Source organism: Botryllus schlosseri, chromosome 2 (assembly GCF_051294905.1).
Source record: "Botryllus schlosseri isolate E-star chromosome 2, Bs_hap1, whole genome shotgun sequence".
Classification (NCBI taxonomy): domain Eukaryota; kingdom Metazoa; phylum Chordata; class Ascidiacea; order Stolidobranchia; family Styelidae; genus Botryllus; species Botryllus schlosseri.
In genome coordinates, this window is record NC_137237.1 from 38801179 (window position 1) to 38873267 (window position 72089).

General features: G+C 41.0%; 3 protein-coding genes across 3 annotated transcripts in view; 1 reads left to right on the forward strand and 2 right to left on the reverse strand.

Moving 5' to 3' along the window:
• Window positions 1–5358, reverse strand: part of LOC145434625 (demethylmenaquinone methyltransferase-like) — a 22015-nt gene extending 16657 nt beyond the window's left edge. The window contains exons 1-2 of the mRNA XM_080311969.1: window positions 5029–5358; window positions 1245–1381 (exon numbers count right to left, since the gene is read on the reverse strand). Coding sequence (XP_080168095.1) covers window positions 1245–1381; window positions 5029–5103 — 212 coding nt within the window. The 5' untranslated portion in view covers window positions 5104–5358. The remainder of the gene's footprint in view (window positions 1–1244; window positions 1382–5028) is intronic.
• A 7937-nt stretch (window positions 5359–13295) lies between these two features.
• On the forward strand, window positions 13296–50571 carry LOC145458985 (uncharacterized). The gene is made up of 16 exons (XM_080337505.1): window positions 13296–13533; window positions 16547–16726; window positions 19779–19942; window positions 22532–22706; window positions 24186–24470; window positions 26374–26525; window positions 27492–27639; window positions 28293–28532; window positions 31972–32139; window positions 33156–33340; window positions 42675–42901; window positions 43115–43328; window positions 44039–44174; window positions 44232–44406; window positions 45890–46080; window positions 49208–50571. The coding sequence occupies exons 1-16, from the start codon at window positions 13464–13466 to the stop codon at window positions 49600–49602; spliced, it is 3105 nt and encodes a 1034-aa protein (XP_080193631.1). The 5' UTR covers window positions 13296–13463; the 3' UTR covers window positions 49603–50571.
• A 6168-nt stretch (window positions 50572–56739) lies between these two features.
• LOC145434626 (UDP-GlcNAc:betaGal beta-1,3-N-acetylglucosaminyltransferase 7-like) lies at window positions 56740–58830 on the reverse strand. Its single transcript, XM_080311970.1, has one exon. It carries the CDS (start codon window positions 58726–58728, stop codon window positions 57709–57711), a length of 1020 nt encoding a protein of 339 aa, XP_080168096.1. The 5' UTR covers window positions 58729–58830; the 3' UTR covers window positions 56740–57708.
• Window positions 58831–72089: the final 13259 nt, after the last annotated feature.

Below are 72089 nucleotides of genomic sequence, written 5' to 3' on the forward strand. Positions count from 1 at the left end.
GTGCAGCTAACTCATCATATGGCTCGTTCTTACGCAAATCAATTAGAATAGAACCAAACTAGAAATAGTTTATAGTATGTTTTTTAAATCCCTTCTTCACATTTTTACGCAATATTTGATGAAAGTTGCGATGAAAATTACCATGAAAAATGGAGAAAGTTGCAAAAAGTTGCACTACAAAATTCATCCAAACAGGTTAAAACGTCATAGTACATAGATTCTGAGTATGTAGGAAGCTGCCGGAAGCTGTTGCAAAGTTGCAAAACTTGCCCTGCTGATTACAAATTAGTGATGTACATTTGTATATCGAGAATGGTCGCCAATTTGGTCTGACGATTGTCACTGTCTTCTGCGAAAGACATAGTGATAATTTTTTCGAACCACAGGTGGATTTTTATTTCGCGTGCTGCACACATTTTTCTGTGCGCGCAGACGTTGCCAGCAGTCCGCCCGCGTGCACGCGCGCCGCTCAGTGGGAACATGGGTTGCGCGTGACGGCTACCTGATGTAACAATATGTATGAGCAGAGATAACAGGGAAATGCCTAGTCATTGCGCTATATCCGAAAATTAGGGCTGCTATCACAAATTCCGAAGTATGACGATTACTCGCCAGATTTGACTTTTGCGGGTTGAGACGATCTACTTCCTAATCGCTGGTTATCATCTATTTCCTAAGAGCTGGGTTACTCAATCCACAGATTTTGGCGTTTGATTCCCAAACAACTAAAAATGCCCAAGCCTTTTATAGTAGGGTTACCATACGTCCTCTTTTAAGAGGATTTGTTCTATTTTTGACTTTTTTGGAGGTGTCCTTGGAGGACGACCTTTCGTCCTCTTTTATAAGAAACGGCCAAATTCGACTGATATACCGTAAATCAGCACCGAAGTAACGCTCATGCGGTATTTCGGGAGCTGAGCCGGAAAGTTGACCCTTTTTTTCAGGATTTTCCTCCGGCTTTGCAAGTCTGAAAATTATGAAAACGTTTTTTTTCTTCAGATTTCCAAAGTATGGTAACACTATGACTCCCGATAGCGCCTAATTGTGTGCAAGCAACAGTCCCAAAGACGGGCGCGTCATCGCAAATCATATTTACGAATTGAGTGTCCGTCTTGACCACTAGGCTAAGTAGGAGAACCCTTGAGAATGACGCAAGGAAATTATACAGGATTGCTGGCAACACCGGTTCAGAACCCCGATGTTTATGTTGCAATGAATTGTGTAATAACACCGCCCACTACTTACCAGCAGCGACATCGAGCATTTGACTCGTTTCATCGTTCTTCACTAAATGAAATGCAACCTTGACCAATCCGCGATTGCCGACGCTGCCCACGTTTTTCATCTGAACATCATAAACCGGCGCCATTCTGGAATACGCCTACAAGCAGAGGTGCTCATTAACGAAGTACGTCTACTTTTTCGAGGTGGTCGAGTAGTCTTCTCTACTTGCATTACTCACTTAATTAAATCGAATGTTCCGCTACTGCTACTTCTACCTCGTCATAATTTTAATTCTCTAACTTACTTTTCACTGTTTACAGATTTTCAACTAGAAGTATTACGTTCTTCGAAAATTGTGGATATCGTCAAAGTAGTGTCTGAAGCAACATATGCCTATCATTCATCGGCTTATTTACTCTGGGGCATTGTTCCTTGTATTTTTTCACGTGTCTGCGCAAAGTCACTTACTACCTGCGCGGTTCCTTGGACGACCGTTAACAGCATCCAGGACCAAAACTTACTCACGCTAGCCTATATAACCGGGTTTAGACATTTATTTCATTTTACTTAGTAGGCTTATGCAAGTGTGCGTCGACAGTAACGGTATACACCGCGCTTATCCTTTTATTTCTTTGGGCCTACTATATCAGAGTCTGTTTCTAATCGCACCAGGCCCTCAAATTTTTCGAGTGAAGGCCTACAAAACAAACAATACAAAAGACAGGATAGATAGGCAAGGTGTGATTGGTCGTGTTTGTTGCAACTGGTGTGACATAATTTTCAGACGCATCGGTTCCGAACGGCTATATCGCTTAAGATGCGGCACATATCAGGGATATCTAAAGTTTTAGATATCCTTGGGCACATATATGCCCATGCCCATGTAAACCCGATCTCATTTGCAACACTTCGACAAGCCGAATCGTAATGCCATTTCATGACGACCTCGCCGTGTACGCGTGTCTAGCTACGTTGATAAGCTATGTAAATATGTATGGGAATCGCATAATTGGCTGGAACAACCAGTCGTCACTGACTCATGTTGTAAAATACCACAGAATGAAAATTGATGCGGTCATTTTATTTTCAATTCAGGTTGATCTTCTGTTGTACGCGATACAGATTTCCTGTGCTTAGAGACGGTGTCTGCTGTGCGCATTTGTGCACGCGCGCAGCATAGAGGGAACATAGCTCTGCGGTCTTGTAATACGAAGCGCCATATTTTCAAATTTTTCAGCAGGGCACTGGGGTGAAAACGGCATATAACCACTATTCTATGGAAAATTTCGTCCGTGTATGCTGTTGAAACATTACATTCCGGCATGGAATGTATATCAACATAAGCCCAGCTCTCGGCGCCATCTGCATATGCTAGTTTCTAGCTTTGACCATCCATAAGAGCATATATTTAACTGCATTTCTAAGCTAGTAATTTACTCCAGCAGTTTTTAAAGACAGCATTCTAATTCTTCTTGAAGTAGTTTTGCGCCGCCTTGGAAAGAAATACTTCTACTTGTACGTCAGTAGAACTCCCATCGTCGCTACTTCTACCTCTCTCATAGTATAGCCTTCATAAAAACTTTGACCCCTGCGTCTGTAAGTAATGCCTAATAAATAGGGAGGGGTAGCTGCTTTATCGGTGGAAACTGGCAATTCATTTACTTTTACTATATCTCAATAATTTCACACTTAGTTTATTTCATACCTCTACATGATATGCAAATTCACTCATTTCACACAATGGCGTTCCCACAGGAGGCTGGGAAGGAATAACGTCCATAATGTCATAATTGTAAGTGACACGTGTGCAGGAATAAATGAATCAAAGCAACTTGTCAACGCAAGCGCTTCAGTATGATTAACCCTTCAACCCAAGTCACTGTGTTACGCTAGCAATTTAAATGATAGTCATAAATCGGATCTTGGGCGATTAGAATCAGGCAATATGTCTCCATGTGATGCTAGTAATAGGTTGTCCCTTCTGCAATTTTTGCGCTGAGAGCAAACGTGGACGGTAAGCACTGTGGAAGACTGTATCCGAAAATCCATAAATTATTAGCTTTCTCTATACAACAAAGTGACATTTATAAACAGGTGTCCCGTCGTTCATGAAATGTCCATTCAATGGGAAATCGCCACCAACGCCGTCCGCCGATGATCATCGTTTGGCAACATTGAGTTTTCAATAAATAATGCTAAACCAGCAAACATTCAATCAAATAGCGAATATAGTAATTATTCAATGACACTTCTTGACGGCAAGTCATGACCACACATTCAAGCCTATGCACTAGGGATGGTGTGAACGTGAGGTTCACGTTCGCGTTCTGTGTGTGAACCTCGGAAAATTTGAGGTTCGCGTTCACAACAGAACCTTGGTAGGTTCTGCACTGTGAACCTTTTTCATATATTGCAATTTTCACTTCATTATAACATCTTTGGTTCAAATTTATTGACTTTCAACTGCGGGTCACTCTATGCATGGAGCTGGCAGCATAAACATTCAACACTAAACGAGCATGCCCCTGACAATCTCAAAAATTTACTTGTATTGTTACAAAAGTTTGCTCGAAATATCCAGCATTCCGTTTGTGCATATTTAGTGTCTCTGTGCTGTGAGCTTGACCCGCAATCACATGACATCAAGAGCGAAATACACTGTATTTTGTCAGCAAATGATCCTTATTCAACCAATCAATGAGATTGATATCGTCTTCTGATGTAAAAATCTAGCAGGCGCACGGGGTCAATCTTGACTACATATGTATACTGTATCATAAAAACCAAATCCGTGCGACTGGGGTGTTGGCTATACTGCTGTATAACTTGTTAATCGGTAGCAAGTATAAAAACCCATTTACACTCTGCTCAATATCCATGTGGCAATACTCAGACGCCGAACACATTGTCCGATCAGGTCGAAATTGTTGGCAAAGCGACGCAAGATACTGATTTTATGGGATTATTATATCATTTCATTGCCCCAGTTGATACATTTGGCGACGTTTCAAACGTCAATATGTACTTAAGTACTGAGCTATCATGTGGCCCCGAGTCGTCGCTCGGTATCGTGTACAGTAGATTAATATAGGCAATCACCTAATTGAAATGTGGGGTTGAAATTACCAATATGACGTCACGTGACGTCATGAGTTTCACGTTCGTGTTCACACAGAACCTTTCAAAAAGGTTCACGTTCACACGAACCTGAACCTTTCAGAGGTTCACACCATCCCTACTATGCACAACGAGGTCGATGAAGTTTTAAGCGCCTATCCCACCATAACGAGGTACGAGAAATTGCCCAGTACGATTGTTTTCAATGATCGCGTCCGTCCCAGACCTCGTAAAAAAATGCGACATCACGTACATATATGAAGCAGCCAACTAAGTAGACCAACACAAAAATTCGCGACAATATATAGTGACTGTGCAATTAACAAAACAACTTTTTGTCTCAAGAGTAGAAGGTGTCAAGGGGGTTCGTTAGAACGTTTGTGATTTGACGCCACGATATCGCTGTAGCTTTTGTAATCGTTCACACCATGAACAAATATATTTCACGTCTTGTTTCTAAGTGTTGGGGGTTTATATGGGCTCCTCCTCGCCATCCCATCCGTGTAAGCGCTATCTTGTAAAACCCCAGAAGTGGGCCGTGCTACAAGTCTGCAGCTAAGGAATGAAAATGTAGAAAATCGGCCTGGTCTTGATGACCAATGACCATAGTAGTCGACAAACACCACGAATACGACAAACAACAAATAATGGTATTGTTACATATTGTTCGGAAACATGAAATCTCACCTCGTTCCGATCCTTTGGATTGTTTTGATAAACCACGTCATTCACGTAACTCCAGCCAACTTCTTCATGAGCCATAGTTTTGAGCAATTATTTTTTATCTATTTATCCTAAATATACTCTGACTATGCCTCTGAGGAATCGTAATTTTCGTGTGATCATCTGCTTTCCCTGCACACTTACGTATATTTGTCAACTGCTATGTCAATACAGTGCATTATCATGCTATAGATATATCGAATCAACTTGAATTGATAGACATTATCCAATCTCGGGATTGGTATTCTGTATCTCGATTCATGAACCTTACTGTGAAGTACCAAAATTTATTTGAGCGTATACTGTAATCATCTATTCTCTTTACTGGGCAAACTGGATCCTATAAGTGTCAACGGTTTTGTCTGCAGCTATCATATGTTAGCGCCAGATGGCTACTGTAACGTGATCGCACTAGATGCTGCTCGAAAGTGTCATCATTTCTGTACATCCGAGGTCATATCCTACCGGAACAGATAGACGGACGTGCTGCGCTTTGAGCAGGGCATGGTATGGAATGGAATGGGAATTTTCCATACTCCTTACCCGTCGCAATCGTTCCATACGATGCATAACAATTTTCCATACCATAGCAGCATTCTTCCAAACCATATTTGATAATTTTCCATACTTTCGCAACTTGCACAACCTCTCAATTGATATTCTATTTTTGATGCGTGGAAATGTTCCGGCGTTTATATTCTAATTATTTTGGAAATTATCCGTTTAAACAGCCCTGATACATCAATGATATCCCCAGTTTCTTTATTTTATATCATATGTCGTCAGCAATGTAGGTTGCCTAATCATCGAAGACGGAACTTATGATATATAGCCACGGGTATATGGGAAAGTATCGAAAAAGTATACAAGTATGGAGAAAGCGTTCAATGTCATAATTAGGAAATTTCCATACCATACCATACTTGCACATTTCCATATTCCATATACCGAAATATTGTTCCGTACCATACCATATACTTCCATACCATACCATGCCGTGCTCAAAAGTGACACCGGCATATCGTGAACAACCCGAACATTAATAAGATAGGGTGACTTCATCGACAATTTTATGCGCTATATTCTGGATCAGATTAAGGTTGTTATAACAACCATCGGCTACGGGATCAGACCACCTGGTTCGAACCCGGTGTACAAATCCCGAATTCACTTCTGCGACTGGCAATAGGGGGACGCCAATTGTATTGGATTTTGTTTTATTCCGTTCTATGACTAGCAAATCAACTTAAATAGTGGTAAGAGATCTTTGCTCACATTGAATTTATCACTGCACCGAGTTATTACATTTAATAATATTTTATTCTATACAAAGCAACCCATATAATATAACGTTCATGTGAGGTTACGGGTCGCAACACTAAACAGTATCAGCCTTTATGATACGATGAAGAAATATTCTGAAGATTTGATTTTGTCACCTTCAAATACAAATATATTTAGCTAATCATTTTGACCAAAAAGATTCAAAGCATCTTTGCTGTATGAAGGCCTGTCACCAGTGGTAGAGTGTCTATTTCTTTGTATTTGACAGGATGTGCACTGCCGGAATTAATATTTTGTCGAAAATAACCCGAGCTAGCGTGACGGCAGAATTTACCGGGGAATTGGCAATCTGAAAGTACGGGCAATAAATCTTATGTGAATTATGATAAACTACTGCAAACATGGAATGATATTGCAAACATTGTGGTCATATATTTCGCTAATAGCGCGATGAAAAATTACGATATTTGACAGATTTGTCGAATGCTAATTTAGAATGAGAACTCTGGGATATATAGATTATAGAACTGTTGTTCTACTATATATTCATATGTACCTACTGCAACCTCTACTGCGTCGCCATTTTCTTCAGCTATTTCCATACCTCTCCCGGAGGCCAGCCCTCGCCATATCGCCCCCTGAACGTTTTCACCCCCTTCAAAATCCAAATCGCCCCTTGGGGCGCTGGCGATCAGGTTAAGAAGCACTGATTCATGCTGTTGTGACGTCGTAATGAGGGATACTCTAATCCAGGGGTGGGCAATTATTTTCCTCCGCCGGCCAAATGAGAAAAAATAAATACGTTGGGGGGCCGAGTGAAAAACATTAGCTATATTCTCCTGCGTATTTTAATTTTATTTCTAAATTGCATTGTTAATAAATGCTGCTCAGTGAATTAGTTGATACTCGAAAATGAGCAGGGCTTTGGAGCAGCCGTAAATTTAAACTGCTCCAGCTCCGGCTCCGGAGCTTTCTTCTATCATACACTAGCTCCGGCTCCAGCTCCGGAACCGCATTATTACCACTGCTCCGGCTCCAGCTCCGGCTCCGGCTCGGAAATTATTGAATGGGCCTGTCTATATCAGGGGTGGCCAACCCGCGGGCCAAATGTGGCCCTCGAGAGGGTTTTGAGTAGCCCGCGAGGTAATTTCCAATTATATTATCGAAAATGAATTGCTCAGATTGTGAACTTGCAATGCCAACCAAAAATTACAAGTCTGGCTGCGACACTTGGGATGTTGATTACTAAAATATCAGTTCCGACGCAATGGCAGATCCAGGGTCCAGTCACATTTTCAGTAAATCGTCGTACATTACAATAAACTAAAATAGTAGTGAAATTTTTCTTCACGCTTCGCGTGTTTAATTGTCACACGATTTCTTGCTTCGTAGCCTACCCCCTACTGAAAATGATAAAAACGCCTAATTTACCCGATTGAGTCTAACTGTATTCGCAATTACGGGAGAAAATCTTTTCGTGTTTGCGCTCGCATAAAGGTTGTCGACGGTGAATTGTAGGCACAAAATGATTGTCGTATATTATCGGATACCGTAATTTTCCGAATATAGTGCGCCCCCATGTATAATACGCACCCTTAAAATGACATGTATTTTCTGGGGAAAAGCCTGTACCCATGTATAGTGCGCATCCTGCATTCGCAGTACATGAATAGTTGCGGTTTAGTATTCGATGTTGTTCTGTTTTGCGATGTCATTGTCGAACAATCATGAAATAAAGATCGCTAATCATAATACAAATAACGGCATTGTCTCAAAACGAGAGTAGATAGTAGCCAAAGCCTGTGAGGTCGGCGACGCGATAGCTCCGGCTAGCGACACACGACATCTTGCGCATGTGCCATATTAGAATTACAGATGCGATTGCTCAGGCCAACGGTTATGTCCGGCGCACCAGTCCTGTTGGAGATGCGACTGATTACGCAAGCGATTATATCTTGCGCACATGGCCTCTTATGTATGCGATTGTTAAGGCCTGTCGTTGACGCGCTGAATCAACAAGTATTGCCGCGCACGCTTGTAGCAATCAGCGACTTAATTTCGCTCGCGTACTAACGGCAAACCAACTCAGCAGGAGATCGCGTGCTTTGCAGACGACTCTCGTTAATTAGAAACACGCTTTTCGTTAATTGGCAACATGCTTCTCTATTAGGCAGCGCGTGACATACGAATACGGGGCCCGATGGCTAGAGGTGATGTGCGATTTAAACAAGCATGAAGAAAGGTGTGATTTCAAGTTTTTGATCGAGTGATTTTTTTTTCAAGGCTTGCTGTACCCATGTATAATACGCACCCCCCTAATTTAGGGCGAAAAATCGGTAAAATTTTGCGCATTATATATGGAAAATTACGGTACCTTCGACATCGATGTGGCCAGACGCCGAATAGTCGTGTCCTTGGAAACTGAGCCTAGCGGGCGGTATACAGTAGACCCGCAATATACTCAAATATTAATATTATTGACCTACTTTATTTATAAACTTTGAAAATTTTACCCGCTGGGCGCGGCTAGTGAACCGCGCGATCGTTCGTCAATTGCATGTGCCCCTTTATCCGAAAAGTTTGACCATTCCTGGTCTATATAGATTACTAATCTACCCATAGGTTAGTTATCTATAGTAATCTAGAGTCTGTCAGCCGTCAGGAATATCCGATGTAGCAACGAAGACATAGGTGCTGCCGTGTCGGCTTGTGACGTCATAATGAATACTTCTCAATTGTCGATAACATCATAATTGCACTAGAACGCACTTTACTCCATGCCATTGCTGTGAACAGCAATAAAATTCAGGCCTGCTGTTCAATTATGATAAATCAGCAGATGTGGTTGTTGCATATATAATAGCATCTTATGAAATAGGTCGGAGCCGGAGCTACTCCACAAATAACGGGCTCCAGCTCCGGCTCCGGCTGAATTTTATGAAGAGCTCCGGCTCTAGCTCCGGTGAAAATGCACGGCTCCGGGGCTCCGGCACCGGGCTCCGGCGCCGGCTCCAAAGCCCTGGTAATGAGAAAGTGACGGTTAAGTAGAAAATATATATTAGGTGTCATAATTCGAAACGATGTTGAACATGATACATTTTAGCTCTCTTTAAGGAGTTTAAACCCATATCCACGTTCTTCAATTAAGACTCGAAAACAGTGGGTCTCGAAATATTTCGCGGCCCCTTATCATGCTATAACAAAATATTAAATAGTGCTATCAGAATGCTAGCAATCTCAACGGGTAGTTTGATGGCGTGGAAGATTATGGCTGTTGATGAGAGAATTGTGAAATATCAAAGCCGGACAATACACAGAGCAACAACTATAAGCTGGAGTATGTCGCGCGGAGCGCGAAAAAATATCAATAAACTTCGGCTTCGCGCCACCCTTCTGATGCTTTCACGTCTCCCAGTTCGAGAACCACTGGACTGAAATGTATATGCAATAGTACAAACCATGTTTTCTTGGTCGCTGCCTTCCGAGCAGTTTGCAGGTTACATAGCCTTTATGTTGAGCGAAGCTCGCAGTTTTTCGGAACTTCGACTTCCCTTGACCGAGTGTTTCGTGCTTTTGTCATAAGACCGACTTTAATTAAAATCCCTAATCACGGCGACATGATTGGCAAAACTGAAGCGATGAGTTTACCGCTGACTACAGTATGCGAATATTTAGTACTTTAAATTCTAATCCTAAGCCATCTTTGAGTTTCAGTTTTTGGTTTTCTTTCTTTTTTGGCATGCCCGTTAATCCTTTATGAGTAATTTATATGATGAGTCATATAGTAATAGCGAGCACTGATTGACTTGTTTACGAATTAGGGATTTGAAAACATGTCACGTCACAAATTAAATTGAAACACATACTGCATAGTGCGTTTTGTGACAATGTCAACAAGGAAGGTTTGAACAAAACTTTATGGAAAGAGTGATTTCTTGTGACTTCAATTGCTGCTCATACTTTGCCACATGGCCTTTAATGTGAATCTGGATTACGCATGCCAGGTATGTAGGCAGCGTGATCGTCGCATATTAATGAGCAGGCTTCAAAGTAAACGAATTTCCTGTTCATTTGATACAACCTATGGTTTTAGTCGTTCAAAAAGCAAGTTTTATGTTTTGAATTCCGAGCAACCTTTCGCGGGCTGCATGGAATAGCTTGGCGGGCCGCACTTGACCAGGTATGCTCTAATCCAGTGGTTCTTAACCTTTTTTCCTCCAGCACCCTCTTTCAACAATTATCGTGCTCCAGCGCCCCCAACCTCATATTGTAAGTAATGTAATGAAGACAATGAGTAAGAGGGAGGGCCGTAACAGCACTTCGTCTACCCTCTAAAAACGATTTCCTTGCGCACCCATAGCGTGATAAACCAAACTTCTGAGGGCTTCGCCACCAAGAACCCTATAGCGTGACTTCGATGGTCAGCAAAGTTTGTGTGGCCAGGTTGCCCTAGGTACCAAAATTTTCTATAATGCATGAATGAATAGGTGGTAATTACATATATAAGTCGCTATAAACTTTTTATCCTTTCAGCCCACGTAATCAGATTTACCAGTAGCGCTGAGTGAGCTGTTGTATGGGAAAATAAAGGGCACGTAATAAATAATTAAACATATTCGGGCGTGCCCGTAGGTACAATTAATTCGTTACCAGGGCCGTAACAGCACTTCGTCAGCCCCCCACCCAAAAAAATCGTTGGTCTTGGGCCCTCATATCGGGTGATAAACCAAACTTCCGGGGGGTTTCGCCCCAGACCCCCCTTCGGCTATCCGCTATTTGCTGATACTAGTCATCTACATTGGGTGTCCATTTACTGAGCCAGCTATTCTCGCCTAGACGCGCGAAGCGCGAAAATTTTCAATAATTAATGATTGAATTGGTCAATGTGATCGGGAATTGCATGTATATTGATATCAATTTTTATCCTCTTTCTGCTCACGTAAACAGATTTACCGGTAGAGCTGAGTGATGTGTGATTGAAAAGGTAGGACCCCTCAATAATAATTATACATCTTCGGGCGTATACCCGTTGGCAGGAACGAAACGGCACTTCGTCAGGCCCCCCGAAAAAACATCGGTCTTGGGCTCCCATATTGTGATAAACCGACCGCCCCCAACACGTTGTTCGCTTTCACCACGAAATCAGCTGTACTGTTTAGCGAGCCAGTGCGAAGCGCGAAAACTTTCGATAATTCATGATAAAATCGGTCAGTAAGATCGGGAATTGCATATATATTGCTATCAATTTCTTGTCCCCTCCTCTCACGTTACCAGATTTACCGGTAGAGCTGAGTGAGGTACAATGTTCCCTCTAAGCTGCGCACGTGCGCAGTGCTGACACGGTCTCTGCGCACAGAAAATCTACGTTGCGCACAACCAAACCTTCCATGAGCAACTTAAAACTGCTTGAAGTAGAAGTAGAATTGACTGTCTTCAAATCTACTCAGGTAAGTAAGTAGTTGTGAAAACGACTTTCGCATAGATAGATTGTCTAAAGGTGCAAATTGAAGTATGCGGCAGGTTCCGAGCTTGATTCCTATTGATGCATTCCAGAAGGTATTCCATTTTCGACAGCATAAGCATTCGCCCGCATGATGAGCTGAAATGACAGTATTGATATGGAAACGCAATACTAATCCTCTGCTTAATCGAACAGCACGTTATAGAAAATGTCATGGTATCGCGCAATCCCTCATATTATAAGGAACTTAGTTTGGTCGAAGAGCAATACCGGGAAGTGGTATAGGATACTGTGCGAACACTTTGTGCGATTAGTAAATGGAAATAAAAAATATGGTGGATGAAAAAAATGACATATTGTGTAACTTTTTTTGCGGAAATAATTGACATTACTTCACTTGCATTTGTACTTCAACCTGTATGTTATCCAGACAAAAGAACTGATATTAATTAGAACTCAAAGTATATGATACTGGGAATTAAATGTGAAATATGAATACTACTTCTAAATGCAGAAAATGTATTTCATGTGTTTAGTACAGAAAGTTTCAAAGGTGGTATGCTAAAACAGCTCTGAAACTAAAAAAGTCTGGGTCCACTTTTCCAGATTAGGACAGGCCATGGGGCTGCTACATTACGATATGATAAATGAATGCTAGATCGCGAAACATAAGTTTCAAACGTTATGATGAGCCATATATACTGTGATGAAAGATTTCATATGGACGAAGGGCGACAATGCAGTGTAAACGGAACCACGCCAACCCGCTAACTAAACTATATTTACCGATACTTTTGTGAAACCATACTGGTTATTCCGTATCCACTGAGCGCCAAGCGCGACGAGAATTCTGGGCTTTTAGAAACTTTTATGAAAATTAAATGTTCATACTCCGTGAAAACAGCCCCGAAACTCCTCACGCTATCCTTTTGATTTGAGGAATAAACTACTTCTACTTGAAAAATTGAAATTAGCGAAAAGTAATTAAGTAGATCACAAAACATTACGAAGTAGAAGTAAAAGTAGCAAAAATCAGATCTAGCCTACCTGAGTAAGTACCATAAGTAGAGGAAAAGTACTTGAGTACTTCGAAAAAGTAGAAGTACTTCGTTACTGACCACCTCATATTTGCACATGACTGATGACAAGTGCACAATAATTGACCTAAATTGGAACTAAATCTTGTTGGGGTCCGCGGGGTCCGAGGCATTGCAAAAGGGGTCCGCGAAGACAAAAAGGTTGATAACCACTGCCTTAGTGGATAAGACTGACAACAAATTAACGTATCGCTAAAGCTCTACGGATTTTGCTAATTGGTGATAGCAACGTTTTAAATCGGTCTCCCTCTCAACTGAAACAGCACTTACTAAATTGAAACCCGTCAGACCAGACATTACATCAATTAATACTAACATGTAAATAAATCTTTCTTATGCCCGGAGGCGACAGTGAGGAGCATGAAACGAATGAACGACTGGCTGCCATCAAGTCATTGCCAAGGCTGCCAATGGAATCTACGTGAGATTAGAACTACTGTATCTGGAAATCGGAATAGTCATATTGGGATTTCGTGAAATTAAATAAAATCTATAGTAATCTAAAAGGCAGCATACCAAGCTGTCAGTGTCGTATCAAACCAGGCAACAACGTATCTATGGCTATAGCTGCGGTTTCGCGTCTGTCGCTCGTGCTAGCACTGTTTTCGTCTATTCAAGGCCAGAGAGGTAGGAGTCAATTATTGTGGGAAGCAAGGATTAGCCATACATCGGAAATGTGCATTCGCCCTTTAGGACATGGTTATTTGCATTCAGCATGCTCCTATGCTCAAAACATATTCGAAGCCATTTGCCCGTGTATTGGTACTTGTGGTGAGGCGCAATTAAGCAATTATTGCTTTCATGTGATTAGTATTCATTTCTACAGTACGCTGTTGCCTTATTGTTAGCGTGCCTTTCTTTTCTTTGCTGTTCTGCTGCTGGGTGCGTTCTATGTTTCTTAAAATCACATTGGTTTCCTTTAGTTTCATAAAGCGATAGTCAGTTCACGACACCACTTTCGTCCAAAACTTATAATATATATGATAATGTTATTAAATATGTCGAAACCTAGTTTATGGTTACTAGATAGTGATTTATTGCTTGATGTTTAAACGTACTGCGGCGTTTATGTGTGCGCATATTGGTAACATTGAAAGCTTTACTTTAACGACCTATGTCGTTACCCCCTCTGCACAATTCTGATGCCAGGTGGTGTGTCCTAAATCTTTGCGTGCATGTTGTTGGTGTTAGTTAGGCTTACCATATTTTGGAAATCTGAAAAGAGGACACTTTTTCAGAAATTTGAGACTTGCAAAACCGGAGAAGAATTCTCAAAATTCGGTGAACTTTTCCCACTTTGTGATCGGTCGACAAAAAAAAGGTCAACTTTCCCGCTCAGAGCCCAAAATACCGTTTCTTCCTCCACATTGCCGGATGGTTGACTAAAAAAAAGGTCATATTTTCGCTCAGAGCTCAAAATAACCGTTTAAGCGTCACTGCTGTGCTAATTTACGGCATATCACTCGCATTTTGCTCTAAATATGACCTAAATTCTCAAGAAAGAGGACAAAATCTCAAAAAAGAAGACATTTAGGCGTCCTCCGAGGACACTTCCAAAAAAGTCAAAAAAGAGGACAAATCCTCTTAAAAGAGGACGTATGGTAATCCTACTGTTTGATTACTGCATTGTCGAGGGATTTCGTTGTATTGTAACGGCAAAGTCTTGGGAGACTATTTCACTGCTGAATTAAAAAGCCTTGACATGATGTGACGGAACTTCATGGAATAACAACATCCAGCTCGCAGAGAGTCATGTTCATACGGGACTCATTTGAACCGTTTACTTACAATTTAAATCGATTCAAGACTTGACTTCTATTATCACTCCAAAAAATTTGTCCTTTATCAATAAATAAAATAAGATCTTGGTTGCTTTCACATCTTATTTAACGCCCACTTGAAAAGTAATAACTTTGTTTATCACACGAGCTTTCGTAGCGACGCGCACCAATTATTTTCGTAGCAAGGAGAACAACATATTTTTGTGGGATTTGCATTGTTAACTGAGCAGAATGTGTCGTATGAACTGTCGTAGTTCCAATATCAAGGGCTGAAACTTATATCTATGTCAGTATGACTGTAGTTAATGAATGTTAGTTTCCATTTTCTCAGCTATCGCATTGAAAATTGAGTGAAATATAGGATCTGGGTTTATTTAGGGTCCACACACGTGTTTTCCGAAATATCCCAGTGGCATCCCTGGTTCATACCACTAGTGACCTGACTCGTGACTTGACTTGACTTGACTCGACTTAACTCGAGTCATCTCCAAAAATCGGGTGACTTGACTTGACTCGAGTCACCTTTGAAATACGAGTGACTTGACTTGACTCGAGTCGAAATCTCCAATGACTCGAGATGACTCGTGACTCGAAGGTAGTGACTTGATGCCAACACTGGTCACACCACACCATAGGTGGATATTCGTTATTATGACGCCTGATCGACCGACTTGTATCACGGCCCCCTTGCTTGTTTGTTTGATATTCGTGGTGTTCCGACCACATCAGTCATTTTGCACCAGGCCGATACTGTTTAATATGTATTCCGTATTTACCGACTTGTAGCACGGCCCACTTCTCAGCTTTGAATAAGACACCGCGGATCACGTGTTCAGGAGGAGCCTAAATAAACCTCCAGCACTTACGCAGGAATTCAGGAGTCGACCTCGGTCAGACTCGAACCCGCAACCCATTACTGTTGCAGCAGTGGATCATACCACTACGCTATCTCGCTACATCACGCCCCCTTTGTTCTAGGCTATTGTAAGCGGACTTGGACAACTATGATAATTTCAGTTGTATAATTAGACTAGTTACAGAGAAATGCCGGTAATGTATTTCTAAGCTTATAAGTGAAATGTTTCTAGGCCCGCATTTTAGTTCTAAAGTAATTGCTACACGATAACTGTATCGTGCCAAACGAGCCGAGCTAGGTGTAATGTATGCAGATACTTTCGAGCATAAACTATTATTTTATTCAAACTACGGGCAGCGAGTGGCGCAGTTGATAAACACCATCGTGACAGCACCAATGGAAGTGGTTTCGATTCCCGGGTCTGAGCAACGTCTATGTGTCGGAGTCGGTGGTTTATCAGGATTCCTCCTCGCCGACTTCACTGCAATTGCAGTGCATCGAAAAATCCAAAATTAAAGTACACGCCAAGCTACACGTTTGCAGTTAATACCACGATCGGGTCACATGGGTGTGAGAGAGAAAGATTGAGAGACGTCCACATGAATACACAACCAAAGCCCCCTTGAATCTTATGAAATTCGTATCGTGGTGTGCAGGGTCTGAAAAGGCAAAAGCAGCACTGTATTGTCTAGTGACCAATAATAAATGCTGAACTTGATAACTCAATTTCTAATCTAATTCCGAAACAAAAATGCATTATAGCTATAATTCTGGTATACTTAGGGAAAAGTTGGAAAGTTATAGTTTTATAACTCAGAATGCAAGACACCGCTTATGCGGATCAGATGTCGAGAAGGAGCCTAGATCCAACACTTCCAGAGTCTTACTCGAATTCGCAACCCATCCATGGTGAATCCGTAGAACGTAGCCAACCACACTATACATTACTATCTAGCCACTGTTACTGATAGTGATTACTCGATGAGTTCTGCAATCATTTTAGAATGTCCCCCGCATCGGGCGCCGACCTATGGTTACTCGGAGTGCACAGACGGCCGGAAGCACAGGTCGATATGCGCCTCCAAATGCGAGAGAGGCTACATCGTGAAAGGACCGGCGCGAATGTTCTGTTGGTGTCGGAATGATAGATGTCGGTGGACAGGGAGAAAGGCTACCTGTGAAAGTTAGTACGCTTTACTTCTTGTCCAGCTGGAATTTCGTTAAGTAGCTTTCCTGACAAAGGAATTAAACCTATCGACAAGGATTCCTAGGGGGCGTATACGATTTGGTGCATTCTGACTCAACTTGAGCGTGCAATGTTAACGAATGAGTAGATAATAGACGTATTTCCGAAAGTTACGCCAGAGCGTAGAGTGCAAATCATGACATCGGCAATCTCTGGTACTTGATTCTGAATTCAAACCCATTCCAATGGTAGGAAATGAGCAGAGATGGTCCTTAACCAAATACGCTATCTCTACTTTCCGATGAACGCAAAGTAAGTTTTTGCCTATTTGCGATACTGACTCGAGTGGTATTATACTTACAGTACTTACAGAACTATGTCACAGTGTCAAGGTTTTTAGGCAAATCTAAGATAAAATACTTATTTTGTAACTCACTTGGAAATCTCAACAACTAAATGTACTTAAGTACTGATTGAAAGCGTTACTTCCACTGCTATCTGAGTATGAACGGTGGCAATTCAACCCATCTCTGGAAATGACTCAATCAATCCTTGTGTGGATATATCCGACGGTCGAGCGGAGTAATAGATTATGCTTACATGAAACGTATTTTTGTTTCCTGTGATATTTATATATATATATATAGAGAGAGAGAGTTCTTTTATTCGTCAACCATGAAATATAGTAAAGGCAATGTCCACAAACATTCACGTCCAATAGTATACATTTTTAAAATTTTCCTAACTATAATTTACATGGTATAGACTGGGAGACCCGATATGACCGAAGTCTTCTAGGCCGGAGTCACCCAAGCATATTGGCAGTATTAATTATAATATGGATCAATTTCTTCTCTCAGAGTAGCACCGCAAAGAGTAACGAAATAAACAAAAGTAAATAAAAGCCAGCAACACTAGTGAAGGACGGTTACCATAGTTAACAGTGTGATCAGAAAATAACAATTTGACCCATGTACACAGTGGTAATATTATTGTAGCATATTAAATGAATCAAAACAACAAACAACATCACTGTGGTCATGAGATATGTTCTTAGTACTTGGATGATATAAATTTGCAATAGCGAGCTTTAAATGTATGATAAGGAAGAGTACGGTAGAAAGTTGGTACATTGTTCCAAAATTTCACCCCTATATAAGATAGGGAATTTCTTGACAGTCTTGATGAATGCAATTTAACAAATATATATGAAGACTGAAGAGCTTCGTAGCAGTACATAACTTCAATATACAATTGAATCGTATATTCATATTCGGGTTCATTTCGATATGAAGATTATATCTAATTGTGATATATATCCATAACAATTGTTGTATTGGACTCGTTTTTCACCCATCGGAGGAGTGTGAATTGAAACTTTGGTATCTGAAAGTCTCGTTAATAGCTGATTAGCTCGCAACGGTAAGGCGGAAATCTGCGAAATATGAGATTTGCGTTTACAGTGTGATTCGTCATCTCGTTAAGCTACAGTCACAAAAAACTTAATCCGTTCTTAGTCACTTGAATATTAACCTCGGGTTTACCGGAGTTCATTTACATGCAGTTATGTAATCACAGACATAAACAAACGGAATTTCACTGATGAACTACGAGATTACACATTACATCAAAACTCAATAGTCTATTCGCGTTCATCCCGTTAGGAGATGCTAACATAAGCTTCTCTGGCCAATCTCGAAGGTTACCTGGAGGTTAAGACACACACTCATAGATAATACGTCTGATGACTAGGGCGACTTTTTTGACATGTCAAAATAACTAAAAACTTTGTCAAAGTTGTTTAAAAAGTCAAAATATTTTTGACCCCTCCATTTCGTTTGTATCGTAGAATTTGCATTGTCGGTGATCTTATAATTTGATATTTTGCAGCTTGTAGCGTACTTTATATGCCTACCGTTGCAGACGGCCCATTGTCTGCTCGTTGTGAATCATAAACGGTCAAATGAAATAAATAGGTAGACATGGTGTTAGGACCAACGTACCGCGATATCCTAAATGATGCAAGACTGCTTGGGCATTGCATGGTTCTTATATCAAGAAGCGCATGATGAAAAATGGTGATGTCGACAACATTGTCAGAATGAAGCGACACGGTGTGTCACCAACAGTGTACGCTCAACTTCAGTGCTGCCAGCCAACAACTGCAGCTGTTGAACGTCTTTTCTCCATTCTTGACAAGCTACTTAGTATAAGGACCGACACTTTCTACCGGAAAATGTAGGAAAGTATCTATCGTTGTCCTACAACAAATTTTAATTATTTTTACCACAATACATAGTGTAACTTCTAGAATTCTTCATAGGGCCAGATTTCAGTAAAATAAAATCAAGTTTTTTCATGTAAAATTCTGTCAACCTTCAAGTCAAGAACGTTTTTTCAGGCCAAACCACTTCGTAAGAACAGATAGTTCCAATCAGAAATGAAGATAAGCAGTACAATTTGAACATTTTGTGCGAAAACTCCCAATTTGCATACGTGATGTTAAAATTAGATTTTTTTAGGACAAGGAATGTAAAAATTTTGATTTTAGGTCAAAATCTTCCGTTTTTAGGTCTAACAAAATAACCCTAGTAATGACATATTCGTTTTGGTTCGAAAACCCGTCTTTCTGAAACGCCGATTCTACCTCTAATATTGGTAAGCTCATCTGTAACCAAGCAATGGGTATCACGCTGTTGCCTTTCGACCACACAATATACGATTTTACTTTCCAAAATGAAGCTAAGCATATCTGGACTGCTACCTGAAAGGGGACAGCCGAATGTTATTCTGGTTTGCAATAGATATTCATTATAATATTTTCGTATTGCGTGAAAATTAAATTGTAATGGTTTTGTTCCATTGGGACTCTGTTGATGTGCAGTCCATTTTTCGTCCTAGTAATCCATATAGTAGCATAATAGATGTGTATTTCTTTGACCGACGGAGGTTTTTGGGTTTCGCAACGGCATGCAGATTAGAGTAAGTGTTCCCCGGTTAACAAAGGTTGAAAACCACTGAATTAATGTCATATAATATTATTTTTCAGAATCGGAATGTAAATTCCCCGATTTGGACACCGGCCACTTGCGGTTCGTGGACAGGTGGGAAGGTGGTTTCGCTGGCTTGATCGAGTTCGGGAACGTGGTCACTCCGGCGAGCAGCACGTACGGGTGGTCAGTTGTGGTGGTTTTCGACAGACCCCTCGGAAAGGTAGGCGTATAGTACTCAGACCTGAAACGATTATTGTATTAATACAATCGATTGCGATTACGATTAGCCTACTTCTGAAATGCGTGATAATTGTGACTGGGGAAAGTAATCACGTTTATATTTATTTTAGTGCTTTGAACTTGAGCTTTGAATACATTTCAGGGTTGACCAACCCCTTGGAGGTTCGCGAACCAGCTTTAAGGGGTTCGAGATAGGGCAATACTTGAAAACGTCTTCAAGAAACGACAACAACAAATTATCCCATGGGAATGATGCCGTTAGTGGGAATGCGACATCATTGTCTAGTCATTTGTTTACTTATTATAGGCTTGCAATAACCTAAACGGACTTGCGATTGATGTGAATATATCTTGTTTAAGCAGTAAGTAGCTTTTCAGACTTAAAATAGACAACATCGAGATTGGGCCACAAAATGTCTGGGGTTCATTCAACGGCACACAAAACTTGAAGGGATCCACGATCAAACAAGATTAGAAATCCTGCTATAAGGCGATATAACAACTCACACGAGACTGCATCACGAGTGGATATAGTTTTGAAACTTTAACGTCATATGCCACACTATACCCATTGTGCGACTCTATGGCTGACGATAAGACATCCGCACCAATTTTAGTTTTAGCTGCGGCCCGTGATAACATAAGCGGTTGTCTGGTATATACTGGTACATAGAATACCTACCGACTATGTATACGTAGCTACACGTGAATAATTCGTCATAATGCCATAGATTACAGTAGCTAATATTGGTGTTATAATATTGAGCAGTGAGGTGCACGTTCCTGTACTTCAGGGGCGGTAAACATACGGGATACGGCTCACGACGGGGATGTTGAGCGGCCGAAAACAGTTGCCGGTCTTACATGATAATGTAGGCCACGGCCGCAGTCTGCAGCAATCCTCCAATTTTTACGAGCAGACATTTTTGAACATGTACATTAACAATACACAGCTGCGCTCCAATCTAACTGATGCTCATGTGCAGTCTTTACTAAGGGTTTCTACGTCCGATATGCAGTCGGAGTTCAAAGAGCATGTTGACAATTTTGGTCGATCACAGATTTTCCATTGACTTCAACAGCTATTGACGAGGGCTATATTTCGTTAAGAAATGCATTAAATAGTGTTTTGGTCTCTATGCTATAACCTTAAAGATTACAATAAATACGATTTATTCCTTGAATAGCTGGATAAATACGCGAATAATGTATCGATTCTGGAATACGGCCAGCCAAGTACTTCATTTTACCGTATCAGACTCGCCGACTTGAGAAGTTGCCCGTTCCTACTGTATCTGATACATCGCACTACTCCTAGTTCTTTAGTTTTTTTTTAAATTCAAAACACAGCAAGTTTGCGATAAAACGAAATGTTCAGTTTATGTTTATAGTCATTTTATAAGGAAATATTTGAGTTATTCGTCCTATTATGAAGCAATCGAATATATTTGGCAAATTACGATTACGATTTCTTGCTAATGTTGATTTCTTCGTAATCGATTAAGATTAGAAATTAGGAATTTTATCTTTACCACTCATATTTTCTGGTTGAAACCATCACGTTCACTTCTTCGAAATATATTACACCCATTCCATGTAATCCAGGGGTGTCAAACTGAAATTGCGTCGCGGGCCGGTTTCAAGCCTTCAAATCGCTCGCGGGCCGGACCAGTCAACTGATTCCAAAATGTTACCTCGTGTCCTTGCTTTCCACTTGAATACCTTAAAAGCATATATAGATAATTCGCGGATCATGGGGTTTTTAAAGTAGCAAGACGCAAAACTTCATTCGCAAACAATGGAATTGGTAAAAATACGATGATTGCCGATAGAAGACAGTTAAGAACTGCTAGCGTTAACGAAGATATAAGTTGGCATATTCTATGCTCCATTTGATTTAGTCGTAGTCTGGCGTTAGCTCTTCATGCGGGTGGCGAGGAATACAAGATATTCAATTGGAAACGAAGACTTTGGAGTTTGGTTCATTGTTATTAAACCGCGATTCCGGTTTCTCTCATGTCTGGGGATATATTGGGTCGAAATTGACACAGCAGTGCGACCACAAATCTTTCAATTATATATTTGTGCAACTAACATATTTTCCCTGTCTACAACGGCTCCGCAGTGATGTTTTCGCTTCAGTGAATAATTACCTTTTTGGTCCATATTTATATAAAACTCCGAACTTAGTGTGCACTCTTTGCCTTCTTGAAATTGGATGTCGATTTCACCGACTTGTTACTATAGTGGTATCTAGAGTGGAACCACAGCGCTGTAGTCGGGTAATGGGGATTATGAACTTGGAATTATTTCCTGCAAAATATAAAGAAAAATTCAATCTACTCAGAATTGCTTCGCGGGCCGGATGAAATCGTCTGGCGGGCCGGATGCGGTCCGCGGACCATATGCTCGACACCCCTGATGTACTCTATACAAGGTTAATTTATATTATGAAATTACGCGCGTCCCATGACATGTGTTTAACCTGCAAGCACTTGATTAACATTACCAAATACTTTGCTCCATGTGTTGCAGTTGCCATGATGTAAAAGTGCTTTGTTTGCAACAGAAAGTCAGGCTGACTTCGTGGAATCTTGACTTGACAGCGACTTCATTTGATGGACAGACCTTCACTTTTGCCAACCCAGAAAACAGCAAAGACCTTTCCAAAGTCATCGACTCTTCCAACCGATTTTCAGTGTTGGTAGTTGCTGAAGGCGCTGGAGGAGATATACCTGAATCAGGTGAAAAATTGTGCAAATTAACCAGAGTTGTATCGAAACTTGCACAAACTACCGTTCGAGTTAGTCGACGGTCAACTCTCTACTGATATTTTTGGGGAAGTTCTAGTTCGTTTGCATACCCAAAAATAGTTGCCGAACAAACAGACGTGTCGTCTGTTCGAGTGAATCGTTATACCAGTGTTATGTTGTGCGACGTTCTTGCAGCCACTGCTAAATTAGAGTCATTATCGGTGTTAGGATCAAGTCGCTACATTTGACCCACGAGTCATCTCGAGTCAATGTACATTTTAACTCGAGTCGAGTCAAGTCAATCGATTTACGAAGGTGACTCGAGTAAAGTCAATTCACTTGTTTTTTTTTTGAGGTGACTCGAGTCAAGTCAAGTCACGACATGAGTCAAGTCATAATTAAAGTCAAATTGAATTTTCGAAGTTAGTTAAGTTAAGCTTTGTCTAGTTAAGGGTCATTAGTTGGGCAATGTTTTGCCTAAAAACGGAAGATTATGACCTAAAAAATCAAAACTTTGACATTTTTTGACCTTAAAAAAACTAATTTTGACCAAGCTTTGACCTAACGAATGCAAATTAGGTGTTTTTCCACATAATGTTGGAATTGTACTACTTTTCTTCATTTCTGGTCCGAACTGTCTGTCCTTACGAAGCAGTTTGTCCTGAAAAACTTTTTTGGCTCATAAACTGACAAATTTGTTCATGAAAAAACTTGATTTTAATGAAATCTGGCCCTATGAAGAATTTCAGTAGTTACATCACGGATTATGATAAAAATAATGAAAATCTGTTGTAGTGCCACGAAAGATACTTTCCTAAATTCTCGGGTCGAAAGTGTCTGTATTTACTAAGTGGCTTGTCAAGAATGGAGAAAAAACGTTCAACAGTAGCAGTTGTTGGCTGACAACACTGAAGTTGTGCGTGCCTACACTGCTGGTGACACACCGTGTTGTGTCATTCTGACAATGGTGTCTGCATCACAATTTTTAATAATGCACTTCTTGATATAAGAACCAATGACCACGCAGTCTTGCTTCAGTTGGGACTTTGCGGTACGTTGAGGATAACACCATGTCAACCTATTTGTTTTATTTGAATGTTTATGATTCACAATGAGCAGACAATGGGCCGTCTACAACGGCAGGCCTACAAAGTAGGCTACAAGCTGTAAAATGTCAAATGATAAGTTCCCTGACAGTGCAAAATCTACGATACAAACGAAATGCAGGTTGTAAAAAATTTTTGACTTCGTTCAGAATTTTGACATTTTTTGACCTAACGCTGCTATTTGGACCGAATTTTGACGTTTTCTGACATGTCAAACTAATTGCCCTAGTCATTAGCTATAGATATAGTTTCGAATTTTGAAAAAGTCGCTACTCTTAGTTCTGAATCTAATTGCGCATGTGGAAGCTCTTTTAGTTTTCACAAGTATGATTATATCCGCTGACCTCATTGCTTATGATGACAGCATTTGCTGGGCTGTACTACAAAAGAGTAAAAGACGCAACGTGCTTGATGGCACCAAGGTTACCTGTCATTCGGCCGCTGTATAGCGATTCAGCGAAGACACCGCCAGTCACAATACCTGTGACGAAGACTACTACATATCCCGTTACAAATAGAATAGAGGACGAACAGAAAGATTCTAAACAGTCGGAAGTCATTGGTTCAACGAAAAATGCGTCTGACGTCACGCCGACGACTTTCGCCTCTGGCGACGCGGAGTTGGATCACGATGAAGTATTTTGCAAAGGTCAGCTTTAATAGATGCTCCCGCGGCCTTTGGTGTCTTATTATTATTATATTCTTTATTCCCAGTAAAACTGATATATAAACACAATCCGGGGAACAACCTGACCCCCAAGGAAAATGGCGAGATTGAAGTCACTTTTTAAAATTTCAGTAAAACAGTCAAATTGTTATACCTGTGCAATAAGTGAAGAGGTCAGGCTAAAGAATTGCGGTAGGTGAAGAATTGGCAAGTGTTGCAGAGGAAGAAATGACTGAACATGAAGAATCGAAATTACAGAAATTATGCTGTGATTTACGCGGACAAGTGTAATTTTAATTAATAATATTATCTGTATTAATTATTAAAATCACGTTTTGGTGCTTTTCACAAAAGAGGTCTTTTGCACCAAATGCTAATTAGGTTCATCAACAACGCAAGCTAATTGACAAATTTCGCATATGACTATCTAAGATAGTCACAATATTAAGATATTCATCAATAATTACATACGTCGTGGCATTTGGTGTTAACGTGGGTATCGTTTATGAATGATAGGTTGACATCACCTGTATATTATACAACTTGTAGCACACAGAGCATTTCGACACACAATGGTATGCGGAAAATACACAGCACCTGATTGTTGGAAGATGGGCAAAGATCGTTCGATTCCCAGTTTCGGTTACTGCTAACTTGGGTTGCATTTAAAGTAAGAGGTGTTTTACGCAAATGAAATGCCGTGCACTCATGCAAAAAAAAACACAGTAAAACACATGTTTCAAATAAGGGCAATGTTTTAAACATGTTCGTTTTGTACTTGGTTTTTGTATTATAATTGAACCCCACTGCTAATGAAGCTGTTAAGCTCACTAATTAATTTTCGAGTTCTATTCGCAAATTACAAGCGCTTCTGAATAAATTTGAACTCGTTCCAAAACGTTTCTTACGTCGCGATCCATCTGTAATAGGGTCTCTTGAACTTTTTTCGACACGCTCCCTCTACTTGATCATAGTGAAAAATTTCGCACCGCCCTTATCGTCATATCAAAGGATATCGAAAAGAGCAACCAGAATGTTTGCAGTTATAACGATTAGTTTGTTGGCATGAAGGTGTTACGGCTATTGAGACACTTCTCAATTATGGAATTTGGACTATACACATTATAATATTCGTTATGAACTGGAGAAAAATTGAGCATACTGCGAGAAAACTTCCAGTTGAATATTTTGTTAAACATAATCATGTGCAGTGGTAGCACTTGGCAGATATGGATATTTTCGCGATTTTTGTGCCTAATCCATTTTATTACTCCACTTTTGCTCAGCTCAAGCGTATCGAATCAAAAACCAATGGCTCATCTACACGCATTCACCAAAAATTACACTTCATTTCAGGCCATCTTCTAATGAGTGCAAGGGTCGGTGTCAGTCAAGATCTAGCATCCGTGTGTGGATGGTACGCGACGCCATTATGACGTTTAAAATCGCAATTTAATTAGGACAATATACTTTCGCTGAAACGTGCAAGTTTCAGCACAAATTACACTCATTCCGAGTGCAAGAAACATCATTTCTCTCAGGCGACTTCGCGCCTACCCACAGATACTACCCGCCCCCAGTTTGAGAACCACTCATCTATAGTAACGTTATGTCATGACTGCCCCGCTGCCCCATTGACATTGTCATCTTGACATGCTCGGTTTTGTGACAGCACAGATGTACAATCATCAGGTATACGAAACAACACCACTTTGGACCCTATGTGCACATATCTTCTTAAAATCATTATAAAGTATGTATATCACAAACAAAACAGCGTTTCCAGTGGATATGCATTACTGTTATTGTAACCCAATGTTTAGTTTATAGTAATCTGCTCGAAAGCATTCTGGATTTTGTTGCTAGCGAAACAATTTTACTTTAGCACAATCGCACTACGACTCCTACGTCGCCGGCGAGGGATGGGAAGACCAAGGCGTGCATTTCATCGGAGGTTACTTCAATTTGGAATATCCGGAAGTGTTGGCAGATTGGCAAATGGTGGTCATCTTCAATGAGGCAATCACAAAGATACAGGTTCAGAGTCTTTGCATTATTTTCTAATCGACTGAAGGGTCAGTAACGAAGTTTTCCTACTCTTCGGAGTACTCACGTAGGTTCCGCCAACTTGTAGTGACTATTCTTTTTGATTAATTCTAGTTCTACTTGACATTTTCTTCGAAAAAAACACTTATTTGTATCTTTGGTTTTTGCAAACAAGAAAGTAGTTTGCGGATATGTTTGAATCACTGGGATTAAATTGTCTTAGCAATTGTGGTAAATAGCATCTGTATCATGGTGAATGAATAGATTTTCGAAAATTTCACGTATTTGCAATTTCGATAGTCATTTCGCGTTAGTCGCAGAGAAAAACCTTACAATTTCTACAACCACTGCCGACCAACTACTAAAAGCATGGGACCCGTTGAACTTATTTCCAACAGTATTATTCTGATCTCCATGGAAAAAATCTCACGCTTCTGCAACTTTTAAATTGACACAATTTTATAGCATCACCGTATACTTGTATTCGGGTGCAAACTCTGACTACTTTGTTCACCTCTGCCTGACGATGCCTGATTTTAGATTCATAGCTAAACCCTACAGAAAACCTTGATACGAAGTCATGTATGATAGGTATCAGGTACCCAACATCTCTATCAGATTTTCCGTCACACAGGCATTCATGGTTCGGTATTCCGGTGCAAAGAATCGCGTTCATATTGGAGAAATAATTCCGGGTGCTGCATATGATGAATGTATCGTCGAATACAATGAATTAACTACGTTATTTACTAACCAGGGTAGTGCAGTAGGAATAATTTGATATGAGACGATAGAACATTGTATTAACAACTATCTTTTTCAATTAAATATTGTTTGCGAATCTCGCTACATAAGTATGTCGACATATTTATTGAAAAACGTCCCAATAAATCATGCACAATTTATCGTACTCATGGGATGTGTCACAGTACGGATTAACGCGGAACGTTTATTTAGACCTGGGTTTGCGAAGTGAAGGACTCTTCTAAAGATGGTCTGATATGGACATTCGGTCCCAATCCCGGAAACACAAAATTTCATGGAAAGCGAATCGAGATAAGATATATTGCAACACAATCGTACGCGACCGTAGAAAGACCTACAGGTGAAGGCTGGCATGTCGCATTTTTATGGTGAAGTCACGCACACTAGATACAGTGCCGAGAATGGTTGCTGCTGAATGATGTGATCATGCGTTACGAATCAAGTCTGATGTAATTGCTACGACAATCTCCTACCCTACTTAATTAGTAATGCGGTTCGTTGTGGTTGTGACGTCTTAATGGATGATACTGAAATACTAGGCGCCTAACACTCGATTCATTGTCGAATCACTCAGGTCTACTCGATTTTGCCATGTTATATATCGACATCGCGAGAGAATATTGTATCCGCGTCGCTTCAGGACCTCGGATCCCGATAACATGATAGCTGGGCCGATTGTGAGTCAAAGTACGGAGGGAAATATATGTAATCTATTATCGAAATTCATCCGATTTATCCGAGTCAAACTGCGTAGAAAATCGATCCTATGGTAATTTATCACGGATTTTATCAGAGTTACAACACGTACTGAGATCGACACACCGCATCATTTATTGCGATCTGAACCCAGATGGGGTAATTACAACAGTAAACAACGAAAACGGTGTTGGCGAACGTTGAAAACGAATACATTTGAACACAACATTTGCTGTCGATCTAAATTTCTGATCTATAGTCGCGGTAACGAACTGCCACCTTCGATATCGAACCTAGGTCAGGTGTTCCTTTGCTCCACGTCATTTAAAGACGGCGAGGCGAAAATCAAAGGTAGCGGATTGGGCTCCAGTGTGCAAAGTTTAGCCACTCCACAGCCTGACTTGAGCTCAACTACAAAATCAAGTGAAGGATTGGACATTGCGGAATCGGAAGATCTTAAGTGTAGCAACAGAGATCCGACTGGAAAGCCAGTAATCAGGGCGGAACAAACTAAGCCCAACCCCAAGGCAAATACAGGTGAGCTGACATACATTTATTCATCAAGCGCCCATTTATTCAATCCTCAAACGATTGAGATGCAATGAGAAAAAGCAACGCATCAAACAAAAATTATCTAACTTATCAACTTAGAAAATTTAGTAACATATATTCATATTGAAATGAACCCGAATATTTTCTGCTGACACTCGTCAGTGGTAATCGTCAGCAACTAGTAGATCAGCTGTTCTCAACCTTTTTGGACATGCGCCCCCCTTGGCGATGGTCAAAAAATTGGCGCTTCTTCGATATACGCCCCAGATCGAAACAGTGTTTCACATGTAACCAGCAAGTGTTTCCCTTGAACACGATCATATTTTATAAACGTCAAAATAAATTGTTTTTTGCCTGTGGAGAGACGGATATTAGGGTTGGATGGGGGTTAGGGTCAAAATTGGGGTTAGGGTATCCCAAGATTAGCGTTGGAGGAGAAGAGGATATTAGTGTTGGGGAATTTAGGGTATCCCAAGATTAGGGTTGGGGGAGGGGTATTAAGGTTGGAGGAGAAGATGATATTAGGCTTGTGGGTAGGTGGATATTAGGGTTGGGTTATGGTATTCCAAGATTAGAGCTGGGAAGGGGGATATTAGGGTTGGAAGTGGGTTAGGGTCAAAATTGGGGTCGGTGTACCAAGATTAGGGTCGGGAGAGCGTGGGATTTTAGGGTTGGATATCGTGTCCCTCACCCCAAATCTAATCTTTGGTTACCCTAACCCTAACCCAGCTCTAAGCCTAACCCAGCTCTAGCCGCCAACTTAACTCTAAACCCATCCCCAAACCCTAATGTCCCCCTCTCCTCCAACTCTAATATCCCCTTTTCACAACACTAATATCCATCACTCCTCGAACCCTAATATCCCCCCTCTCCAACTCTATTATCCCCCTCAACTCAACCCTAAAATCCTCCCTCCCCACTCCCAATATCCCCCTCTCCTCCAACCATAATATCCCCCTTCCACAACAAAGGTAAAAACAATTTATTTTGACGTTTATAAATTTTATTGTCTTCATGTGAAACATTTGTTGGTGTCATGGGGAGCACTGTTTCGATCTGGGGCGTATATCGAAGAAGCGCCAAAAAATTTGCGCCCCCCTGACCCCCCCCCCGCACTTATCGTCATTTAAAAAAGAGCACATCATCTAATACAGTCGTGGGCAACCTTTTTGCTAATCACTGCCGCATTTCGATTACTTATGTAGCCTAAGGCCGCATTCCAGAGCATAGCCGTTATGAACTAACTGGTCGCAAAATACCTATGTTAATCTGTCCATATACATTCCCGGTGGACTATTCTACTTTTTACAACGACCTATTGTACGCACCGAAATTGCGAGTGGAAAATGTTATGAATATTTGCTGGGATTGCATATTGTCGCGCGGAGCGACAAGTTTTTTCACATCCACGAATAAATTTCGCAATTTATAGTGTCATTATCACATATTACTATAAAATATTTATCCTTTCTCAGCCCATGTGATCAGATTCACCGGTAGAGTTCCTATGTGATCAGATTCACCGGTAGAATTTATGGAGGGAGTGCTTCCGAAAATTTAGGGCAAGTCATAAATGATAATGCATTTTCGGGTGGGCCATTTGTTATTAGTCCCTGTGTTGCATGCTGTTATTTCTAGACCCCCATCAAGATTGTCGAATGTATCGGTAGTGGAAATAGTGGAAATACATTGATATCGCCGAAATGTACCATAAAAAAATTTCTTTCTTGAGGAGCACACGATTCCGATTCCGGCTCAGATTGAGAAGGACGCTACTATATCAAAATCGAAAAAATGAAATAATGTTAAATTGGGCGGAGCGCGAAAAAAATTTCCAGATTATTTAAAATCTCTCCAAAATTCGGGAGGGAATTCGTAATTTCAATTGGCATGTCGACGGCCGCCAATACATACTAATTGAATTAGGTTTCGATGGCCGCACAAATTCCCTTCTACGACCGCAGGTTGCCCATCCCTGATCTAATAGTATACATATGGTATATCTGACGCCAAGTTTGAATCCGCATTCCGGTTATAGAGTCTTTAACATTTCTGACGAATTTCCCCAAACTTGTTTGAAATTAGCAAAAACATTGAACAGGACATCAATTTAGTTCAAGGTAGGTTGCACTGGGCCAAATGCTAATGCTTGTAGTGACTACAGATGGCACGGCATTGTTCTGTACTGCCATGCTTAATTTGATCAGATTTGGGATTAAATTGTGTTGATTTAGGGTAGCCTAATCGAGGGCGAAACCGGGTAAGCTATATTGCATCTAAGTCTGTCTTAAGCAGTGCAGTTCGCCAGCTATTAACAACAGCTACCCATCGAACCGATTTTTAGGCTACTGCCAAAGATATGAAGTAATCAAATCTTCAAAGAACATAAAGAATTTGCTCAAATGAAGTTGAAATCAGCATACACTCCGTTGAGCGCGATTGCTGGAGTTTCAATTTGACGAGCTTTCTCGAATACGAAATAAGTTTCATCTTCAACAATCGTCTTCTCAGAATGGTTGTGAAACATATGTTTAGTTAGAATTCATACAGACTTTGTAAATTTTTGCCCCCCCCCCCCCACCCTGTGAGCCTCCTGCGCCCCCCAGGTTGAGAACCACTGTAGTAGAGAATTCAAAGGAACATTCCATATCGAAGATCATATCATCCAATAGACGTCACCGGCATTAAATTGCAAATAACCGAGACGAACAGATCGCTTAAGCGCAAGCTTAAATATCAGATTCCACCTCACTGTATACCATGTAAACAATAAAGTAACGCTAGAAGGTCCTTACGTACGAGTTTAAAATCGAATTCGTATACACAAATGCAGCTTAAAATTAAATTTGGACTATGAGTGTAGCAAAGTTGGACTGTCATCTCAAAAATTGCACGCTGCATTGTCACGATGTATGGTAAATACCTGCTAAGGTTTTAAATGCAGAAAATGTGACTGTAATTGTATACATAAAATACCAGAATAATGAGACCACGATTTACATGGGGGGGGGGGGTTGTTCTAAGTAATTCACTTCCAAAAAGCATGTTTTGCATCTAGGAGAAGATAGTGTAATGGCGGAGCGTTCGACTTCCTGATCGGTACGTCGTGGGGTAAATCCGTGAACGGGTCACACCAAAGGCCTGCACAGTAAAACTGATATCTATGGTTTCCTCGCTTGGCGCTCAGCTCTTGATATACGGGTGTGAATATACACCCATTGTACACGTAACCAGCACCTATCTCAGACTTCCATGACGGTATAAATGAAATATGTCATTTTAATCCAAATGCAGATTACATGTTGTTAGGTTCTACTGTCGTATGCCATCTTTTGTGTGTGAATACATACCGTTGTCGCTAAGAGTGTAGTTAACGACTCATTTATACAGGATTGAAACTTTATTTCGTTTTATGCACCATCAGACGGAGACAAGTATAACTACAACGAACTGCTCCACATATCACTTCTCTTCTACGAGGCGCAACGTGCCGGCAAGCTGCCGCCTGATAATAGAATACCCTGGCGAGGAGACGCGGCGCTAAAGGACGGGTGTGACATCAAAAGAGATCTTACCGGAGGGTGGTTTGATGGTGAGGCGTCGGGGGCTGGACATCAGCGTACTTTATTTAGCAAAGCTTTTGGGGAATTATATTGAATCATAGATATAAGTTAACATATGGATTATCTCTTACAGAGGGTCAAAATCTGACCCGAGTTGCAGACATATGGTATTTCCGATTTAACACAAGAGTTATGACCAAAGCAGTCAATGTTGCTACTCAATTTGACGTAGAAGAAGCACCATAAATTCCTCCTTAATTATATGTGGAAGTAGCAGACGTATGTCGAGACTACTTCAAGTAAAATTATGAAATGACTAACTGAAAAGAAAGTTATTTCTAGTAGTGGAATGTGACTATAGGTGGAACACTACAAGCTGTTAACTAAACGTAGTTACCTTTGAAATGGCCTGGTGAATCTTCTCTAGTGCGAGTGATGCTAGCATATCCCAAAACCACATTCTACTTTGCAAATTCTAATTTGTTAAAAGTAACTAGTTTTGCCTTACTAACTTCGACGTGGAAGTAGACTAAATTCATACCCCAATAGAGTATAGGCCTGTTGTATGTTTGGTGTCAAATTGGTACCGACTTCAGTTTTGTTGTGATTACCTTTCTGTGTTAAAGATCATTCGTCGTAATGTACTGGCATGGAATGTAATGATTGCAGACTGTCTACCTGTTTCGCGTACTGAGAACCGTTCTTCATTTATGTTGCTGTTGTCTTAACTGTTGGTATTGCGAGTATCGTAGTCAAGGTATTAGTTCATTTAAGCCGAAGTAATAAACTGCTTACGAATATTGTTTCGTGCTCACAACAAGGCCTATAAGTAGTCAAGTAGGAAAAGGTACCTGAGTGCACCGAATAGCTATGGTATTTCCTTGCTGATCAGTGACGACCTCAGACGTTTTAAAAATATTGCTCAGATACTGAACCTGTATCTAAATGTGATTGCCTCCTTGAAAATGATCGCCATTTGCCAGTCTTCTAACAGTTGTTGTACTGACGATGTACTGATTCCCATTTACTATCACTTTTACTTCAGCTGGGGACCGTGTCAAGTTCAATTTCCCGATAGCGTTCACTCTGACCACTTTATCTTGGGGTGCGATCGAATTTCGAGACGCTTACGAAGACGCCGGCGAGCTAGATAACATTATTAACACAATCAAATGGGGAGCGGAATACTTTATCAAGACTCATATTGGAAAGAATATCGTTGTGGCTCAAGTACGTCATACCTATAAGCAATATTGATCTGACAGATCCAAAATAAGTAAGATTGTGACCAGCAAATGTGACAAGTAACGACATCTTTGCGCTTTTACTCAGGTACTCAGGTATAGGTTTCGCCTACTTTCACTAATTACTCAAGTAACCGTATTTTATTAGAATTTACTAATTGTTTCCAGAGCTTCTTGGAGGTACAGAACTTCAATATACAATTGAATAGTATATTCATATTGAAATGAGCCCGAATATTTTCGGCTGACACTCGGCAGGGCAATCGTCAGCCTTAGCTGGAATTCATCAAGTCCTCGACGCAGAAAAATTAACCTCATAGGCACCCTCGCGCATAGAGCGTTGATGATATGTTCGGGTGACAAACTGAGTTTAGAACTTGACAACATCTGAAAAATCTTACTTGATAACGGATACCCTGAACACGTCACCAGCCGCGGCATAGAGAAGAAATTAACGCAATTCAGCGCAGAAAAACCAACAGAGCCCACCGAACGAACGATAAAAGATGTTTATATCCATCTACCTTGGATTGGCCCCATTTCCACCCGCTTTGAAAAACAATTGATTTTTGCGGTCAGTCAGTGTTACGGTCAGTCAAAACCAATGTGATTTTCACGACAACACAACTGCTCCCTTCAACAGGCAAAGACGTGCTCCCTGCAGTTCCACAAAATAATGTAGTGTACGAATATAAGTGCCACTGTGATTGATTGTGGCTACGTGGGAAGAACGTCAAAACATCTGTAGGAACGCATAAACCAACATGTCCCCAGATTTATCAGAACACGTGCATCACGCTCAATGAAAAGCTCACCCTCAACTCATCCTCATTTTATGAGCGAAATCGTCATGATAACTGGGCGAAATAGCACCTGAATATATTTAAAACTGGTATACTAATACTACTTAATATGCGTCATACCCGAAGATACATCATGTAATTTCGATTGTTACCTCCAATTAACTGATAAGCATATGGAGACATCGATCAAATCTACATCTTGAAACTACATATAAGAGCTGTTTCAAGATTTTCATATTCCACTGACACTTGCAGTAGTTTTGACATATGTTAGTTGTAATTGATTAGAAATCTTCAGCGTTACTTCGCCTCTACATGGGTACTAAACCTAGATACTTTGACAACCAGTTGCGACCGGTGGAACTAACACGGCTAATTTAAATTGCAAGTCTTGCAGCATGGGGGAACTGGGTTATTAGCGCACCATGATGCAAAATCTTGATTTCAAACCACTTCCTATGAGAGAACACGAGTCAAATACGCCAAGTCTTACATACATTTTACGCTATTCCAATGGGTGAACACGAGTCATATACTCCAACGTCCAGTGGCGGCTCGTCCTATAGGGCAACTGGGGCATTGCCCCACCTAAAATTCTGTTCAATAACAATTCTTTACCATTTATAGACGCACACCAATCTATATATACCGAAATCACAGCGAAAATCGTATTCTTCTTGTCCTTTCGCTTGTAAATGCCCATATATAGCGAAGTCTCTGCGAAAATCGAATTTTCTTCTGTGTTTTCGCGAATGCCTAGCCGGGGCATGCCCGGTAGCGCTCATAACAAGCTTTCACAGTCTATTCTCGCAAAGCCGTGCACAATAAAGAAACGGTGATTTACACTCTCCTATTCATAAAATTACCGAGCAACCGGGGCACAATAGCTCTGTGCCCCTAAGGTGTGATGTAACAATCGGATCTATAGCTGAACTCGGTTACCGTCATATGCGTTTAGTCGACCTTTGCTGGTATAGGTTGATTTTGATGGTGTTTCACACCATGAAAACTCTTGAAACTTGGTATGTCATGTCGTGATGGTGGTATTTAACACTGCCCCAAGTTTCAGCGTTTCTACTTAAAGTTTATGTTATGTTCTAGATCTTGTTCGAACAATAACTCAATGCGACGAGGTTGCAATAAGGAATCAGTATATTATCAGCAGTATAACTTTACGGCAGGCGACACGATCCAGAGTTCAGTTAAAAGAAAGACCACGAGACAACAGAGCATAGGGTATAAATACAGCGCAAGGCACACGAGGAAATATTGATTGGCGGTAATTACTAATCCTAGACAAATAAGAGGCAAACGATACCAACGTAAAATGCATGAACATAACAGTCCTCCCCTGTAAGTTAGAGTACAAGGTAATTTACGTTGGCCGATAGAAATCAGTTTGGGTCCTAATTCTAAGCGGATAACGTCTGCCCGACGTTCGAGCAGGACTAGCTGCAGGGCGTTGTGCCCTATTCCTGACCAACGGTTGCTCAGCTTGGGACTGTTGCGGCTGAGCTACTTCCTGTGTGGCTGTATCATGACCAGTGGAAATTAAGCGTGGTTGGAGTTGGTTTTTGTGCCTCCTCCAATACCCATGATCTGTTTTTATTATGTACACAACACGCCCCAGTATTTCCGTCACTACGCCAACAACCCACTTTGGTCCGCTTCGGTAACTGCGAGCGTAAACCGAGGAACCAATCTCGAAATGAGTGACTGATTGTCCAGGCGTAACGGGTTTCGATTTGTCGAAGGGCGAGCACAAACTTAACAAATTGAGCGGCTGTCGACCATGTAAAATCCCGGCAGGCGTTTTCCAGTCTATGCCCGGGTACGGTGCACATCGGTACGTAGCGAGAAGTGTTTGGAGCGGAGAAGTTGAGATCTTTTCCCCCGTCGCAATTTTTTATTAATCCATCTTTTAAAGTCTGGACGAAACGCTCCGCTTCCCCGTTCGAGGCAGGGTGAAAAGACGGTGATACGATATGGCTGGTTGCCAAATTAGAACAAAACGTATCGAATTCATTCGATGTGAATTGCGGCCCGCCATCCGTGACAATTGTTATGGGCAAGCCTTCGATAGAGAAGACTTCCCTCAAAGCGTTGACCACACCCAAAGGTTGTGGTAGAACCGACATTCATTACTTTAACGAAAGGATATTTCGAATGCGCATCGACGATGACAAGAAACATTTTATTGTTTATTGGACCTGCGAAATCCAAGTGAATTCGTTCAAAGCTTTCAGACGTTTTAGGCCATTCGCGATACTGGCGATCAGGCGCTTTCATTACCTTACGGCAAGCGTCGCAACTCTTAACGAGATTTTCAATGTCGCGATTAATGGAAGGCCATGCGATGTAACGTCGAGCCATCTGCTTCATTTTCGCGATACCCCGATGTCCTTCGTGCAACAATGATAAAACTCGTGAGCGAAATGACTGCGGAATTACTACGCGCTGAAAACCATCAATGTTGAGCATGACTATGTCTTCGTGCAGAGAGAGCGAATGTTTGCGAGTCGATAACCAAGAAAAATCATCAATGTGCATTTTTGGATTCAATTACCATGAGTGACAGAGAATTTTACTAGTTTCATGGTTTTGCCTTTCAGCGTCGCATCGCGAATTTCATTGCAAGTTAACGGTAAGCCATCGAATGCCATATTAATAGCGTGAACGATCTCCGCGTTTTCACGAATTTCCAGTTCGTCAAACTCAGGGTCTGGACCCTTTGGTAGGCGAGATAAACCGTCGGCGTTTCCGTGCTGATTAGTCGGTTTATAGCGAATGTCATATTGGTAAGCAATGAGCGTTAGTGCCCATCGCTGTAAGCGTTGCGCTGTAATCACGGGAATTTTCTTGTCCGGCGAGAAAATAGCTAAAAGCGGTTTGTGGTCCGTTACGAGCGTAAATTTTCTACCATACAAGAATTGACGAAATTTAGTGACTCCGTAAATAATTGACAGAGCTTCCTTCTCGATTTAGAGTAGGATTTTTGCGAATCGGAAAGCGTTTTCGATGCGTGCGCGATCGATCTCTCTTCGCCATCGTGCTCGATTGAGAGGACAGCGCCGATTCCGAATTGAGAAGCATCCGTTGACAAAATGAGCTGCTTGTTTACATCATAATGAGCTAACTGCGTAGCGTCGATTACGTCGTTTTTGAGAATGCGAAAAGTTGCGTCACAGTCCGTATTCCAAATGAATTTCGCGTCTTTTTGAAGAAGGCGGTACAAAGCAGCGGCTTTATTCGTAAAATTAGGAATAAACGCGCGATAATAATTGACTTTGCCCAGGAATGCCTGTAGCTGGCGAACATCCTTGAGGTTTAGGCAACTGTTTGATTGCTTCTCAACGGATTTGTGAGACGGGCGTTTGCCATCCTTGTCAATTATGTGACCAAGATACTCGATACTACTTTTGAAAAATTCACATTTAGCGAAGTTGACGGTGAAACCGTATTCGGTGAGGCGCTCAAAGAGTAGCGATAAATTGCGAAAATGATCGCGTTCATTAATGCCAGTAACGATTATGTCATCGATAAAACTAGCAACACCGGGTAAACCGGCGATAATGACATCAATACAACGTTGAAAATTTGCGGGACTCGATGCGACTCCGAAACACATGCGTCGATAACGGAATAGACCGAATTGCGTGTTGATGACACACAAATTCTTCGCATCATCATCTAATTCTAACTGAAAATAAGCATCGGCAAGATCAATTTTCGTGAAGATACAACCACCCAGTAACTTGTGAAGAATTTCATCCAAGGACGGCAGGGGATGTTGATCTATCTGAATTTGTTGATTCAATGCTTTGAAGTCACCACAAATGCGTACTGATCCATTAGATTTAGTGACGGCGACAATTGGTGCTGCCCAATCACTGTAATTGATTGGTTCGAGAATACCTTGATTGACTAATCTATTCAATTCGGTTTGAACGGCGATTTGCCTTGCGAATGGCAAAGGGCGTGGCTTGTTAAATACGGGCTTGGCATTAGGTTTCAAGTGAATCGTCACCTTTGTCTTGGTGCATCGTCCTAATACATTAGAGAAAACGGAGGGAAATTTGGACTGAAAAGATACCAATTTGTCGTTCGAATCACAAATGTCAATAGTATTACATGATTGCGATTTGACCACCTGCGAGGAAATTGCATCCAAAGCAGACGTTCCCTTAGCGGTCATGGAGAAAGCATCGCTCCAATCGAGACCAAAAATGTTTTGCCCACGGTGTTCGTCGAGAACCACCAATTTCAAGCCTACTCGAATTTCCGAACCCACCTGCACGGTTACAGTGCAAATATCTTTCACTTTCAGTGGCTTGTCGCCATATGCTACGAAAGAGCAATGGTATGCTGAGAATTTCGGAGAGCCCAAAGTTTTGTACCCAGTCAATCCCACCATGGCGGAGGGTGCACCAGTGTCCCACTGAGTCGGAAACGGAATGCCGTTGATGCTGGAGTTGATCCAGAGCTGGTTTCCTATGCGTCGATATAGTTGATCGATGTCGAAGGAGAGTAGTGGCACTGAGCAGAAATTGACGGATGTGACCTGTTGCGTTATACTAGGTTTGGTTGACATGCACACAGGTTTGATATGACCTTTACGACCACATTTCTGACATACTGCATGTCGATATTGACAGTCTTTTCTCTGGTGATCGATGAAACAGCGGTTACAGGATTTCAGTCTTTCCGGGAAGTTGCCTTGAATGGATTTGGAAGGTTTTCTCCCCTTCTGATAACTTCCCGTCATTTTGTTGACGATGGAAGTGTCTTTACCGCTACTCTGGCCCTGGATAACCCTATCGGTTTCCAGCGTTCTCACGTGTGTTGCGGCTACTTTGAGAACGTCGTCGAGGGATGGATTGGTTTGTGTTAGACAATGCCGTCTCACATCCGCGTGCGGCGTTTCTTTAATGATGAGATCGCGCATTAGCTCATCAACGTAGCTCTGATCACAGCCATCTCTTGAGCATATGAAGTTGCAATCCTTGAAGATTCCGCGTAGAGTAGCGATCCAATCGGCGTATGATTGTCCCGGTTGCATTTTGCAATTGTAAAATTCGTACCTGGCTGCCTGCACATGAATTGAGTCCTTGAAGTGTGTAGACAACTTCTCGGTCAACGCATCGAAGGTTTGCGCACTGACATCAGCAGCCCCAAACAAATTACGTAGGAGCGAGTACGTTTCAGGTCCGACCCATGAGAGTAGACACGCTCTTTTCTTCTCCATGTTGGTAATGCCGTAAATTGCAAGGTGATGGTTGAATCGTTGCAGATACTGGTCCCATTTCTCTTTTGATTTTGCGAACGAATCAAACTTGGGAGTGGCTGCTTCAAATGTTGACGCACCGGGATTCAACCTCTGCGTCAATTGCGCCATTTCTGTCATGACTTTTGCCATTGCCTCGTCATGCGTTGCTTGTTGTTGCACCATCATCTCTTGCTGCTTCTCAAAGAATTTTCAAAATACCCGATTCCATGATATATATTCGTCGCAGAAATAACTTTGAATCCGACTTCTGACACCAATTGTGTTATGTTCTTGATCTTGTCCGAACAATAACTCAATGCGACGAGGTTGCAATAAGGAATCAGTATATTATCAGCAGTATAACTTTACGGCAGGCGACACGATCCAGAGTTCAGTTAAATGAAAGACCACGAGACAACAGAACACAGGGTATAAATACAACGCAAGGCACACGAGGAAATAATGATTGGCGGTAATTACTAATCCTAGACAAATAAGAGGCAAACGATACCAACGTAAAATGCATGAACATAACAGTTTAGGGTAGTAATTCCGTTTCCGAAGTTGAGTGTGTGCTGATGCTGATCCGTCATGTATCGCAAACATATATTACTCAAAAGCCGGTATATTGGTATCCATCGATTTTGACGATGTTCAATACTGAGATCGGTTATGACATTTGGCACGGTAAGTCTTAATGTTAGTATCGAACGCTGTGCCAAGTTTTAAGTTTGTCACTGAACTGTGTTAGTGGTAATTTCATTTCCTAATTCGAGTGAGAGCTGACTCGTCATTTATCGCTAACAGATTATACGCCAAGATGGTATTGGTCTCTATTGATTTTAACGATGCTCCTTACCTAGATCCGTCATAAGCTTTTGCACGGTATGTCTTGATTTTAGTATCAAACGCTGTGCCAAGTCTGAAGGTTGACACTCAATGATTAGGGCAGTAATTTCGTTATCATGGTCGAGTATGGTAGAGATGTGCTCCGATCTGACACTTTAGCCTACAACGCATTGCGGATTTGACGCAAAAGCCGGTGTATCTCCGGTAACGTTAACTGAGATGATGATATCATTCTCAGTTTGCATTCAAATATTTACTTTGATATTATATTCTCCAATGTCAATTTCACCGTGGATTGTGGCCTTCAAGCCACTTGCTTACAACCCCCTGTCAAGCGCGATAGCTATTTCGTTTTCGATGGCGGCTAACAGCTGATCACTTGATCAGCCTATTCCTCAGTAAATTTTACGCAAAATTCGGTGTTGGTCTGTTCGCATTAATTTTGACAGTGAACCATACCGAAAAGAGCCATGAGGTCACTTCTCGATGATGTCATGTAACAGTGTACTAAGTTTAAGGCTTTCATCCACGTATTCATTCGGTAATATATTTTCCAAAGACGATTTCGCAGCAGACCTATAGACAGTAATAAAGCCGTATGTGTCGTGTTACAGTCTCCAGTTTCAAGGCCAAAATCTCCTACGCTGTACCGAGACCGAATTTCCGAGGCTGCTATACTTAGTTCTTTAGAATGATGTTTTGGTTTCAATATGACAGGCCCAATCTATGAGATAACAATTGCGTAGCTGTCCGAACTCGTTGACCTTTCCAATTTGGCTTACGCTATCTCTCGAGTTATAGTCATTTCCATTTCTGCAGTCAGGTCTAGTGCGAACATAACCGTGTTGAATCTTTGTTCCGTACGCCGTTTACGCAGTTACCACACTTCAAGTCTTAAGTTACTTGCTTACGTTGGAAAACGCCATTGTGACGTCATCTTGATAAAAAGTCGCTTGCAGCCCTTGCCCCACCACCCGATATTGTCACGAGCCGCCACTGCCAACGTCTATGCAGATTTAACACCCAATAAACTAGGGGAACACTACTCGAATATACCAAGTCTTATAGAGATGTTACACTCATTCTAATGCAGGGCCGGCCAACCCGTGGCCCGCGGGCCACATTTGGCCCGCGAGAATGTTTCGAGTGGCCCGCGAGGAAATTTCCGAAATTAGTAAAATTACCAAAAATGGAGTGCACAGATTGTGAACTTGCAAGGCCAACCAAATTTGATTAGTCTGCATGGCCGTAACACTTGAGATGTGATGACTAAAATATCAGTTCAGACGCATTGGCATATCCATGAGCCAGTCAAATTTCAGTAGACCTTCGTATAGCCTACTACAATAAAGCAGAATAATTTGCGATAGATTTATCATAAGTAAAAATTTTGTACACGCTTCGCGCAACATGTTGTCTCTCGATTTCTTGCTTTTTATATTGTTACCCCTTTATGAAAATAAAAGAACGCCTGATGGATCTGATTGAGTCTAACTATATTCGCGAGTACGAGACAAAGTGTCATTCAACCTATGCTACGCTGCGTTTGCGCTCGCAGAAAGACGTTCGACTATGAAACCTAGGCACAAAATGATTGACGCATGTTGGTCGAAGCTTTCGGTATCGATATGTCCAGGCGCCGAATAGTCCCATTACTTCCAAACTGACTCCAGCGATATACAGCAGGCCCGCAATATAGTCAAGTGACAATATTATTGACCAATTAAATTCTAAAAAGTTTCGCGCTTCGCGCGGCTAGTGACCCGCGCAATAGTTCGTCAATCAAATGTGGCCCTTTGGCTGAAAAGGTTGAACACCCCTGTTCTAATGGATGAAACGAGTCATATACAACAAACCTTGGTATATGATGGGTATGTCATTGGTTCGTTTTAGGCAAACCAACTTTTTCGTCTTAAGGTGGTACTGGAAAACAGAACCGCTGTCCACCCCTGGCACGCATTTCCTTAAGGATTTGAGTATTTGCCTCGTTTCCACCCGCTTAAATGGGTGTAAAAGTAAAATTTTTTCCAAAAAACTGAAGTGTGCTCGATTCGCACCCTACACTGTAAAATCAAGGTTCGGAAACAGGTGTATTCATCAGATTTACGGCATAGCCAGGTAAACGAAACTCTCGTCTGCGGCATTGTGCTTTCATGGCCATTCTTATGGAGATATATCCCGAGGGTGAAAAGTGGGAAAGGTGAACTGAATCCAATATACCCCTTGCGATATATCTCCGTAAGACTTGGTGTATTTGACTCATTTTCACTCTTTAGAAAGGTGTCAAAGCACAACCTGATTCAAATCCCACACTTGATTAAAATGAGCGAAATACACGATTTTCGTGTACAGTGCAATAAGAATGTACACATCTTGCTAACTGACGCTCGCTTTGCACGCAGGTTGGGCACGGCCAAACCGATCACAACTTCTGGGGTCGACCCGAAGAAATGCAAATGAGTCGCCCCACCTACGTAGTCACCGAAGAAAAACCAGGGAGTGATTTGTGCTCAGAAATAGCCGCCAGCTTGGCCGCGGCATCTATCTTCTTACGCCAGACGCATCCGGAGCTGGCTGACGAAGCGCTTCAGCATTCGAAAGAAATTTTCGATTTCGCTAACAAATTCAGGTATACGCAGAATACTTTTTGTATGAGCTTTAATTTCTAGTACCAATGATTAGAGCCCGAGCGATTATCGGTTCGCCGATGACATATTTCCTTTGTTTTAGATTATTTACGAGCGAAATATCTTGAAAAAATAAATTTCCCCTCCTAGAAAAAGCTCATTGCCCCATATTTTGAGCCCTTGATTGACCTTGACGTATCCTCTCTAATATCCAGGGCAAAGTACAGCGATTCCGTCCAGGACGCGGCGCTGTATTACAAATCTTGGAGCGGATTCCAAGACGAGCTCTTATGGGCGGCTGCGTGGCTTTACAAAGCATCGAACGACTCCTCCTACCTAGAGATGGCTCGGAAAATGTATGGAGTGATGGGTGGCAAAAACTTCATCGCGACTGAGTTTTCTTGGGACCAGAAAATGCCGGGAGCTCAGGTGTGCGTGAGAATCTTGCTTTTCGAATGTAAATAACTCAAATGACATAATCTGGTACTTCTACCTAAGTAACAGTGCTGTTTAAGATTGCTCAAAAAATTTTTTTTTTCAAATTTGACTGAATAGTTGATGAAATTTGTTCCATACCGACCAGTAGAACAGTGAACTAATATTAGGATTTACAGTGGGCAATATTTTAATGAATAATTATATTGCACGAACCAGAGTAAATAGTATGATTTCAAACCTAAAACTTTGAACTCCAATAACTTCGCTTTTAGCAGTGTGTGCAGTCATCGTCAACGGTACTCAAGAAGAAGTAAAGGTAACGCCGTAAATTTCTACTCAATTGATAGTAGAAATAACGACTTACGATAGTCAAAGAGTAAGTATTCTAGGCCTAGTTTGTCCTGAAAACTGATAACGGTCAAGTAGAAGTAAAAGTCTAATATCATTACCACTTGAGGAAGTAAAAATGTACTGGAGATGGGCCTACATCAAACCGTAGAAGTACTTCGTTGCGAATTGCCTCTTTATATACTTGAGTATCAGCTGTGACCGCTTCTGAATATCACAAAATAGTATTTGGATGATATTTAGGTTATACGGATATATCGACACAGGATCAAGTGTCGTGTACTAAAATGTCATTTTTTAACGCATCAAATTCTAACACGCCGTGCAAACTAATATATCATCGAAATGACTAGGCTCTTCTCGCTGATATGACGAAACTGGAAGAGTTTCGCAAGCCTTTCACCCAATATCTAAACGCCATGCCGCGGAAGAGGAAGACACCCGCCGGTCTTTATTACATCGGGGACTGGGGCACAAACAGATACGCAGGTATGCCGACAAATTCGAAAGAAACTTCATAACGAAATGTTTCGCATTGTTTCACAGCCAACGCAGCTTTCATGCTGATAATGGGTAACCGAATGCAGCCGCCTTTGCCAAAGAGGGAGCAGTATATTCTGTGGGCTAGGCGTCAAATCCAACTACTTCTCGGGGACGCGGGTCGTAGTTTTGTAATTGGATTCGGGAAAAATCCACCTGTGCAAGCCCACCATGCAGCCTGGTAGCGTATCCCGTCTAGCATGCACTCGTTTAGTATAGGGATTTGAGAGGCCGACAAAATACTTGATGATGCTATAGCAGGGGTGGACAATTATTTTCCCGACGGGCAAAATCTGAAGCAGAAAATACGTTATCGTGCCGTTACAAAAGTTTAGATTCTCTTTTTCGGCGTTTACGTTACGTACTCACGGTGCATTACTAAACCGTAGGCTACTCCAGAATAAACGCATTTCGGGTTCAGGTTATGCAGCCTATAGTTTTGTCCACGCATTAACTTTAATAAATCTAAATTCTATGACCCGCGGGCTACACTAAGCCCGGTTATTCGCTATAGTCAAGTAGTAGAAGCGGTGCTAGTGAATTAAGTACCATCGTTTATTTCCAATTAAGTACCATTACAGATATTTAAATAATACAGAGGTGGTCAAAGTAGCCAATGTATGTACTGAGGTATAAGCAACGGCGGATATTTCAAACAAATTACAAGATTGAGGCATGTCAACTTGGAGCTAATGGAGAAAATGAAACGTCTGGGAAGTACGTGGGGTGTCAAAAGACAGATTTTGTCGTTGGCTCTTGTACCTTTAGCATGTAATCGGACGTGACCTTTCGAAATGGGGATGTTGTATCTTCAGCACCGATACAAAATTAACATGGCTAACTGCACAGCTAATCAGCAATGATACATTTCATCATTTCGTTACGTGATACCGGGGCTATTTCCCAGGATTTTTATGGCTACTTCGTCCTGAGACTAATGTCATAATTTCTTAAATTCACTTTTTTGCCTCAAAAACTGACAAATTTTTACATGAAAAACTTTATTTTAGCGAAATCGGGCCCTGAAGAATTCCAGTAGTTACATTACGCATTATGGTAGAAATAATTGAAATTTTTTGTAGTACAACGAAATATACTTTCCTACATTTTCGGGTGGAAAGTGTCTGTCCTTACTAAGTTGTTGTCAAGAATGGAGAAAGAACGTTCAACAGTAGCAGATGTTGGCTGACAACACTGAAGTTGTGCGTACACTGCTGGTGACAGACCGTGTTGCTTCATTCGCGAAATGGTGTCTACATCCCAATTTTTCATCATGCGCTTCTTGATAAAATAACATCATCATCAACAACATCATGTCAACCTATTTATTTCATTTGAATGTTTATGATTCACAATGAGCAGACAATGGGTCGTCTACAACGGAAGGCCTATGAAATAGGCTGCAAGCTGTAAAATGTCAAATGATAAGTTCACCGACAGTGCAAAATCTACGATACAAAGGATATGCAGGTTGCAAATCTTCATTAATTTTTTTAGATTTTGTGACTTAACGATACAATTTTCACCTAATTTTGACTTTTTTTGACATGTAAAAAAAATCACCCTACTTATTACAGTTAGATATCGATCAAGTAGGCCTAGGCCTTCTTCGATTCTGAGTACCTTGTTATAAAAACCAGGATAATAATTTCTTCGTTTTGCAGCTCCTGTCCACCGTACCCAGAACGATGCGACTGGACTATATACCACTCGCCGAAACCCAATCATTACATCCTTTACGGCGGGCTGGTGGGAGGGCCCAACGCCAAAGGGTTTTATAACGACAACCGATCGACGTACCAAGAGTCGGAAGTAGCCTGCGACTATAACGCGGGATTCCAATCTGCCATTGCAGGTGAATAGCTGTTCATTTCTAGTTTGCACCGACGGTGTGAACCAATTAAAACGGGGATTCGCACACTCGATTCCATAAGGCAGTGGTTCCCAACCTGTGGTACGCGTACCACTAGTGGTACGCGAAGGTCTTCCAGGTGGTACGCGAGTAGATTCTGCTTTTTTTCGACCGACGGTGGTTATTAGTTAAGGTGGGGTTGAACACAAAGATTGTTCTCCAATAAACTTCAGGCTTAGCATGGCCTCCTCGTACTGGACTCTAGCTTCTCACGCTATTCCCCAGCTGCTAATTTCCCCTTCTATGTGGGAGCGCGAGCAAGGATTTTTATCTCTGATGACTATCAAGTCGAAGAAACGAAACCGACTAGTTGCGCCCATGCAGGACTTTCGATGCGCTGTGATCAAACGTATGCCCCGCATCGACCAACTAGTGCAGTGGTTCTCAAACTGGGGGTAATGGTGAAAACAGCTAAAGGGTGGCGCGAAGCTGAAGCCAACTAAAAAAAAATATTTCGCGCTTCGCGCGATTTACTCCTATCCAATAACAATGTTTTTGCTCTGTGTGTAGTTCTAATTGCATATTTTAGAATTCTTTTATCAACTGTCATAACCTTCCGTGCCATCTAATTATTCGTTGGGATTGCTAGCATTCTGGTTGCATTTTGTGATATGACGATAAGGGGGGGCGCGAAATTTTTCTCTATCATAAACGGGGGCGTGTCTATAGAAGTTTGATAACCGCTGAGCTAGTGGAAAATTAGCTAATGCAGCCATCGCATAAAAGCAATTGACGTTTGTTGTTTGCTGTTACTTCATCATGTTGTTCTTCTTGTGACTGGTGGTGAAAAAACAATTTCATGCATCCCATTAACCCTGGCTGATAATGCCTAGTTTATTAGTATTTGCTATTACGCCTCGCATAGGTCAAATACGTCGTTATGACATCATAAATGACGGAATCATTTTTGACCGCCTTCAGCGCGCGTAACTTATGTAGGTGGTACGCGAGCACTGCATAAAACCTCGAAATGGTACGTGGATGAAAAAAGGTTGGGAACCACTGCATAAGGGGTCTGCTGTCTAGTTATAGTTTTATTCACAGTAAACTGGTAAATACACACAGTAAAATCGTTATGGTGTGGCGCTCATCACAAAGCAGACTTTGTGCACCACTGCTATAACAGTAATTACCCGGAATTTGTATCAACCAAATATATACATTACAAGCATGTACGATATCGCTCAGTTTTGGTGTTACACTAACATGCACAATTGCACATTCTAATTCGGAACTTGCCGACAATACATAGATGCAAACATCATAAGGCGAGCGTGTCTTGAAAAGTTTGAGAACCACTGTTCTAAGGTAAATGATTCCCATATTATTTTTTATGAATAATTGCTGGCAAGATAGCCCGTTCCCAAGTCCCTCGCAGTTAAAAGGGTTTCAACCGCTGAACATCACGGAAATCCTAAACGAGATTGACATGATTCGGATCACGAGTGTGATTTCAGATTAGCCACTCCAGTTTTAATTATTTCAGTGATGTGCTTATAAAAACGATTCGCGCGTGTCTTGGTTAGGTAAATTCGTTCTCTGTATTCGTAGAATTAGGGTATTTATATTTTATCTACATATAGTAGAAGCGTGTTTCAAGCTAGCTTGGTTATGATGCTGTCAGCATTGTGTGTCCTTGAACTGAACCAAAAGTTGAATTAGTAAATCTATGAACAGATCGCTGCTCACAGATTCAAATGTCAATCCTGTTCTAAGAATCGGGACAACCAACTTTCCTGTCCACAGTTTTGACAAATTGGTTATTGAGGTCGACCAGCCTTGAAATCTCGCCACTGTTTCTGACGCGTGTACGATGTCATCACAAAAATGTTTGACTTGTTTTAAACAAGCATATATATTACCTCCATGTACTTTTACATTTACAATTTACATTGACTAACAGTAATGTTACATTACCACGAAATGTCTGGCTACCGTGCTTCCAAACATTTCGCGGTAAATCGAGTTTTTTTTTACAGTGTATAGGCAATGTCCACAAACGTTCACGTCCAATATATTTTTTATATTTTCCTAACTATATTTTACACGGTATGGACTGAGAGACCCGATATGACCGAAGTCTTCTAGGCGGAAGTCATCCAAGCATAGTTGGCAGTATTAATAATAATATGAATCAATTTCTTTTCTTATTCGAGTAGCACAGCAACTGGCAACGGGTAACGAAATAAACAAAAGTAAACGAATGACAGCAACACAGAAATTAACAATTTGACTCAAGTAGGCCTACGCATTGGTAATATTATTTAGACATATAAAATGAAACAAAACAACAATAGACTTTTTTCAAAATACACCACTTTTATCATGAGATATATTGTTAGTACTTGGATAACATAAATTTGCAACAGCGAGCTTTTAACTTATAATAAGGAAGAGTACGGTAAATAGTTGATACGTTGTTCCAAAATTTCACACCTGTGCGATGATTTCAATGAAACATTGGACTGATTTTGTGAATCTCGTTATATAATGGTTAATTGAATTAGGGCATTGAAAGAAATTCTCAAAATAGTCTGGTAATGTTCTTTCACTAGATTGCTTCATGATTTTTACAATTTAAATTTCATACAAATCCGACACTCTGAGATGCCCTATTTTATAAATTCAGGACTGACACGACTACAGATTGGATATAATCATAATGGCTTTGTTTTGTATTACCTGGAGCATGTTGATATACATCTTGTAAGAGCAGCCCCACACTGTTCTTCCATATGTAAGATGGCAGTGGACGAGTGCACAATACATAGGTAGAAGTGATATTGGAACCAGGCTCTTCAGGCGGCCAGGTGCACCAATGCCACGACATAATTTGCATGCTATGTAGTTGATGTGATGGTCCCATACTAGATTACAAGGATGCGGTATGTGTGACCGCGAACCTACGACATCATGTGACGACATACGAATAATAAGGATAGACATTTGATTTGAATTCTAGTACTCGAAGAATCGTTATGCCCGGTCATTTTTGGGACTTTACCTCAGCATATCAACGAATATTTCCACCGTATATTCAGGTGTTCACAACGACGTTTCTGTTTGTCAGGACTCAAAGAATTTGCAATGAGGAGGAACATCAGAAAGTTGGCTGTCAACAGCACATCAGCACCTACTACGAAGATTCAAAGGACAACTGCGAAAAGCGAAGATTCGAAGGCGACGACGCAGCTTCCGATCGAGACCACGCTTGCGGCTGTCACAGAAATCACTGCGTCACAACTTTACACAAACACCGCACAACAGCAATCTACGAGCGAAATCTTGCGTACCAAATCTGAACCGATCATCATACGGTCAACGCAATTTACCAGGCCGACGACTAAGCCAAAGAAAAAACAATGTAAGCCAAAACGAAGCAAGAAATGCGTGAACGCCAGAAAGAAAGCACGCAAGGCAGCTGCTTTAAAAAAGGCGAACGCACGCAAAAAATCGAGTCAGTAGTATCGATTTGACCCTACATTATTTACAATGCATAGTGTCATTGTCCTACCAGAGTCGAAAGGTATTTTCGGGCAGAGTACATTCGGCCAAATATTCTATATTACCCGTGTCTTTAACTTTCCATCAATACAAGAATTGACGTTCTTCGCCTTTGTCGTTGACTAGTCGAGTCAGTAGCTTACAAATTGAACACGGCGCTCCTTGGGGCTTTACCGACAAATAGGCGGTTGAGTAGCACTTGGAGGAATATTGGGCGCTAACAGTAAAACGGGGCGTTCTGCATTATGCAGGGCTACTACAATTATGTTCCCCAAGGGTCCATCATCAATGTCTAATATTTGTTTAGCTTCGTCGCAACTCTGATTAAATTATGTTCAGTCATACAGATGTAATACGCTCAACTATATATAGAATCCAGCAAAGCTTTATTAGGAGAAGAGATAGCGAAAAATGTTTATTGTTCTGTTAGTCAGTGGAAGAATTGCTGGTAACTTTGTGATTTGACTCGTGACTTGACTCGACTTGATTTGACTTGACTCGAGTCGCCTACAACATCAAGTCACATGACTTGACTCGAGTCACCATCCAAAATAGGATGATTTGATTTGACTCGAGTAAAACTGTTTTATGAGTCGACTTGACTGTTGACTCGAAATGACTTGATCCCAACATTGGTTCTTGCAGCCATTACTAGCTTAGAGTCACCACTAAATCGATTTTTTTGCATGTCAAAATAAGTCAAAATTTTGTCCAAATTGTACCGTTAGGTCAAACAATTGTCAAAATTGTTTACAAAGTCAAAATGTTTTTGCAACCTACAATTTTTTGTATCGCAAATGTTTGCACTTTCGGTAAACTTATCAGTTGACAATTTACAGCTTGTAGCCTACTTTATCAGCCCACCGTTGTAGAGGGTCCATTGTCTGCTTATTGTGAATCATAAACAGTAAAATGAAACAAATAGGTTGACTTAGTGTTTATATGTGCTCAACGTACTGAAGCAAGACTTCGTGGGCATTATTGGTTCATATATCAAGAAGTGCATGATGAAAATTGTGTCACCTGCAGTGTACGCACAACTTCAGCAGTCTTGCCAGCCAACACCATCTGCTGCTGAACGTTCTTTCTGCACTTTTGGCCAGTAGGGGTCTTAGCTTTCCCGTGGCCACTTATTGACAACAGATTTTTCCGTGGCCGGCCATGAAAAAGCGTTGTCTCGTGGCCGGCCACAGTGAATTCCATGGCCGGCCATACGAAATCATCGTGGCCGGCCACGAGTTCGTGGCCAGGTCGTGATTTTGGCACATCTAGTTGGATGAAAATCCGCCATTTGCCTCTACTTTGACTATACTAACGTAGGCCTAGATCTTCTTCATTTGCACTACGAATTTGCTGATAGCTAGGTAGACGGCTTCCACTAATATCGCACGTACTCAAGTCACACCACTGTATTGAGCAGTTCGGGGATTGGTTCGAAATTACCATGGTTTGACACATGTTTACCTTCTGTGTTCAGTGTAGAAATGAATTTAATTCCCTCTGACTATGAAAAATTACTCTGGGGCGGTGCGTTGTAAACTATAACACCAAAACATGTGTTCCTTGAACTTCCTAGCTAGTTGATAGAGTAATGTTAGAGGATACATCTTATTGCTCGGTCAGACAAACGACTTTACATTAAAACTGTTGTCCACAGCTTCTAAGCCAGGCGTTCAACGCACTGGGATTGTGTGGTGAGATAAAAGTATGGTGCAGACTCGATAGCATTCCAGTCTCTTCGCTTCTCCATCGTCCAAGCCCATTAGTGATGCAAACGTAGATAACATGACTCCCGGCCCATGCCCATCCTTCCTTGTCTACGTAAAGAAACCGTCATATTTTTCTTCAAAATGTTCGCTTATTCCGTTATTCCCAATTTCCCAAAATCGAAAGCAATTGAAGATATGATTACAATCATTCACATACAATTAGTTCAATACAATGTGTCGAATGCATGCTTTTCATAGAAGACACCCAGGGGCACGAGAGATCAGATGCACTTTACACAGCGATAAGTATTTGTTCGGCCGTCAGATGCTAAACCAAAATGAACGATTCGAACTGGTCTGTGTCATCAAAATCGTCCCCTGTACAGTGTACATTGGGTGAACATTCCATTGTTCCTTGCATTAACCACAAATATATCACGAGTGTTGGTGAACACGCACGCATATAAGGCATATGTACTTTTTAGTCGGTCGATGGTGCTGCATTTGATGACGCAAAGTATCTGGAGTGATCTGTTAGACCTATTATAAAAGTAATTTGATTATAAAGCAGACGCGTTTACGCCCTATGCCTACCACATCGGTTAGCAGCTTGATCTAACAACGATATGCGATACAAAACGATCCTTGCACCCAAGTAATCTGGCATGCACGCCATCGATAGTGACTGCGACATCCATTTCATTCGTACACGATTTGTTTCAAGTTTCAACCTCGAAGAACGGCTCCTAGATGCATATATATATATATACAAATTATATGGGATGAAAAACGTGACAAAAATCTAATTTCTGGGAACAAAGCCCCACATTATATCAGTAGCACCGGCGGTAGGTTAGGCTACATCGTTGACATTTTTCACATATTATGCAGCATATCTGCAGTGCGTCAAGTTCAAGTGCTGCTACAGCATGGAAATATTCATAGATTCATCGACACAATTATCATCGTCCAACAATATGAGTGCGGCAAGCTCCATTGATGTTGAGGATAGCGAACGTCGTATGTATTGTAAAGCAGTACGATGATCAAATATGTATAAACCGTATATCTTGGACTTATCATAGACCTGATACAGAAGGGAAGGATTGTATATCAGCCTAGCATTATCCAATTCACTGCTATTCAGCTATACGAAAGTTAACGAACTATGGAATTGTTTTAAACTACATATCCTATCTATACCGTTGGAAAGAGATATCAGATCGGAGGAAACACCGGCCACAGCGAGCTGCTCTGTGGCTGGCCACAGAATGTTATGAGGATTTCATAGCTTTTCTGCAACTGAAAGAGTATTTTCCACATATTCTTGGTTCTTTGATTCCCTATTTGTTTCTTTCGGGTACTGCGATTACGATATTTATGACTGAGAACGGTAAAACAGGTAAAATGACCGCATACTGACCAAATAAGTATCGCGATGGAACATACATATAGGCCTACTATGTATTCTAGGAGATGTAGTCGAGTCAACTTAAACGTAAATCGAACAAATCTGCAGTGAATAAAGACAAATTTCCAGTGCAGTATTGTGCTATTCATAAATTCATCATGGCAATTCACGAAAGATTTTAAACTGCCCCTACATCCTTAAACTAAATGATCAAATATATATGGATAATTTCGCATCGCAGACTTATCCTAAATGATAAACATGGTTGAAAAATGAAGGACATAATCAGCCTCATATTATTTAATCGCAGGTATGCATATTTACAAAATAAAACGTCTATACCAGTAGTCGGGAACCTATGGCTCGCGAGCCATATATGGCTCTCTTTTGGGTATAAGATATGGCTCTCTGCCAAATAGTTATTTTTGTACTGAATCGATCAATATTGCAGCGATTTTTTTTTGTAAATTTTCATCACGTTCGGAATAATTAATTTCGTGGCATTATAAACATGTCTTTGAGAGATAAAGACAATGCCGTCTTCAGGTTTAGGGGCTTGGACCCCATCTTTTCAAAATCATCAGATTTAAGTGACTGTCACGCCGGCCGCCAATATCACTCGCGAATTTTATGTGCCCGACTCTAAGTCTTGCATTGTGCGATACGTTGAATAATCAAAGAGCATAGCAGACATGGCAACGCCCATTTCAAAACGCAGTTTTCAAATACACGTTGTCTTTCTGATCTAAGGCGCGAAACGAACTGTTGTGGATGTGACATTCACAATTACAAACTCGAATTACAAACAACGCCATAGCTATCCACGTTCTTGATTGGTAAGTATATAGCTCTCTCTGTGTAGTAGCCTACCGGCGATAAAATATATGCATGTAGCGCAACGCTATGTTACCGCCGAATACTTTGAGAATTGAGAAGTCGATAAGTATTTAGATTTTCGGAATCAGTGTGACAGTCACATTCGAATAATATCAGTTTTACCAAATTCTAAGCTACTTACGATGAATTGCGTTATCAATGGTGAGGCTTGGCCCGTCTGTGCCTTACATCTCGTTTCGAGCTTTATTTTCGAACAATGAATACCCGTTTCCACAGAGAAAATATGGCGCACAGGGGGAATCCCATGTAGTGGGTTCGAATAAGTGCTACCATGACGTCACAAATTTTCAATTTTCAATCAATATTTGAGTTATTCCACGTCAGGAAAAGATACAATTATTATTCACGATTTTCATATTGCGTACGACCCCACGGGTTGGTAAGCCCGGCACTATTCTATAGACACCAAATCCACTACCTATTACTACGCTGGATCCAACTACAATAACTGGTTTTATTTCAAGCCTTTTCCAACTAATATAAAATAAGACTTTTTGCGCTATAATAAGAGAGTGATTCAGTTTTATGGATTTTAATTAAAAATTGAGAGAATAGTTTCTTTACATTTGAAACTTATCCAGCTCATATACTTAATTTTCAGGTTTTTCACCAAAAAACTCTCCGACTGTGTTGAAGTTTTTTCCTTTGAAATTTCTATCAGTCATTAAGTAGCCTACTATAAGTGTACTCTTTTTCAGACATTTTCTGCTACTTAGCTTTTAGCTATGTTCGATGCTTTTTCGTCCACCTGTTCACAAATCTGTATTTACAATTCCAACACAGTCTACCTTCTACAAAAATAATTCCAAATATTCATCTTTCCACTCGAATCTTTGACATTGACATAAACATTTTCAGCTCAATTTACGAGATACATTTATTTGAATAGCTAGTTTGATGGTATGTCTCAACTGCTTCCAGAAAGAGCCAAATATTCAAAATTTAGAGCCAAGGGACCAAATTAATTTTTTTGGGATAACTGCCGCTAAAAAGGGCCAAATTTGTGGAATTTGGCCCCAAATGGGCTAATCCGGCAACCCTGATTTGGCATAGGAAGTCTTATTGTTGATAAGATGAAGAGGATGGGATGACTGAGCAAAGGTGACTAGAAACGAAGTACTTCTACTTTTTCGAAGAACCCAAATAGTTTTCGGCTGCTTCTAATACTTACTCAAATAATATGTTTTTTTCTACTTCTACTTGTTAACCTTTCGTGATTTACATACTTACTTGTCGCTATGTACAGTTTGTCAGGCAGATGTATTATGGTCTTGCAAAGAGTAAGAGAGAAAGAGATAGAGATTACAAGACGGAGAAATTAAATTAGACCATGTTTGATCATCAATAAAGATTTTCTGGTCAGAAGACACGAAATATATTGATGTGTTTGTATCAGTTTTACAACTGCAATTGTCCAAATAACAGCGCGAAAAAACATCTATAACGGCAACTAAGTATATTGTCGGCGATTATCCTTATTTTTAATGTCATTACTCGATAATCTTTTTGTGTTCGTCTTGAAAATTCGAATGAAGACACCTCCGACTATGATCTTCAAAAAGAAATCTTATCTTTAAATCTGCTTACTCCAGTAATTTTTGAACATTTCAATTTCTACTTCTAAACTTTGAGTGGTTTTGACATGACTCCTTCTCTAATTGTAATTGAGTACAAATGTCCGACCACACTCCGACTGCTACTTGAATAACAACGATGACAACTAGGGATGGTGTGAACATTAGGTTCACGTTCGCGTTCTGTGTGTGAACCTCAGAAATTTAGAGGTTCACGTTCACAAACGAACCTCGGTAGGTTCTGCACTGTGAACCTTTTTCATGTATTACAATTTTCACTTCATTATAACATATTAGGTTGAAATTTATTGCATTTCAACTACGGGCCACTCTGTGCATGGCGCTGGCAGCATATAAAAAAAACACTAAACGAGCATGAACCTTGACAATCTCCGAAATTTTACTTGCTTTGTTACAAAAGTTATCTCGAAATTTCCAGCTTTCCGTTTGTGAATATTTTGTGACCCTCTGCTGTGAGCTTGACCCCCAATCACACAACATCAAGAGCGAAATACACTATACATGCACTCAGCGATTGATGCTTATTCAACCAATCAATGAAATTGACATCGTCGTCTGATGTAAACAATCTAGCAGGCGTGTGGGACAATCTTGACTTCATATGCTTATTGTATCATAAAAACCAAATCCGTTCGATTGGGGTGTTGGCTACTGCTGTATAACTTGTTAATGGGATAATATCGGTAGCAAGTATAAACACCCGTTTTACACTCAGACGCTGAATACATTCTCCGGTCTGGCCTAGACCGTTAAGGCGTAAGCTTGCATTCCCTTGCTAGATCTCGTCGAAATTGTTGGCTAAGCGACGGATTAGGATATTGATTGCATGGGATTATTATATCATTTGATAGACCAAGTTGATACATTGACGACGTAAGCAACGTCAATATGTAGGCTACTTCAGCATTGTGGCATTTTGTGACCCGAATCGTCGCTAGGTATCGTGCACAGTACATTAATATATCACTTCACTGAAATGTAGAGTTGGAATTAGCAATATGACGTCACGTGACGTCATGAGGTTCACGTTCGCCTTCACACTAGTGCGGAGCGGATCGAGAAATTCTCTGGTCCAGCTTCGATCCGGTTTGCCAATTCTCTGGTCCGGCTTCGATCCGGCTCCAGCTGTAGCAGGAAAAAGTACTGATCCAGCTCCGGCGAAAAATGAAAAAGTCCTGCCGGAACTCCGGCCCAACATGGTACGGTGGTTCCGTGAATTTAAGAATATGGCTCGTTTCTTTTCGCACTGGCTTGGCGGTTACCGGTTATTTGGCGGTTTTGTTGGTTGGTGATTATTTAGTTACAAACGTCATGCTTATCCATAAAGATTCTGGACTTATCAAAAAAGTACTGATCCGGCTCCGATCCGGTCCTGCCAAAATTGAAACTATCCGGCTCCGGTCTATGCTCCGCACTAGTTCACACAACACCTTTCAAAAAGGTTCACGCTCACACGAACCTGAACCTTTCAGAGGTTCACACCATCCCTAATTACAACTATCACTACGTCTGCGTTCAATCTATTTGCTGGTCTTGAAAATCGCAACGTATATATCGGTGATTCCAAACGCCAAGCTCAAAGATCGCCCTTTTGCGAAGCTCATTGATCCCTGAAGAGTAGGCTACATAACACAGAATAGACAGTTATTTTCTATTCCATGAATAGCTCATGCAGACTAGCGCTACACGCATGGACGAATACTTGTCATATAACGGGATACATCTTGAGGTCTACAGGTGATACGCCTTTAGAGATTACGTCTGTGAAGAGCACGTACCGAAAAAATGTTACCGGCCATAAAATAACGGCGAACAGTCAAGCACATATTAATCGCAATAAGTACAATATCACACCTCACTTTCGCTGGGGCGCGAAATTGGACGGTGTGTTCATGTCTATGCCTCAAAATTAGAAATCCCTCATTCATGCTTCCAAGGCTTTGTGAACGATTGTAAAGTGCAATACACCCCGGTTATAATCAGCGAGCAATTGCCTCATTGTATGACGGAATACGGTCTCACGTGTTCCGTCATATCACGGTGATGTCGTCTCATGGCGGGTAGCACAATGAAACATTGCATTATGAGTGAGTCGGGAGCTGAATCGGGTTTAGAAGCACAGCTCTAAATTGTGCGTTTGGAGTACTTTAGTATTTTCATGCGGATCCATACGTACTTACGATGTTTGAAATTTAGCCCGACACCAGAAAAGGTTGAGAGCCATTGGTAGGCTACACAGTTACTTGAGTAGCTACGCATTGCTGAATCATGAATCAAGGAAGACAGAAATATTGAATAAGCGAGCAGGATTGCATGTAGTGTGCATGGCATATTCAACATTTAAAAATATTGTCACAGTTGCCAATCTAGTGAATGAAAAGTAACTTTTCCTTTCCACTCAGCCAAATCTTTTGTAAAGCGCTCGTTCTCGCTTGGTATTATCATCAAATATAGACTATTTTGTAAATTGGTTTGCAGTGAAAGTAGAGTTTATCAACTCGTAATAGTCATTCATTTCGTCCCACAATTTGACTAGGCCGTAAGGCTTCACTTTGTGATACGTTTTGATAGTTGAGAGACGGAAAGGAGTCGGATCTTTCAATCCCCAAGTCGCGAAAGTCTTTCCCCCGTTGCTTGGCCTGACTCCGACAGCTTTCGCCACCGTTCCCACGAAAGCGTCGCCGATCGGAAGTAGATACTTCCAAAAGGTGGCAATCCAACATCTCACCACCATACTTCCGCTAATTAAAAAACCACCTCCAGACACGTAAGGGGGGTAAAATTTATCTGGGTACAGTCGTATGCTGACGTAGTACCTCGAGGTATTCCTTCGGATTGGCGGTTGTCCAACAAGAATCGACCCGGTATATAAGTTTCTTTCTTTTTCGACCGGAAGCGAAATGAGAAAGTCCAGGATATTTCTCATATTCATGAGCATATCGTCATCGCCTTGCATTATAAAAGGCACGTCCGTACAGTGTGTAGCATACCATTGCCACAACAAGCAATGCTTCAAGCTTAAAGTGTGATAACCTTCCATGAAATCCCATTGTAAAATATCGGAATGTTTAGTCAACTCTTCCCATAGTATATCAGTACCTAAGTCTGTCTTGCAAGCGCCCAGCAGAAAAACTATTTTAACTCTGACACCCGTCGTGTTGAATATCCGCGATTCGTCGCCCCATGTCAGCCTGATCGCGTCTCTGCGATCGCCGTGATCGCAAGTGGACTTGATACCGATTAATAGGAAAACATCATTTTTGAAATCAAAACTGTCGGAACCACGCGGATCGTGCGTGTTGCTTAAACTAGCACAGGTGTTGTTATCGGCAATCATCAATCTGTAGTCTCTTCTTTGCGAAATGACTTCGTTAATGTTCTCGTTTATCATCAGGTTCGGGTCTGTGTATTTGTCCATGCTTTCAATGCCTGGCAGTGAATACTTGCTACTGGTGTTGAATTTCAAACTCTTCATCGCGTTCAGAGTGAAATTTAAATGGACAGCGAAACTGCCCTTTGCTTGATAGTATGTCCGGCCGGTATTGGCCACTTTTTCCCTCAAACGGCCGAATCTTACGGCGTCGGATAGATTCTGATTGTAACGAGACGCATGTCGCCTCATCCAACCTGTAAGAAATGTTTAGGTGATTAGAAATTAAACTACGCGTCGTGACGCGACAGCGTGCCTTCGGACGGGCTTAGAAATCACGACTAATCAAAATTGAAGTATTTCATTTTAAACAAACTTACGGTCCGGTTTGTTTAGGTATGAAACTGCATATATTGACCGGCTTGTTTTGCTGACGTTATGTCTGAAACCGCTGATTCCTGCGCTGCCAGAAACATAGTGTTCGTTGACAACAATGATCATTTATTTTCATTTCGTATCTGCCGACTTGTAGCACGGCCCCCGGTAAGACTTTTTTACGACAACACTCACGCGGATCAGGGGGCAAGGAGAAGCCTAGATAAACCTCTAACACTCGTTTGGGCAAACTTTTGAGCTCGCGGGCCGCATTCAACATCTGAATCCATGCGCGGGCCGCGCTATATAAAATTGGGATCATAAACCAAAACGCAATATGGCTGGTATTTGATTATACAATGAGGACATGGAGATAATATATATATATGCTTATTTGAAACATACCAAACATTGATATGATGATATCGTACGCGCGCCAGAAACAATGGCGAGATTTCATAGGCTGGTCGACCTCAATAACCAATTTGTCAAAACTATAGAGATGAAAGTCTGTTGTCCCGATTCTTAGCACAGGATTGAAATTTAAATCTGTGAGCAGTGATCAGTTCATAGATTTACTAATTCCACTTTTGTTTCAGTTCCAGGACACACAATGCTGACAGCATCATAACCATGTTAGCTTCAAACATGCTTCTTCTATATGTGTAAATTTCACTCCCCTTATCGTCATATCACAAAACGCAACCAGGATGCTATAGCAAACCTAACAGATAATTTAGTGGCAAGGGAGGTTACGACTATTGATGAGAGATTTTTAAATATGAAATTCATACTAAATACGGAGCATTAATTATGAATTGGAAGTGAATCTCGCGAAGCGCGAAAATTTTTTTTAGTTGAGCTCAGCTTCGCGATCCCCTTCAGATGCTTTCATGACCCCAAGGGGCACGCGTCCCCCAGGTTGAGACCCACTGCCTTAGAATTATCATGTTGAAATATACTAAGAAAAAGTTTGATCAAGTCCCTGCATTAATTTGATTTTTAGTAAGCATTTTATCAATATTTTTAATAAGATTCTTTGGACTCTCACGGGCCGCACAGAACGGTGTTGCGGGCCGTAGTTTGCCCACCCCTGCTCTAACACTTGGGTAGAAATTCTGGAGTCGACCTTGGTCGGACTCGAACCCGTAACCCATTGGTGTTGCAGTCGTGGATTATTCCACCACGCCATCTTGACTGTCTTGTAAGAATTGATACGTGATTAGAAAAAAAGGCGGATTCACGCATGCATGGTTCTCGACGTCAATGTTCGCTGTGTGGTTTTCCATTGTAAGTTTTATGCCGGTTTTACCCCGTGTAGGCCTATACATAATATACGCAGTCGTGTTCTGGTCGCTGTCACCACGGTCGTAGTAACGTAATGACCGACAGTGTGTGAACACAGCAATATCTAACGGATAACGACATTTGGGTTACGTCAGTCTCTTCGTTTGACCAAAGACAATTTTGTCAATCTTTACCTGACTTGCCGTCGCTAAATTTGATAAAACGAAAACTGCTGCGGTACTGATACGAATACATAAATTTCATTCTGCCCATGTTCCGCAAATTCCGCACACACTTTAGCGCCACCTAGCGGGTTTTAAAATTAATTATGAACACATATGACGTTACACTGTCAATTCGTCGGCTATCGATAGGCCTTTTGCAGGACTTCGATCACGTGACTAGGTCGCATAGCAACCACAAATTGGTTAGCAAGCTACTTTCTCGCGCACCTGCTTCAGTGCTAAATATCGCATACTGTACTGTTGATTTCTGGTTGTAAACGTTTCGGAAATTTGTTGTAGAAGTCATCAGAGATTCACCTATGCTAGATGTCAATCATGTACAAAGCATTTAGAATCATATCGTCAGAATTACGCAGAAATCCATCGGTAACGTAGTCGTATTACGGTACTCAACTCTGATCATATGTACTTAAATTTATGCATTTGAAGTAAAGCGATTGGTTTGTAATCTGGTAAGAGTATTTGTGAGTTCAAGCAGAACTATTTGACTGTTGTGGAGCCTGATTTTGGATGGAAGATATGACTGAAGCAGCCGGGACCCGCAAGAATCAGGATATACTGTCTGCATGTTTGGGTGCTGGCGTGCTGCTATAAAACCGCTGAACACATCGGAAGTATCTTTTAGGAGAACCTACCATCAAGACTAAGCAAAGCAGTGCACTTGTTGCCTTATACAATGCCGATCTTATTAGCACTACTTCACAACTGCGATTGAAGTAGATTTGGCAAATCACACGCGATTTTGATAAATAGTTGATGTCACATATGTGCGCTATTTAGCGAACTAAGGGAAGTAACTATCAAATAACTCTTAGAGCAGCTCAAACGCAGTGACAAGATCGGTCATCCTATACCCAGAGGTGGTCAACGTGGTCATTGTTGGGAACCGAGTACAAGTAATGCCTCAATTTATACTCCAGTACATGTAGCACTAATTACTTCCAGGACATGTCCAAAGTACTTCAAGTGGAAGTAGAACTGAATTTCTGAAAAGTAGTCAAGAAATTCGTTACATGAAGTAGATTTGGTTGAGGGTCCCTTAGTTTTAGAAATTAATGCCACGTGACAACTGTAAACATTTCATGTTGCATCTTCTTGATCAACGCAAAAGGGTGATGACACCAGAAATATGTGCAATTTTCAAAAATTAATTATGTTACCGTGGTACTGGGACTATTTTGCCCAGTTGTTATGACAACCTCACGCTTGAAGGGGATGCAATCATGCGCCAAAGCTACTTTCTAGTTGACAAAATCCCCAACCTGACAAAAAAGTACTAGCTAAAAACTGTCAAGTAGAAGTGGAAGTAGCCTAAACTCATAATGACGCTATGTACTCAGGTAAAATAGTACTTCGTTGCTGACCCCCTCTGTGTATTGGTTCAACCAACTCAGAAACATCCTTTAAAGACGACGAACATTGTTTCTTTTGCATTGACTCCGTAATATTCTGAACTTATGATATTCTTTGATTCATTGAATTTACAAATAAACTTGGAAAGAAGTGCAATTTATTAATTTTTGTGCATTCGATACCCAGAGCATAAGAAATAGTTGAAGAAAAATGCATGTTAACCTTATCAAGTTCAATAACTGCCGAGACTCTTATGCCTATGTATTTTCATCTACCTCCATAGCCACTTGTCTAGACAGATTCACAGCATCTACGGAGGAGCGCTTGTCTTGCTGTACACAAATGAAATATCATTTTCGAAGCAGACATCAACATCAGGAAAGAAGTTCACGACAGTTAGTCAGTGGCCAGATCATCTGCTGACATTTTCTGTTGGCATGAAACCACGCTGCCTTCTACTGCATGACCGAATTTTATGTGGGGATACTAATTGGCTCCAGGCTGAATTCTTGACGAGGGCATCATCAATTTCTTAGTTGCCTATGTTCGGCTCTCTTGGGATAATCCATCAGATCATTAATTCGTATACATGTGGTATAGCCATGTCTTGAAACTCAAGATATTTGCACTGTGCCAAAGAGTGAAGTAATCCAATTCAGGCAATCAATCAAGTAATCCAGGCCTCGGGACGGTTTGTTGCACCCTCAATTGGAGCTGATGATCATTTTTCTTCGGGTAGTGGCACTTGGCAGCATGACAGAATGATCAATAACTTGTAATATAGGTGTAGAGGTCTAAATATTTTGAATTGTTTAACTGAGAAGCCATACAATAGCATAGGATGTTTAATATATATATAGTATGTAGCACATGGTATGAATTCCTAACACATCAACGTACTGGCATTGGCAGTCATTGTCTGTAGGCTTAAAAATAGCAGTATCCTATATATATTCCAATCGATATCAATCATCAAAATGCTGCAATGATTACCAACTACCACTACAATACAACTATAGTATAGTACACATACTATCCACACCTAACTTAATGCTGCAATAAATATCACGCAGTCAAAGTCCTGCAATGTCGAATTTTGTGTCATAAAATCATAGTTGGCTACCAAATAACGGCTACAATGTCGATCATTTTGACGCAAGGAGTTTACATAGTTCATGAATCGAAGACATCAAACATATTTGAATCCTTGCGCATTTCCATGACACTTGCGTTTTATATAAAACGTTGACAGCCCGAAAACGATAATATACTGTATCCGAAATACGGCTACGTTAACGACGGATTTCTGCGTAATTCTGACGATATCATTCTATATGTTTTGTACAGGATTGACATCTAGCATAGGTGAATCTCTGATGACTCCTACAACAAATTTCCAAAACGTTTACAACCAGAAATCAACAGTACAATATGCGATATTTAGCACTGAAGCAGGTGCGCGAGAAAGTAGCTTGCTAACCAATTTGTGGTTGCTATGCGACCTAGTCACGTGATCGAAGTCCTGCAAAAGGCCTATTGTGTACTATTTGGCCATCTCGGATTTGAGCTCTGGTGATAGCTAGAGTCGGTATTTTCATTTGATCTGCAACATACTTCATCACGGGCCCTTGAAATTGTCTGACCAGTCGTTCGTGTTTACCAGCCCTTCTATACTGTTAGGTCTGTGCAGATGTGGTTGCGTTTTGTAGCCAGGACCGAAACAACACTTTTAAATCAACTCCCGTCCCCAAAAACACTGGTCTTGGGCCCACCACAGGGTGATCGATGAAACTTCTGGTTGGGTTACTATATGCATCTGGTTTCTATGTGCCTCTGGTTGTTGAATTTTGTGAATGAATTCTGTCAATAATATTGGTTCTTCCCTATATCACTATAACATTTTTATCCTCTCTGAGCGTCAGTTTGCGGTAGAGCTGGCGGAGATGATGACTTTGAAAATGCAGGGAACTTAATTGTACATCACCAAGTCATGCTGATGTTACGCGGATAGGACTATTTATGAGACGAAATGCGGGTTCACACCAACACGTTTCACATCCAGTGGTTTCCAACCTTTTATGGTCGTGACACCATTTCCCATTTGAAAATGTTCCGTGGCCCAACTAACTCCAAATTTGGTGAGCGGATTACTAAAAAATGGTTAACAGTAGGGATGGTGTGAACGCGAGATTCACCGCGTTCTGTGTGTGAACCTCGGAAATTTTGAGGTTCGCGTTCACAACAGAACCTTGGTAGGTTCTGCACTGTGAACCTTTTTCATATATTGCAATCTTCCCTTCATTATAACATATTTGGCTCAAATTTATTGCATTTCAACTGCGCGTCACTCATGCAATGCGCTGGCAGCATAAACAATCAACACTAAACGAGCATATGTACCTTGACAATCTCAGAAATTTCACTTGCTCGAAATATCCAACTTTCCGTCTGTGAATATTTAGTGACTCTTTGCTGTGCAATCACATAACATCAAGAGCGAAATACACTGCATGTAGTCAGCAAATGATGCTTATTAAACCAATCAATGAGATTGATATCGTTTTCTGATGTAAAAATCTAGCAGGCGTACGGGGTCAATCGTGATTTCATATGTAAACTGTATCATGAACACCAAATCCCAAATCCGTGCGATTGGGGTGTTGCCTACTGTTGTATAACTTGATAGTGTGGTAATATAGGTAGCAAGTATAGAAACCCGTTTTACACTCTGATCAATATCCATGTAGCAATACTCAGGCGCCGAATACATTGTTCGGTCTGGCCGAGACCGTTAAGGCGTAAGCTTATATTCCCTGGCAAATCCTCGTCGAAATTGTTAGCAAAGCGACAGAAGATCTTGATTTTATGGGATTATTATATCATTTTATTGCCTCATTTGATACATTTGGCGACGTTCAAAACATCAATATGTAGCCTACTTCAGCACTGTGCCATTATGTGGCCCGAGTCGTCGCTAGGTATCGTGTACAGTAGGCCTACATATATTGTACAATACATATACGAAATGTAGGCAATTACATAATTGAAATGAAGGGTTGAAATTAGCAATATGACGTCACGTGACGTCATGAGGTTCACGTTCGCGTTCACACAGAACTATTCGAAAATGTTCGCGTTCACACGAACCTGAATCTTTCAGAGGTTCACGCCATCCCTAGTTAACACCTTCATCCAGGCTTAATCACGGCCTATGTTGGAAGGATTAAGTTGAACATCTTCGTGAGCCCCAGAAAAGGGCCACTATCTTTGACTAAATCAGTGGTTCCCAACGTGGGCGATTTGGCGGTCTAGGGAGGCGAAAATGACGAAGGGGGCGATGGAGGGCGAAAATAGCGAAGGGGCGATTGGGGGGCGATGACGCGCCAAAACAGCTGACTTTTTTTTTTTTTAGTCAACCCACGGAAACTTAGTGAAAAAAGTGTCAAAATTAGGCTTCGAGCCGAAAAGTTGACTTTTTTTTTTTTTTTAGTCAACCCGCCGGTGATTATAGTTTGTATGGCCAATTTTCGGTACACAAAATTTGGGGGCGATGATCGGTGTTGAGCTTGAAAAGGGGGCGATGGGTCGAAAAAGGTTGGGAACCACTGGACTATATCATCCAAACGGCTTTAACGACGCTGGGAATTTTCGGTTCTCTTAAAATTGCAATTACAATTAGTCTAATTACAGTAAATGATAGCTATTTTGATTTAGTTTTTTATTGTAGTATTTGGCGAGGGCAGCGGTATACTCTTATTAAAATCAGTATATGCGAAAGATATTGTTTAAGTTGATTTACTAAAAACTTTTACATTTCCTCCCGGACGCAGTTTCAACAGGGACATTCCGGACGTATGGCAACCCTAGCATATGATAGATCTAATAACATGGTGAAAAAGCGACATAGCAAGATGAAATTGAATAGGGCTCTGACCAGTTATAATAATTCGTCTTTAATAGCGTGGTTGAACGTCCGTGACTGTGTGAAAATACGTTCAGTTGGCCGCCGTAAGGCAACCGAAAGTAATCACGTATAATCGCGAGTCGTAAATGTGTAAATTTGATCTTCTGATACGTTCGTCAAGTTCAAATTACGACACGAATCGTACCAATCCGTCATATTACCAAGACGGGAGTTGCGGAATCTGGTTAGAATTCAGAGCCAATAAATATTGATTTATATCCTTTTGTACGGTAGGTATGAAAGTGTATATAATGATTTGACGAAATATAGCCTAATTAGCAGTTTTTTACCTGTCGCTGCGGAGCCTCTCTCATGGGCGTAGTTAGACTGAAGTACCAAGAGGTATGAAGTTTCGTAACACATGGCTAAAAGTAACACCGACGAAAGCAACGCAATGGATCTCAAGGATGTGCGTTTTGCAATGCAATAGTAGTTCTGCTTTCCCGGCGTCATCGCGAGAAGTCCTGATGAAACAAACTTGTTCGGGTTTAGTTCAGATTAGCTTACCCTTAATCCGTCATCCACCCTTCAACAGTCTGCGATCTAAACACCGACTGGTTGTTAAATCAATCAGCGAATTATAGGATGTAGTATGCAGTAATTGCTTGTGATTAGCATGGTACAAAACTATTCAACGGAGAAAGTACAATCCTACATGTTACCTAGTTGTGGTATGTGTATGGTAGCCATTGATGGGGGTTACTTCTGGGCGACTGAGGCATTTTGCACTGTGTGTGTATGTTCAATTGTTCATTGATGAAACTATATCGCTATTGTCCAACGGGACACAGTCTATCAGTTATTGGGCCATATGGTGACATTTTCATCAACAAGTTGAAAGTGAATACCCATTGACCTAATTGCAGCATGGGTCGCGCGTTTCGGCTACATGTCGTAACAAAATGCAAGAGCGGTGACAACAAAAAAATGCCGATAATCATTGAGCTCGTCCCTCTTTGATGCATATCATTTACTACACGGTTTGATGAATCCACAGTGTATTGCAAATCCAGATTTAAGTACTCAACTTTTGGGCCTCGACCCTATAACAATTTCATTTGCATTACATAAATCCCTCGGACGGTAGACCGCTGCCTTCCGAAGGGCTCACGGACCTCGATTTAAGAATTTTCTCGTTGCACACTTCTTTTGCCGCTCCATGCATACTCATTTCAATACTAGTTGAAATAAAAATCTATATTTTCAAAAGGCCTTTTTTGGCATTTTCAATTTTTTTTTGGCAGTTTTTGCAGTTGGTTCCCGAAATGCCAAAATAATACGGACTGGTCATAGTCATAGTAATTTTATTGAAATTTTTATTAGATTGAAACACGCACGCTGGATCAAAATGATGAAGGATAACATAAAATGTCTGGTGATGGAAATGAATGTGGCTGGTGCCGGTAGGCAAGGTCGATTCGTCAGATCGTGGTCCAGAATACTTGTGACCTGTTTCGTATTCATTCATTATAGAACTGCTTATATTTGGACTCGATTGTGCCCACTGGGCAAGATCAACGACTGGTGCATAACCGCCGAGATACTGTTATAAAGTCATCGTCCAGAATTCTTTGATAAAGCGATGTGTTCCCATCTACATGTAATTCGTCACGATCATGGGAGTTAAAATACGAGGACGGGACGGGCATGTGTTGTGCGTTTTGTATCCGACCTAAAGTAGTCGTTGAAATGTTTGGGACAATGATCGCAATGGAACTGATACATAAACTTGACAATGCATAGTTTCCTCCTATCTTCTTAGAATACAACAGTGGTTCTCAAACCGGAGCTCCCTCCCACTAGGGGGCGTGAAATCATCTGAATGTGGGCGCGAATCGGCGTTCAACTCAGACAACGGCTCATTCGTATCGGTTACTACCTACAGTGATGAAAAACCCAAAATGATTTTAAGCCATATAGCTTCAAGTTGAAAGAAGATCTCTTATGACGACAAACCTCCGTATACTAATCGGTTGCATGTGAAAACTGTTATTAGGAACTGCCTGACAAAACAGCTCTGACAAAATGTGACTGTTGCTGTAAACAAGGGTTGCCATATTTTTAATCGGGAAAGGGGACACTTTGAAATACCCGCCGGAGAATTACTTCAGCACTGATTTAATGCATCTCAGTCGAAGTTTGCCCTAAATGTAACCAAAATTCTCAAAAAAGAGGACAAAATCACAAAAAGGAGGACATTTAGGCGTCCTCGGAGGACATTTTCAAAAACATGAAAAAGAAGGACCAATCCTCTTAAGGGAGGACGTATCGTAACCCTACTATAAATTCCGTTCGACATGCCTGATTATATTCATATTACATTTAATTTCTTACTTTATAATCATTTATTTGTTTTGCCCATCTCGGCGCCTTCATAGTTCTATACTTACCTCGAATGTAGTATCAAATCTGAAGCTTCCACAATATATCCATGCGATGCCCAGAAAAGTTAAATCTATCTGTCGGAATTATATCTATAACACATTCATGCTGGAACCAGACAATGATACAAATTCAACGATGTAGACAGAAGCACAGTTGTAGTAATTTCAGAGCCTACTACTTCCACAACCAGAATGCGAAGGCTTGGAATTAGATGGCGACTTGGTTTCAAAGCAAAGGGACAATACTGCCGAATTTGTTGTTGGCCATATGATACGTGAAATGACGCAGGACATACCACACTCACGACGTGCGGTAGCATTGAACTGATGTGTCTACCGCATCTAATTCGTATATAATCGAACATCGAGTTCATATCAACTTTCCGCGATTCCTTATAGAGCATGGGTTCTTAACCTTCAATTACCTGGAGGTTCTTACACTAATCCGCAAGCCTTTGGCAAATCTCGAGTCACAGAATAAACCATTCACCACATCCACATCTATCTGCACATATATTTAAGGTTGCATTTAAAACTAATGATGTTTTAAAACACTTTGTTTAAAACATGTTTTAAACATCGTTTTAAATAAAAACAAAATAGTTTTTTGTTTCAACCTTTGTATAATTATGCCATAATTCAGTCAATACTTTCGGAAAACATGTAATATGAGCCTACGTGCTATTTGCACCCAATATAGTCGACATACACGATAAGGAGATGGCCGGAGCCCTGGAAATCGTCGTCGGTTCAACGGCTTTAGCAAGCATCATTGGTACGGAATGGCTGTTCTGATGATGATGACCGCCGACCTTAAAAATGCTTCATATCCATGTAGTTTCGGTTAAAGATATTTTTGCTACGTTTATGAGAGTGATCGGATGCCTTTTCCGCCAAAGACTCCATATTTATCCAATATTTTCCATTGTCAATGGCTATCCCCTGCGGATTGATGACGTCATGACTAACAACAAAACAATAATAAAGATGTTGTAAACAAGGTTCCTATTTTAAACATGTTTGTTTCAATTCCAACCCTATACAAACATTACATTACACAAACGAACTGTGCATCAATAGAGCGACAAAAGAGAAAACCAAAAAATATTATTTCCACATAAAACGAAAATAGTATAATGAATATTTCTTGCATATCAGTGACTTTTGCGATTCCGGCAGAGGCAACTTTGAAATTCGACTTCTCGCCTTAGAACGGCCCTTGCATTGTTCAGTCGAGCCGCAAAAAAGTGATACCAATTGTTTAATTGCAGATGAGCTTTAAAATATTGGAGATGGATTGGTTTTCAGACGGACGAAGTTTCGATTGCAAGCCTAATCGGGCCTATATACTTGCCTCAACGAATGATGACCATAAGACAGGGGTTCTCAAAGGGTTGGTCATGCCCCACTGGTGGGCTACAGGAGTAAGTTGAGGTTGGCCACAGAGCTATTGGGAAAATAGTAGAATTAGTGAAAGTTTAGTTATATTTGTTATGTTCATATATTCATAAATACATTCATATTATCGAATCATACGTTGGATACATATCCGACTCTGATGAGATGTGTAGTCGCACGTAAGGAGTAACAATGTAGCCTACACGTCGAAAATGGGAGCGGAAACGGCGGCTTTTGTCCCTGGCTACGACAAGCTACGGTCGACAGGAACGAAAATAATTTCGATTATACAATAACTCGAAATTAATGCTGAAGTATAACCAGGTATTCCGGTGGTGCCGTACGTTATTTCTACGCGGCAGTCTGAGTCCTGCCCTGCCGATTATATAGGCGCAGACGCCTGTCCAATGGGTTATCTACAGATGCTAATCGTTGTAATTCATACACGTGTTCCATGAATTTAATAACGCAGGATTCAAACTGCCGCGCAGAAACAATTAAAAATTAATTTTGCGACAACGTAAATAACCAACAATTGGTGGTTCACAGAGACTCATATAGCGGTGGGGACAGCCTATCTGAAAAGGTTTGATTGCAAATGATTACTAAAATTTAGATTAACTAATGAAAAGCGTAATAAGTCTGATGCTGAAGTGTATTTGATGTAGATTTACGGAACTGTGGCGTCGTATTATTGTAACACAAACATATAGCCACAATTGCAATTCATTATCAATTATCATTTTCCTGTGGAAGTATGCGGCACCACCGCAACGAATCATAATGGATCAAGAATTTAGCGCAGCACATTAATCTTTAGAGTCGGTCTAAGAATGTCCAGCGTTGAAGTCATTGTACGTAATGTAAGAGTAACATTAATTTATTGTATCATTGGATTTATTGTTGTGACATCGCGACTTCAATATGTACATTGCACAGCTTGCATATTAAAAAATTCTTCATCCACTTCTCTGTAGAATCCCATTCATCAAAGAATTGTTTGAAGCAGCCGCAGAATGGTTAAAATATTCCATTCAATCACACAGTGGATGCGGGGATTGGATCATTGGGGTTGGCGACGTGAGTGGGCAAGAGGAAATACGCAAGAGTTATACGATCTTCTAGGGCCGTAACTGTCGAGCCCCAAACCCTCCAGTGGGGGGGAGCTCAAACTTGAAAATTTCATGTTCCTACAGGCCCAGAGATGGAAGTCGGGCCGGGCTTTTCGGGTTCGGGCCCAAAGTTATAAAAATTATCGGGATTGAATCGGGCCGAATAGTCACTACGAAAAGCATTGACTTCATATACAAATTTGATTTGCAATTTTGTTCGAAAGTGGCACAACTACATATAAGATACACCAATACCGCATCACGTAAGTATGGCAATATCTGTGAATAAACTTTATACTAGTGGTTCCCAACCTTTTTCGGTGTCAGGGCCAAATTTAGAATTTCCGAGTACGGTCGGGGCCGCACAAGTACCAGGGCAATGAAACGGACCCAAAATAGTAATAAAAATATGAAAATTGGCATTGTTCCGATCAATCGCTTGACGTCATTGGCCATTGTTATGGTCATTGTGTTGCTGCGCTCCCATTTCAGAACAATCGACCTTTGGTGGCTATTGCGGACTAGTTTTATTGCCCTGGCGAGATTTCAATTCGTATTTTTGGAATCAGTGCAACACTATAGCTTTCGATAAAGATCGCACCTATCAAATTATTCGGGTGCTTGAGTCGCGAGCTATGGGACTATATCAGGGTTGTAACCAAGTCACAAGGCTCCGAGTCACAAGTCAATCTCACTTTCATAGTTCAGACTCGAGTCAAGTCGAGTCATTTTCAATTCACCCCCGAGTCAAGTCCAAGTCCAAGTCATCGAGCAGAGGGTCGAGTCCGAGTCATGGTATTATGACTAGAGTCCGAGTCATTGTATTGACTGCTCAGTATCCTGTTGAAGTCTTGTTAAACCCAGTTTTTAGATAACTGTTTAGTGATATCGAATGGTTCGCATTTATAATAGACTAATTTTCCTCACTTTCAGCAGTTTCTGGTCTCATTTTCAAGTGCCAGTACCAATAGACAAAATGCCAATGGGGTGGTTACTTTACTATTCTTCGAAATTACAATGAAATGTCGGTTTTGGCCATCTGAGTCACAAGTCATATGACTGGGTTCGAGTCATGCCCAACGACTCGAGTCCAAGTCGAGTCAATATACAGAGTCGAACTCGAGTCAAGTCGAGTCATCAGAAAATCGTGACTCGAGTCGAATCATGACTCGAGTCATTAAAACCAATGTTCATTCTAAGCTGCGAACGTGCGCAAATGCGCAGTGCTGACGCGGTCTCTGCGCATAGAAAATCTTAGTTGCGCACAAAAAATCCGAAGTGATGACCTTTTTTTCAGTCGTTACGCACAGTTGTCCAAGGGTCTGCGCAGTAAATTGTCGAGTGTGCG

Bases quoted from the DNA above. Each gene is read 5' to 3' on its own strand.
- LOC145458985 (XM_080337505.1), top strand. From the start codon at position 13,464: ATGGCTATAGCTGCGGTTTCGCGTCTGTCGCTCGTGCTAGCACTGTTT. The intron at 19,943-22,531 runs GTAGGCGTATAG...TGTTTGCAACAG, and splicing joins TCGACAGACCCCTCGGAAAG to AAAGTCAGGCTGACTTCGTG. The intron at 28,533-31,971 runs GTGAGCTGACAT...ATGCACCATCAG, and splicing joins CAACCCCAAGGCAAATACAG to ACGGAGACAAGTATAACTAC.
- LOC145434626 (XM_080311970.1), bottom strand. From the start codon at position 58,728: ATGAAGAGTTTGAAATTCAACACCAGTAGCAAGTATTCACTGCCAGGC.